The sequence below is a fragment of the Hibiscus syriacus genome, unplaced genomic scaffold (genome assembly GCF_006381635.1).
Source record: "Hibiscus syriacus cultivar Baekdansim isolate YM2019G1 unplaced genomic scaffold, ASM638163v2 tig00112738_pilon, whole genome shotgun sequence".
NCBI lineage: Eukaryota > Viridiplantae > Streptophyta > Magnoliopsida > Malvales > Malvaceae > Hibiscus > Hibiscus syriacus.
The window spans coordinates 9,183,502-9,255,590 of record NW_024063392.1 but is presented as its reverse complement, the minus strand read 5'-3'; the positions used below and the strand labels follow the sequence as shown (position 1 = coordinate 9,255,590).

Sequence of the window (72,089 nt, the reverse complement as noted above, 5' to 3'; positions counted from 1 at the left end):
TTTGGTTTAATTATGATTCAACCTTCATGATTTTGTTTATTGCAGTGTAGTCCTAAATGTTGTTTATGGTTTATTTTCATTTCTAGTGCTTGTAAATGTTTAATATTTTGATTTTAGCTCTATTTTTTTCTTTATTTACTGTTTAATCTCTTTATATTTCTTTTTATTTCATTTTAGTTCTTTAACTTTATGTTTTAGCTATTTTAGTCCTTTAAATGTATGTATTGCTATTTAGACCCTTAAGTTTGTGTTTTTATTATTTTAGCCATTTAAGTTTTTATTTTTGCCATTTTAGTCCATTAAATTTTTATTTGTACTATTTTGGTCCTTTAAGTTTATGTGTTTGCTATTTTGGTCTGTAATTTCAAATACTTACTTCTTGGTCATTATATTTTGGTTTGTAATATTAATTTGCTTTTATTTTTATTCTTTATGTATGTACATGTTTTTATGTTATGTATTCGTATAGTATGTAAAAAATATACTTAACTCTATTTATTGTAAATATTTTATTTTGTGTATTTCTATTTGATTTATTTCCATTTGATTTATTTCCATTGCATTTCTTTATTTAAATATTATCCAAATATTTCAAGAACAACGATTTGTAGAATGGGCATGAAAAACATCGCTTGATCGAAGTGGTGTAATCCAATATTACGTTCGAACAAATGTGAACATGAAATAAAATTGATTTTATTTTGTTAATTAATTCATTTTGTGTTTTAAATCGAACAACACATTGCATGTTTCTCTAAATAACAATTTATTTCACGCAAATGTCGATTCTCCATTTTATATTTGATTTGCGTTCTTTAATATCAATGAGGAGGGAATATTCTTTAACTGATAAGAAATATTTGAGTTTGCTTTCCCGACAAAGGATTGCTAATTTTGAGATTTTTTTCGAGTTAAAGAATTTTCTCTAATTATTTAATTTGAAATAAATTAATCAAGGTTTGATAAATGGATCATATTTTAACATTATATTCAATTTTTAATTTCCACCATTTACAATAATGTGTAAGCGATTCAGTACCAGTTTTTGGGTATTGTGGGGGTGCTTACCCTTCCCCACACGTAACCGGCTCCCAAATCCTTTTAAAACAAATCTTTGGTAAACGCAGACAAGATTTCGTCTAAAAAAAGGATCTTTCCTTGAAATTGTTTTAAAATATGTTTTTAGGTATTCGACCTACCTAACCCAAAGGTCGATGGCGACCCTTTTCAATTTAATTCCAAATCACCAATTTTTCCAAATTAAAGTCATAATTGTTTTTTAAAACAGTATTTAATTATTATTTTCCTAAAAAATGGTTATGACAACTTGGCAACTCTGCTGGGGACTTTTTTTAGAGAGTCAGGCTGTAATTCGCTTATACATTGTCGTCTTGGTGGAAATTATTGATTCGGGTCTCTAGTCAACTTATGATTCATTTATTGAAGTTTTTAATTGCTTCATTTTAATTTTCATACTAACATTTTAAGTTTTGCTTTCAGATCTGTCCAAGTTTTTGTCGAGTTTTTCTGTTCTTTTCCATTTTGAGTCAAAGGTAGGTACGATCCTCCTCACACACATCACTTGCACTTTCATAACATAAGCTCTAGACAATAGCTTCAATCCAAATTAGTCGGGGTGAATGCTTTACTCTCGTAAGAATTTATTCTTCATATGAGTTTTAGCAAATAACCCATGGGATACATACCTTGCACCTTCGTAGGAATTTATTCCTCGTTTGGGTCTAAGGAAATGAATCCCCTTGAATTGAACTCGTTCCGTTCGAAACCTGTAATGGGTGAGGACTGAGGGTTTGGCAGCCCAAGGGGGCACTGACATTAAGGAGAATTCGAGTACCCTTTTTTCGTTAGAGCCGAAACCATGCATATAGTGAACCGTAGAACGGTCACCCTAGGTATAGTTATATTGAATCTCTGTCCGTCAGTAGGTACCCAAAATAGGTGTACACAAAGGAGAAACATTTCTGAACCTCTCCTTTTTGCTTTAAATTCTATCGAATAAAATCATGCAAACTAGATATCATGTGGTTAAGACCAATTTCTTGAAAATAGATAATTGTGGGTAGAAAGCATGTCCGGGTAGGATTGCTATCTATTTAAAGCATGCTTGGGTAGATATCATGTCGGGTAGTTATTTTATTCATCTATGGATAACATTTTTATCTGTATCAATTTTCTTACCAGTACTAATTAATTTCTTTTCTTTTGTTTGTGTACACTAACTTGTTTCTTCTCTTTTGTTTGTTTCATTTTGCCTTCATTCTTTGAATTGCATTGCATCATCATGACATTCTGCAAAACTGTTCATCCACAAGGGGATATTCTAGAGAAAATTTTCACAAGAAGAGATAAAATTTTTCAATCAAGAAGTTGCATACAGTGGCATGCGTCGAAGGCTAAAAGGAGTCCAGAGTGCAAGAATGAGAATTGCTCGAAGATCGTGCATCATTCGAGATTGAAATGATGATCCACTGATTCGAGGAGTAATCCAGCAGTGGAGTCTTATCTATAATCATGTCATCACTAGTCATCAAGAAGCGACGCAATGGCTTCAGCACCGTAGGGGCATTAACCGAGTTCAGTTACAGAATGCTTGAGAGGCATCAGTTTCAAATACAAAGATCCGAGACGAAGCAGTGAGCTTGAAGATCGTGTAACATTCGAGACTAAAATTACGATCCATTGATCCGAGGAGTAATCCAACAGTAGATTCTTATATAAGATCGTTCCATCGCTAACCATCAAGGAGTGATGCAATGACTTCAGCACCGCCGGGGCATTAACGGAGTTAGGTTACAAAATACTTGAAGGGCATCATTTTCAAGGACGACAAATATCCAAGACAAAGAACCGACACATTTTTAGACTCGACATAAGAGAAGGCATGTCTGTAAAATAGATTGTCTTGTAATGTGAAGGTTTTTATCTCTGGTGAAAATTTGTCTACGATATTTATCGTTGGGATCATTTTTTTTATCTGCATTTGCATCTTTGCATTTTGCATCCGTATTTCATTTTTAAGCATTTTCACATGTATTATTCATAAAAACATGGAATTAATCCATGGAGGATTCAATTAAGTGGTCCTAACCACATTGAGAATAGAACACGATGGATGCTTGTTCAACTAGTTGTAGCACTAAGCTTACCAGAATGATCTGAGAAAAGAGTCCTCATATCCTGAGATTTATGATGTTGATGTCGTATGCAACTACCACATATGAAGCTCCAGACATTCCGTTGAGAACTGTAAGGCACTTAGGTGCAAAATCTAGAACCTGATAGATTCAAGGGCATGGACAATCGAAGAAGAATGGGGGCAGTGCATCTACCATTTGCATTCATGTAGATTGTTTTTTTTAAACTCGTTTTTGTTCTGCCTTTAATATGTGCTTAAATATTTTTAATCTTAATGATTGAATTTATGCTACTTTTTAAGGTTGAATAATTGAACAGTTTTTAATCTTTAGTTCTTCGAATATCAAATGAATTACTGATTCTCTTAATTCTTCAAGAATTATATATTTTTGACATATGGCAAGATTATACCTTTCTTATCATGTCTAAAACCCCAGAAGTAAAATATCTTGATTCTTTACCCGAAATAATTCGTGATCACTACCGAATGACCAAATTTTGACATTCCCTCTCTTTAAGACCTTGAAACATTCTTTGAGACCTTGAAACATTGCATTTATCCTTTTGATACACAAAAGTCATACACATACCTTTCTTTGAGCCAATAAAGTCACATCATCGTCTTCTTAGACGCAAAACCGACATTTTCTTCTACCAATAAAACCAGAAGGCATTAAATACAGGATGTTCACTTGAACATGAACCTTCTTCTAAGAAGACAATGTGGTGCATCTTGCATCAATTTTCTGAAGTTGAGCTTATACGATTGAGACATACTGGGAGCAAGAAGCAAGAAAATATAATTAATTCAAAATAATTCTATCATGCATTAATTGTATTTTTTTCATATGAATAAAAATTATTCCTGAAATTATATCCCCCTGGGATACATCTTCTGCAAGGATTTCTATGTATGAAATGATGAATGACATTTCTTTCTTTATCCCTTCACAAAAGGAGAAACATATCCCTTGTGTCCCCTTTTGAGCCTGAATGATATTTTCTTCTGATTCGACCCTAACCAAGGATACCCTCCACACTGGGGGCAAGTTAGAGGAAATTTGCTTGCATGAGTGAAGACATCGATTCAGATGAGATATCGAAAGGTGAACCAAATACCATGTGCGAAGATCAAATAAAAGAAAAGAGAAAAAGAAAAATAAAAAAGAAAAGGAGAAAAGAAAGAGAAAAGAAAAAAAAAACAAAGAGAAAAAAAAGAAGAAGAAAAAGAGTAAAGAAAAAAAAGCAAAGAAAAAAAACAACAAAAGAAAAAGCGAAGAAAAAGAAGACAAGAAACACATGCAAAAAGTCCCTCGACTCAAATGACACATTGAGCTTCAAACCATGAGATTGATCAAGCACAATCACTCTAGAATCACTTCACTCGAAGATCATGGAACATCAAGAGAAAAAAAAGATCACATACGAGCATATCCAAATTGAGCAAGACAAGATTGAAGGCAACAAAATGAATTGATCCTTGGTTTAATTACCCTTAAACACTTGTTTGAGCCTATTTATCCATTTCTTTCATAAACGTGAACTATGGCCTACATTACGTGCTTTAAAAGTCCCTTCTAATCATACTTGAATTTCTAAATAGAAGAGACTATCTTTAGATTACATTCTGCCCATCAGGATTAATATTTTATTTGCAAAAGATTTTCTAAAAACTTTAATGTATGATAGAGGAAAAAAAACAAAGGGGGTTCAAGATGTAAATTCTGAATAACGTCTTGAAACCAAAGGAGGATTCAAGTTAAAAACCTGAAAAGTCGACTCGAATATGAAGACTATGCAATAATTACATAGGAGGCGATCGCACAAATCTCTTGATAAGGAATCGCACAACCCGATTGTGACCATGAGAATTGAGAGTCGGTGTAGACTTCCAATAAAGGAGCATACAAGGTACCACATCATATCAGTGAACAACAAATAAATGAGAATACCATACCTTTGACCAAAAATAACAACCTAAGACATTTTATCCTTTCCTTACTTAACCATTTCTCAAAGATAGCAATAATCTTAACACTTATCAAATAGCTATAATTTATTGATGGATTAACAGAGTAATTAATTCTTTGATATCCAATGAGCTCTTGTTTTCTGATTTGTCAATTGTGAAACCTAGAAAGGGGTAATATTTTCAAACTTTTGATTAAACATTTTTTAAACAAGACAATCTCTCTGTAGTGGATCTTGGTAGCTGATATGTGGCTCTCAGACACAAAGCTCATGCTTAGAATCAGTGCTGAAGCAAGAAACATCGAATGTAAGGGCATCTTTGTAGATTCAACATCAAATGTTGGGGCATCTTTGGGGATTCAACGTCCTAATGTGAACGATCAGATCTTTTGAAGGCATTTCCTCCACCATCTGGAACAAGCTGACTATCAATATCCTTTAAGTTGTGTCTCTTGAAACAAATTTTGTCTCTCGAGACAATTTATTTTGAAAAAATCTTTGAGTTTGTTTCTTTGGAAACAAAGTTTTGTCTCTCTTGAGACAATTTCTTTTGAGAAAAAAACCTTTGAGATCGTTTCCATTGAAACAAAATTTTGTCTCTTGAGACAGTTTCTTTTGAATAAAAATCTTTGAGTCTGTTTCCTATGAAAACAAAGTTTTGTCTCTCTTGAGACAGTTTCTCTTAAAACCAACCTTTGATATCGTTTCCATTGAAACAAAGTTTGTCTCCCTAGAGGCGGTTTATTTGCAAACACAAAATATTTGAGTATGTTTCTATTAAAACACATTTTTGAGTCGGTTTCCTTTGAAACCGTTATCTCAAAAGATGGCCAGAACTCTTCATCATGTATGAGTCGTGTCATCCCTCGACCAGACCTCCTTATCACGTAGGAGCCGTGTCACCCCTAGATAACCAGTCGTCATCATCGCGTAGGAACCGTGTCATCCCCGACCAGACCTCCTCATCACGTAGGAGTTGTGTCACCCCTGATAACCAGCCGTCCTTTTCACGTAGGAACCGAGTTATCACTCTTCCTAAAGAAGGCTAGAACTCTTCGTCATGTATGAGTTGTGTCATCCCCCGACCAGACCTCCATATCACGTAGGAGTCGTGTCACCCCTGATAACCAGCCGTCCTCATCACGTAGGAACCGAGTTATCACCCTTCCTAAAAATAGCCAGAACTCTTCATCAGGTTTGAGTCGTGTCATCCCCTGACCAGATCTCCTCATCGCGTATGAGCTCTTTAACCCTAGATAACCAGTCGTCCTCATCGTGTAGGAACCGTGTTATCACCCTTCCCAAAGATGGCCAGAACTCTTCATCATGTATGAGTCGTGTCATCCCCCGACCAGATCTCCTCATCATGTGGGAGTCGTGTTACCCTTAGACGACCAGAACTCTTCATCGCGTATGAGCCGTGTCGTCCCCCCAACACAATTCATATCAAATTTTCAAATCAATAAAAAGAGAATCAGACAAAAACTGGTTGTCTTTTTCGTCTTTGCCCTATTCTTGTTAACACAAGAATGTGCAAATATGGGCAGCTGTAGACACCCCTTTCTGTTCGGGTCTCACAAAAAATATATTATATTATTTATTATTATTATTATTATTATTATTATTAATGTTATATTGTTAACAACTTTTGCAGGCTTAAGCTGGAGCCCAATTACAAAAGCCCAGCATCAAATCCAGTGGCTAATCACTCAACCCAACAACCCATTACAAGTGACCCATTTATAACCCAGCAGCCTAAGTTTGGGTTAACCCGACCCAACATTACAAGACTCAGATCCGACCAGAGGCCCAGGTCCAGACCTGACCCAAAGCCTGAACCGACCCGTTCAGTAACTGGATTGAACTTAGGGTTTCTAAACCCTAATATGTCTCAGAAGCCAACCACCATTTGACTGTTCAGCTCCCATCGTTGGTGCGTGAGATGTACGAGCTCCTTCGACCGACTCGTGAACCACCGACGATGTTTCCCAAAGCTGTGGCGTCATCAACTTGTCATCCACAGTGCACCAACAACCCCAAAGCAGTCAACAATCAACAAGTCAGAGAACCCATACCCTTAATCCCTAAAAATCGAGATTTTTAACCTATCTAAATAAAAAAAATCCATTCCCAAATCAAAGACCCATGCCTTGTCAACATCTCATCCATCACCAAACCCACATGTAAGCAACCATAAATAAAAAACCAGAAGAGAGATAAAAAAAGAGACCTCATTCAGGTGAGAAAAAAGTAGAGAGAGAAACACAGGGGTATTCGGTATTGAAAGAAAAAAATCAAAAGAGCCATTTGGTGAGAACCCAAAAATAAAAAATACATCAAAGAAAAATAAGAAGAGAGGAGAGGGAACATACCTTGGTTGGAGAAATGACGAGAAACCCAAGGGACATCAGATTTTCATATTCTTCGAATGGTAACAATCTAGATCTAGTGGTTTAGGGTTGGGTTTAGGTTACGAGGTGCTCGATTTTAGGTTAAGGGTAAGGAGATGAAGCTTTTGAGATGGTTTTTGCTCTCTGGTCACCGCCAGCCGTCGTGAGTCGCCATGAGCTCCGTCGGCGGCGACCATTGCATCTCTCCTCAATGAGAGAGTTGAGAAAATCCCTTCCTTTCTCTCTTCTCTGGGTTTTGTGAAATGAAGGAAATGAGAAAGATGAGAAGAGAAAGCTTTGGGCCAAGGGTTATATATCCCCCACGAAACGACTTAGTTTCGAGGGGGGACCAGTTTTTAATTTCAGTGTGTGGGTTAATTACACGTTTAGTCCCCTATGTTGTGTTATATTTTTGTTTAACCATTAAATGAAATTTTATTTTATTTCATTTTGAGCACTTATGTTTCTGCACTTAAATTTTAGTCACTGATGTTAGGTGTTGTATACTTTCTTTGATATTCGAATTTGGCTATGATATTTTTAAATCTATTATTTTAGTCATTGTTTTACTTTTGGTTTAATTATGATTTGGCCTTCATGTTTTTGTTTATTGCAGTTTAGTCTTAAATGTTGTTTATAGTTTATTTTCATTTATAGTCCTTGTAAATGTTTAATATTTTTATTTTGGCTTTATTTTTTCGTTATTTACTGTTTAATCCCTTTATATTTTTGTTTATTTCATTTTAGTTATTTAACTTTTTATTTTAGCTATTTTAGTCCTTTAAATTTCTATTTTTGTTATTTTAGTCCTTCAAATATCTTTATTTGCTAAATAGACCCTTAAGTTTGTGTTTTTACTATTTTAGCCATTTAAGTTTCTATTTTACCATTTTAGTCCTTTAAATTTCTATTTGTACTATTTTGGTCCTTTTAGTTTATGTGTTTGCTATTTTGGTCTGTAATTTCAAATACTTACTTCTTGGACATTATATTTTGGTTTCTAATATTAATTTGGTTTTATTTTAATTCTTTATGTATGTACATGTTTTTATGTTATGTATTCGTACCATAAATAAAAGATATACTTAACTCTATTTGTTGTAAATATTTTATTTTGCATATTTCTATTTGATTTATTTCCATTGCATTTCTTTATTTAAATATTATCCGAATATTTCAAGAACAACGATTTGTAGAATGGGCATGGAAAACATTGCTTGATCGAAGTGGTGTAATCCAATATGACGTTCGAACAAATGTGAACTTAAAATAAAATTGATTTTATTTTGCTAATTATTTCATTTCGTTTTTTTAAATCGAACAACGCATTGCATGTTTCTCTAAAAAACAATTTATTTCACGCAAATGTCGACTCTCCATTTTATATTTGATTCGCGTTCTTTAATATCAATGACGAGGAAATATTCTTTAACTGATAAGAAATATTTGAGTTAGTTTTCCCGAAGGAGGATTGTTAATTTTGAGATTTTTTTTCGAGTTAAATAATTTTCTCTAATTATTTAATTCGAAGCGAATTAATCAAGGTTCGATAAATGGATCATATTTTAACATTATATTCAATTTGTAATTTTCACCATTTACAATAACATGTAAGCGATTCAGTATCAGTTTTTAGGCATCGTGGGGGTGCTTACCTTTCCCCACATGTAACCGACTCCCAAATTATTTTAAAACAAATCTTTGGTAAATGCAGACCAGTTTTCGTCTTAAAAAATGATTTTTCCTTAAATTTTTAAAAGACGTTTTTAGGTATTCGACCTATCTAACCCAAAGGTCGATGGTGACTCCTTTCAATTTAATTCCAAGTCACCAATTTTTTCAAATTAAAGTCATAATTGTTTTTTAAAACAATATTTAATTATTTTTTCTAAAAAAAATGGTTATGACACCTATCATCGGATTTTGTGGAGGTAGCCGCCACAGCGACAGTAGAATATAACTAAACGGGAACAGTAGCTTTGGAATATGGGTTTTCCATTTCTGTCTCTATTATCTCCATATGGCTGTTATTATTCTCTTTACAGAATTTTCGGGTTTTTTTATTAGAAAATAGTATAGGGTTAAAATAAAATTGATCATTTTTGTTTAAATTGATTATTTTTGTTTAAGTTTTATATATATTTTTTAAGGATGAACAAAACGCATCTCGACTCCAAAAATCACTTTTTTTATTATAAATTAATTTAATTGAGTTGAAATTTTGATATTTCAAGTTACTCAGAAAATTGAAAACTTACTAAATATTTTGATAGTTTTATAATTTAGTAGTTCATTTCATTATTTCTTCAATTCCTCCTTCATTTTAAGTATCATTTTTTACAAATTTGAACCACATGCTCCTAAACCATCATATAATACATATATACTTTCAATTTCACATTTTGATAATAACTTTACTATTTTTAATTTAGTCTCCCAATAATCTCTTTATTTCTTCAATTCATTATTTATTTTAAGTTATTTTTTTAATCAAATTTAAACCACATGCTCCTAAACTATCATAAAATACATATGTACTTTCAACTCCTTATTTTGATAATATGATATGAGGCAGCCTGTTGAATGAGGACCTCTTCGATTGTAATGGATCTAGAACGAAGTAAACAATTCCTTTGCAGCAAACTTTCTGAAACTAAGGATGATGTTGTTGGTTGTATGGTTAAGGTTAAGAATGAAAATGGCTAAGAAAGGATTAAGAAAAGAAGGAATTAGGTTGCTAGAAATTTTGGAATAGTGGAAGGTGGAAGATGAATGCTTGGAGAAGATGGCAATTGTTAAAGAACGAATCTAGAAATTTTGGTTAACAAACAAAGAACAAGGAAGAACCTATACTAAAAAGTATAAACCCAAACCATATAGGTTCAATGTTCAAAGGACTTGGACCCGTTAGATAGAAATCTAAGAACCCGAAGTTTCACAAGTTTGACACAACAAGATCAGACTTGAAATGCCAAGAAAATACTTCTAAGAAGAACCAACATTGAGAGAAAAGCTCACAATTTTTTTATTCATCAAATGTCTATAACGCCCCACATGCTACTCACATGCTTGTAGGACACTCTCCCGGTTGTAGGACACCTTTGAGCTGGTTCTGGACTTGTTAGCTTGAATTGAGCTGAAATAGAGCTGAACGGAGCTAAGGTGAGCTGAATTTAGCTAGTTGAACGTGTAATGAGTTTATTTGAGCTGATATGAGCTGCATACACTCCTTTGAGCTTCAACCGAGCTAGGATTAGGACCTTAAGTTGCTGCCCTTTATTGTTCCTATATGAAAAACATAATAACCTCCATCAAAGTATGACAAACTTATTGTAAACATACTAATAAGCTTAAAATACCATGCAATCATACTTATGAGCTATAAAACTTATTAAAAACATAAACTAAGTAATATATATAATGTACACACTTATATACCGAATGAAACTAATACAAATGCATATAATTACTTAGTATAACTAAGGTGGTGTTACACATCAATATGTAACATATTAAAAAGCTTAGTTTCTAAGGCATAAACATTATGGAATGATTCAGAAATTTGTAAACACTTAAGAGAAAGAACTTCCCTGAAATGCTTTGCCTTAGAACGTGTGATAGGTCATGTTGGTAAGACCTCTAGATCAGCTTCCTTTGCTGGCATAGATGTGCTCACATCATAATAAATTTTCTATTTTTCAATTTAATCCCTCAATTTTTCATAATCTCCTTATTTCTTCAATTCATCCTTTATTTTAAGTTCGTTTTTTTACCAAATTTGAACCACATGCTCATATACCACAATGGAATACCTATGTAACTTCAGTTCTTACTTTTTTTTATATAGAAATGTACTCTCTCTTTTTTAGTCCATTAACTTAGCATTTTAATCAATTTGGTCTTATGGCTACAATTGTTTGTAAATTCTTTCTTCCAATCAATTCCTTGACTCCTTTATACTCTAATCAATATTTTACCCTCAACATACTTTCTTTAAAATATAATATTATGATTATATTTTATAATTTTAGATTGTATTTGATATATTAAATAATATTATAATGTGAAAAGAATATTATATATATATATATATATATATGATGGTTAGAGAAAGTCAAAAAATTGGAACAAATACTTGTCATAATACTATAAATAATTATAATAAAATTATTATAGAAACTCGAATAACTCGACTCAATTTCCATAAACTTGACTCGACTCGTAAAAATTTCAAGTTAAGTTTGAGTTGTAAAATATGACTTATCAACTCGAATATCTCGAAATTGTTTTACTTGACTCGATCGAATGCTCACCCCTAATTTCCTCACAGAATTCAAAAAATATAATATTTTATCACTTTTGTTTTTATTTAGATAAGATGTGATCATTGATGGGTAATTGTCGTTAGACTTTTAATAAATTATTTACGTATATAAAATTAAAAAGGATAAACTGCATAAATAGTTAATAATATATGAGTAAATTTTCGTTTTCCCTACTAAAGTTTGAAATATAATAAATTGATCGAAAGTATTTTACAATATATGTCCGAGAATGATTCAAACCAATACGAAACCCACCGACACAAAAGAAAGCAATCAAAGCATTGCCAATTACTATCATCAAAAACAATTTGCAATGTTTCAGGCATGGAAGAATATTGCTGCTTTTGTAGAACGGAGGAGTTTGACAAAATTTTGATCTACTCAAAACAGTTGGTGATCGTCACATTTTCCTTTTTGTTGACATTTTCTAGTGAGATTGATGCATAATCTTTTTCACAACCTATCGAAATGGGATCATTTATATAGTAATGATTAAAATTATTTTCTCAGATCGGGTAATTTTCGATCTATTTGTTCCTTCTGCAAACAATTCTTCTTTTATGTAATATCATATGAATAATTGATAAATATGTTCGGTTGTATTAATTTTTTTTTATTGAAGTCTTTTTTGTTGTTTGGCAACCAATAGCTATTATTATGATCTTTTGATGGAATTTAATCAGTAATTTTCATTAACAAAAGGGTTATCACTACTAATTTTACATTGATGATGTCTCAAATTGAGGGAGGTTATCCAATTAATTACAACACTATTATTGACCTTTTATCCAATTTGATTGTGAAAATAACTTTACTTTTTTATACAAAACACATGAAATTGTTTTCTTTTAGAATGTTGTATAATTGCATAAATTTTTTGAGCAATTTAAGTCATATGAAGGATTGTACTTATTTTCTGGTATTTTATGTGAGCTCAAGGTAAGTTATTTAACAAACAGTAAATTCTCTTTGTTTGACCGGACATAACAGTGTTCCAGCCATGGAAGGATGCACCCACTGTGGAATAGTTGCCAACACCGTCTTTGATTGCAACAATTGGCAATGCTTCGATTGTTTCTTTTTTGTCGTATCATTTTCGGATATATACTATAAAATGATATAGATTAATTTGATACTTTTGAAACTTCAGTGAAAAAAATAAAAATTTACTTAAATATTAATGACAATTTATTTAATTTACTCTTTTTAATTTTATTTATTCACCATGTCACGTCAGTAATCCGTTAAATATCTATCAACAATTAATCCTATGTGACCACATCTTTTTCATTCTAGGTGATCACATCTTAATTAAATAAAAATGAAAGTGACCAAATATTATATTTTGTAATTCAATGAGGAGAATTGTATAAAACTTAAATGAAATTGATCAATCTTGTAGTTTACCCAATAGTAAAGTATGCCGCTTTCTAAGATTTAAATTATAGGATAAACTATACATTTAGTACCTCAACTATTACTTTTATTTCGTTTTAGTCAACCAACTATTTTTTGTTTCAAATTCATAACTAATGTTAGATTTTGATTTTATTTTGGTCACTCACCGTTAAAAAATTAACAGTGATATTGATGTGTCATCATAAAATAATGCTACGTCGTCATTGAATTTGTTTAAAAAAATTATCTCACTAGCAATTCTGTTAATTTTTTAACAACGAGTGATAAAAATAAAACTAAAATGTAACATTAAGTATGATTTAAAAAAATACGATGACTAAAACATAAAATAAAAGTGATAGATAAGATACTAAATGTATAATTTACCCTAAATTATATTCACAAATTTATAGTTTATTCTAATTATTTAATAAATTATGATGAAATAATAGGTTATTGGATTGAAAAATTTTCTCGAAAAAAAATAAAATAAAATGCACGGTAAGATTATAAGAAAGAATTGTACATTATCAACGGAACGATTTAAGTGGTAATTAGATTAATATCGTTTAAGTAAGTTTCAAATTCAAAATTTTATGTACGTAAAAAAAATTCATTGGAAAACTCACCAACCAAAATAAGACGTCGATCTAGATTAATCAAAACAAAATCTTAAATTCGGGAAGACAATAAAAAAGACATTAAATATCTAAATATTTTAATATAGTACTTTTTTCTATATAAGCTGAAAGAAAACATGTGAGTTTATAATTTCATATTTGTTTGAGAAAATAAATTGATTGTTTTTTAAGGGGAAAATTTGAGCAGGTTCATTTGTTCATGTTATTTATTTTTTGTATTTATTTTAAATTCTTAAATTGAATATATTTTAGGGTAAATTATACAAATAGTATCTAACTATAGGGTAATGTTTTATTGAGTCTCTTAACTATTAAAAGTTATAAAATGGTTCCCCAATTATGACACACTATTTTGTTAAGTATATTAACAATTAAAAATTATAAAATGGTCCCCTGACTATTCATATGTTTCAAAGTCATCATTTTTCATTAAAAAGGTTATATGAGTTGGACATTAACATGTTGATTGTGATATGATAAAATTTGATTCTAGAATTGTTTGAGTTGTAGTTTGTGGATCGACTCTCCATTTACATTATATCATCGAGTCATTTCTTTAAATATTATATCATCGAGCTAGTGATTGAAAGCAATGATAGTTCCAATATACAATATTAAAATATGATTTTATCATATCTCAGTTAACAGGTTAATTCCCACCTCATACAACCGTCCATTTTTAATGAAAAAGAATGAGTTTAGAACATATGACTAGTCAAAATGGTCATTTTGTAACTTTATTAGTAAGACTTAAAAAATAACATCATATAGTCAAAGGATGATTTTTTAATTTTAAATTGTTAACAGACTCACCAAATAATGTCTTATAATTATGAGACCATTTTTTTACTTTATCATATATTTTAATTGAATGATGGATAAATTTTATTCTTATTGCATATAGATTTAGTGGTGTCAGAAAAGTTGTGATAAATTGGAAAGTTTAAGGCATATTTTATAAGGGTAATAGTGGATATTTGAATAATGAATTTACTGATTCATATTCTACTATATGAGATCTTTACAACGGTATCTAATATGCTCAAAATGGTTGAGTGATGAATAAGAAATTGATGCTCAAAGAAGGGTACATGTGAATTGTGTTGTGTAAGGAAAATGGAAAAAATCATATATCCCACATTTGTGGGATAATAAGCAAAAGAATGGTTTATATACACCAATCCACTTGATGGTCATTAAATTACTTGGGTTGAGATTGTTCCTCACGCACAGGCATAGATGGTGCAAATTCAAGCTTGTCGAACCCATCGGGATTAAGGGCTCACCTGCACGACGTGTGTGACGTAAATGTTCGGATTGGTCGAGCCCTCTGGGGGCCTACGCATATTTTACCCACCATGAGTTAAATATTTCCCTTAAATGTGACATATTTTTTGAATATTCTGAATTAAAAGAGGATATTATATGGTTTCCTTTAATTCAAATATTAATATGGTATATCTTATTAGTTCATGAATATATTCGATTAAATGCAATACTAATTTATTACATTCAAATTTATTCGGATACTTATTAATGGTCTTACTTTTTAAAATATATTTTCCAATTCTTCTCCCATGAGAAACTCTATAAATACCGTGCAAAACCTACTGGGTTAAATAAAACTCAAAAACTCTTTTCTTCTTCTCTAGTTTTTGGTGATAGCCTAAGGCAAGATATAGTTCATGATCTCTGTAGTTGTGCTACTCTATGTTGATCATCTCATTGTTGTATCCTGAAAGACAGACGACCAAAGATCTCGAGCACAAAAGAGTGGCCGAAAAACTACTTAAGGAAATTATGTAGCTACAAGCCTTAATTAGTTTCTAGATCGTTATTCTGTCGACATTCGAGTTTTTTGTTCTAAATTGTACTTTTTTATTTATTAATAAAATAAAAATTTTCTTTTTCTTTTTCATCTTGGATTGTTATACTAGTAACAATCTTAATACAAATTATATCTTCTATTTTCTGAAATCATCCAAGACAATTCGAAAATCTTGAGGAAAACGTGAAAAGAAAATTAATTCTTTTCTGGGATTTATCTTGCCATTTTAACGAGTTTGCTTAAAGTGGACAAATATGTTTTACTAGAAATTAGCGTTGAAGTAACATTGGTTACTAATATTGGTTATATTTCTTTTACATAATAATGGAAGTAACAGATTCTAACGGGTTACCCAACTTGGGTACTGTGATGATAATTCCGATTTAGAATACAAATATGAATACGAATCAATTGGCAGTGGCAGTTAACCACAGCGAGAGGCCAGCGAAATTTTGTGGACAAAATTTCAAGATATGGTTCTATCTGACCACATTGAACTATACTAAGTTCTTGAAGGAAGATCCTCCTGCTTTTAAAGATGGAGAAGGAGAAGTAGAGGTTGCAAATATTACCACCTTCAATATGGTTGAAGCTTGAAAGAATTCTGACTTCATATACCGGAACTATATCCAGAACAATTTACAGGATTCGTTGTATCCAATGTACTCTTGTTATCAAATGTCAAAGAAATTCTAGGAGACATTAGACTATAAATATCAAACCGAATATGCTGGAGCTAAAACAAATTTAGTTGCCAAGTTCTTAAAGTATACTATGGATGATTCCAAATCAGTAGTGACACAGTGGAGGAACTCCAACTGATTGTTCATGGAATTCTGGCTGAAAAAAATGGTTATAAGAGAATCATTCCAAGTGGCAGCTATTATCAAAAAGTTGCCTTCGAGATTAGATGAATTCAAGAATTACATGAAGCATAAAAGGAAGGAAATAATTATGGAAGAATTGATTGTAAAACTTCAAATAGAAGAGGACAATAGAGGTCATGCTAAAAAACACCATAAAGAAACCTTTAAAAAGACTAAGGAAAAGGTAGTAAAAGTCAAAGACTTTAAAATTGGAAAACATCCCAATAATAGGTCAAAATTAGGACCTAAAGTGGAATTTCCAAAATGAAAAGTTCCAAGGAAAGTGTTACAACTGTGGAAAGATGGGGCACAAGTCAACTAAATACAGACATCCAAAGAAAGTCAAAGCTCACAAGGCAAATATTGTGGAAGGAATTGTCAAAAACGTGGAGGACTTGGATCTATGTGCTATGATCTCTTAATTTAACATGGTTGACTCAAACCCAAGAGAATGGTGGCTTGATATTGGAGTCACATGTCATATTTATTGCGACAAGGATTCATTTTCATATTTGATACCCTGCGACAATGGGGATAAGCTCTACATGGGCAATGATGCAACTTCCAAGATCAAGGGGAAAGGTATTGTGGTCTTGATGATGACTTCTGACAAAGAACTTAAGCTATAGAATTTATTGTATGTTCTTGACATACGAAAAAATCTTTCTTCTAGAACACTCTTAAGTGGTCACAACTTTAGGATGATGTTTGAATCCCAAAAGTTGATTTTGTCTAAGGGGAAATGTTTGTGGGTAGAGGATATGTATCGAATAATATGTGAAATCTCATTACCATCTATGTAATAGCTAAAAGCATGAATAAAAATATCACTACTTTATTCGTTTATATTCTTGAGTCATTTAATTTATGGCATAGTAGGCTTGGACATGTTAATTATGATAATTGGTGTAGGTTAATTAGCTTGGAAAAATCCCTTCGTTTCATATTATTTATAATCATAAATTTGAAACATGTGTTGAGGCAAAATTAACAAGATCATATTTTCAAACTATTGAAAAAAATATATTAAACCATTTTATCTGATACATAGTGATGTTTGTGACTTAAAATTTATTCAAACGAGAGGAAGGAATAAATATTTTATTACCTTCATTGGCGATAGTTCAAAGTACCACTATGTATATTTGCTTAAGAGCAAGGATGAAGCTATTGAGAATTTTAAAATCTATAAGTAGAAAGTCAAAAACCAACTTAATAAAAGGATTAAGATGGTGAGAAGTGATCGTGGTGGTGAATATGTTCAACCATTTGAAGAATTTTGTTAACAAAATACTATTGCTCATTAAGAAACTCCACCATTTTCTCCTCTATCATATAGAGTAGCCGAGCAAAAAAATCATACTCTAAAAGAAATTATGAATGCTTTGTTAGAAAGCTATGGGTTATCACAGAACATGTGGGGTAGTTGTTCTCTCATTTAATTACCTTTTAAATAAGGTACCCAGAAAGAAAAATGACAAGACACCATATGAATTATGAAAAGGTCGAAAACCTTCATACAAACACTTAAAAATGTGGGGGTGTCTTGCCAAGGTAATAGCCCCATTACCAAAAAAAATAAAAATAGGTCCTAAAATTGTGGATTGTATTTTCATTGGCTATGCAGAACATAACAATGTATATTAGTTTCTAGTGTATGAATTAAAGAATCTTAAGATTCACAAGAAACTAAATAATGAAATCAAAGAACACATCATTCTTTGAAGATGTATTCCCTTATAAATCCAAGGTGATTGATCAAAGTTTAATAAAACAAACTTTAGAGACTAACAATGAAGATAGTCCAAATGATCAACAAGAGACTGAAACTAAAATAGAGCCAAGAAGGAGTAAACGAGAAAGAGTGGAAAGATTATTAGGATCAGATTTCCTAACCTTTATGTTAGAAGCTAAACCTCATACATATAACGATACTATACAATCCTCAGAAGACACCTTATGGAATGAAGCCATTAAAAGTGAAATCGATTCCATCATGCAAAATCATACATGGAATTAGTAGATATTCCTTTGGGAATTAAACCAATAAGTTCAAACTAGATTTTTAAACAAAAAATGAAAGAAAATGGAACAATTGATAAGTATCAAGTCATATTGGTTATAAACGGTTACCGAAAAAATGAAGGCCTTGATTATTTTGATACATACTATCTTGTCAAAAATAATATCCATAAGAATGATACTTACAGTTATTGCTTTGCAAAATCTAAAAGTAAATCAAATGGATGTTAAAATAGTTTTTCTAAATAGAGTTCTCGATGAATAAATATACATGGAACAACTTGAGGCTCATATAGTTTCAGTTCAATAAAGGAAAATATGTAGATTGGTAAAGTGTTTGTATGGACTTAAAAAAGCACCAAAATAATGACATGAGAAATTCGATGGTGTCAGATGACAAACGAATTCAAGATAAATGAGTGTACCAAATATGTATATGTCAAAATCACAAACATTGGATATGTGATTCTATGTTTATATGTCGATGACATAATAATTGTTGGAAGTAACAATGAAATGGTAAAATGTACCAATAACATGTTAAATTCATGATTTGAAATGAAATATATGGATTGGTTGATACAATTTTAGGTATCCAAATTAAAAAAGTCATCTGAAGGCCTCATACTAACTCAGCCACACTATGTGGACTAGATTCTTGAAAATTTTAACATTAATGATTTTGGTATAGCCATAACTCCAATAGATTCTTGTTCACATTTATCTAAAAACCATGGTGAGAGTATTCATAAAGTGAAATATACATGGGTCTAATGTATCTCATGAGTTGTACTAGACTTGATATCGCTTCTATTGTGAGCATTTTAAGCAAATTTACAAGCAATTCAGGTGAAACCCAATAGAAAGAGATAACGAGGATATTGAGATATCTAAAAATACTTTAGATTATGGATTGCATTATTCCAGAGATCATGTTTTCCTAGAGGATGTTCTGATGCCAATTAGATATATGATACTCAAGATACCAAAGGTACAAGTTGATATGTATTCAAATTGGGAGGATGAGTTGTATCATGGAATTCCTCAATACTAAAGATTATAACTCGATCCACAATGAAATCTAAGTATGTAGCTATAGACAAGCTTGGAGAAGAAACATATGAAGATATACCTGAATGGGCAAAACTTATGCCCACAGTATACATATAATGTGACAACCAATAACAATTGCTAAAGCATAGAATTTTATATATAACGGTAAATCAATACATATACATCATCGACATAATATTGTTAGACAATTGATCTCAAAGGGGGTTATCTCTATTGATTTTGTAAGATTACGGATCTGGTAACCAAAGGATTAAATCGAGATCAAGTTGAGAAAACATCTAAAGAAACAAGACTAAAGCCCATGAAAATTAAAGGTGATGTGTGAAGGAAAACCCTACCTTGTTAACAGGATATCTCTTAGATCTAGGTTCAAAGGGATAACCTAATTACATAAAATGTGTACGATCACTATAGGGGTTTCTAATATCATGTTTATTCCGATGATGTAAATAATGATTAAAGTGGTATAGGCTAAGTAAGACTTTTAATGACCATTGTGTGCTTCGGTGGGCCGAACAACATAAGTCATCTATTTGAAAGTGAAGTGGGATCTCTTCAAGGAGACTATAGGGCATAGTTCTTTCAAACTCTTGTAGAACCAGGTGATGTTCACGACTATATGGACATACCATGATAACTAATATGTTTGTTAGAAAGATAGTTATCTGAAGTATATCATCATTTACACAAACAATAAAATAGCTCAAAGACATCACCTCTACTGGTTAGCCGGAAAAGTAAACATACTGTCAAGGGAAGTTTCAATGGAGGACACCTATCTATCCTATGCAACTATCATTCGTAGGGTCTATCACCGCATCGAGTCAAATTGTTTTGATAAAATCGTCAATTTAATTCATGTGGGGGATTGTTGGAAGAGTTGTGATAAATTGGAAATTTTGAGGTATATTTTCTTAGGGTAAAGGTGAAGATTCAAATAATTAGGTTATTGGTTCTTATTCTACTCCATGAGATATTTACAACGGTATCTCATATTATAAAAATGGTTTAATGATGAATGAAAAATTGATGCTAAAAGTATGGTACATGTGAATTGTGTTGTGTAAGGAAAATGGGAAAACCATATATCCTATACTGGTGGGATAACAAGCATGAGAATGGTTTACATACACCAACCCACTTACTAGTCATTGAATAACTTGGGTTGAGATTGTACCTTGCATGTAGATATAGGGGTGCAAATGCAAATCTAAGTCTGCCAAACCCATCGGGTTTGAGGGTGCACTCACATGACATGGTCCATGCGGAAGTTTGGACTGTTCGAGCCCTCTGAGGGCCTATGGATATTTTACCCATTATGAATTAAATATTTTTCCTTAAATGTGGCATATCTTTTTAAATATTCTTAATTAAAAAATATATTATATAATTTACTTTAATTCGAATATTTATATGGTATATATTGCATTTCACGAATATATTCTATTAACTACGATATTAATTTATTACTTCTTATTTATTCAGATACTCAATAATGACCTTACTTTTTTCAGAATATAGTTTCCAAATCTTCTCCTAAGAAAAACTCTATAAATATCGTGCAAAGCTATTGGGTTAAACACATCTCAAAAACTCTTTTCTTCTTCTCTAGTTTTCAGTGATAGCCTCAAGCAAGATATAGTTTGTGATCTCTACAGTTGTGTTATTGTACGTTGATCATCTCATTGTTGTATTTTGAGATATAGATGACCAAAGATCTTGAGCACCAAGAAGTGATCAAAAATCTGTCTTAAGGAAATTATGTAGCTATAGGCCTCAACTAGTTTTCAGATTGTTATTCTGTCGACATTGAAGTTTTTTATTCTACACTATAACTTTTATTTATTAATAAAATTCGGATTTTATTTTTCTTTTTTGTCTCAAATTATTATGCTTGTAACAAAGCGTGCATATGTATTTGATAATACATTTATATAATTATATAACAAATATTTGGCGTTCGAGTATAATTTAGTTTACTTGTAGTTAAGGATGTACAGGAGCATGGGTGGAGGCAATTATCCTTAAATTTTTTTTTTATATTTTATATTTTTATGTGTATCTTTTTATTGATTATATGTTTTGTCTCCTTAAAGTTTTATAAATTCATTTTTTTCTAAAATTATATTAGTTCATCATCTAATATAAAATTTTATATACGTCTATGTTTGTATTCTATTGTAATAGGAGATTCAATATTTAAATATATTTTGACTAAATATTCAATTTACGTATAATATTTTATTTAATAAATAAAAATGATGTTTGTATTTATATTTTTGGTATAACCATACATGTATCTGATCTATTGATCGACTAATCCGGATCAAATATTGCAGAGATAAAGGTGACATTCCCAACCTAATTTGCTTCATTCAATGGTCAGGATTCAAACCCCTAACCTTACTTAAAAGATCGAGTACTTATTCTACTAGATCAACTGAATGTTGTTATGTGTATTTAAATATTTTGATAAAAATGTATTTTTATTTAATTTTGCATTTGTAGTAAATTTAATATACATTTTTATTCTTTAAAAAGAAATTTCAAGCACTTTTATTGACGTTGTAGGCAAGAAAAAGTATTAATGAATCCACGGTAGTAGCGCTGGAACAGGAAATCCAAATATATAATTGTACTCATGGAAGAACGACTTCGTCCACGTGAAATGTAAATAAATATTACGTTATTTTACCGAATTTTAATATTTACTTTAAAAATATAATATATTTTAGAAAAATTATGTTGGAGAGGCACAGTTGACAGTACTCGAGTATAAATGACACAAGCGATGGTGTCTTTAATTGTAAAATCGACTTAAAAAAAGTAGCAGACTTGTTTCGTTTCAATTAATAAAATTAGTAAATTAATTTATAAATTCTAAATTTTATTTGATTTAATTATATTTAAAAGAAATTAATATTTAACTCTTCATTAATAAAATGATAATGTCATATTTTAAATTTACTTCACATCACTTAATTAACTACATCTCAGAAAGTTAACAGGCTTTTAAAATTATTATAAAAAAAGTTTAATATACTCGTTTTTTAAATTTTCAAATGTACAATCCCTTTAACCCCATTTTAAGTTAAAATGCAGCCTACACCGTAATATGCGAAAATGAGAAAGAAAACTATAATACAATGTAATCACCATTTTTCAATTATTATTATTATTATATTATTATTATTATTACAACAAATAAATAAAATACTTATTACAAACTCATTTACCCAACATATAAACTCGGGCCCAATTACAAAACCAAACATGGGTCCAATTACAAACCCTAGCCCAAACCAACCTAACCCTAACCTTAATAGCTACTGCAAAAGCTTACGCCGTCGCTGATTCCAGCAAGCATCTCTACCGACGTCGTTGTTCATCGTCGGTAGGGCCGACCATCTTCACTATTTTACCATCATCATCTCAGCAATACAACAAAATGAAAAATCAGATCAAATCCAACCAAACCCCAGAAAATCCGGGGCATTAAAAGGTGCAAATCATCACCAACAATGACGGTCAGAAAGCAGTAGATTATGTTTTAATTTTTTTTATTACATTTATGTAAACTCGGTGTAAGCACCATTTTTCAAATATTAATTATTATATTATTATTATTATTATTATTATTATTATTATTATTATTATTATTATTATTATTATTATTATTATTATTATATAAATAAAATATTATTAAATATTTATTACAAACCCAACAACAAAACCCAAACCCAATACCCAAACTGAAATCCAAACCCGAGCCCAAACTAAAACCCTAGCCTAACCTAACCCTAACCCTAACAAATCTTATCATCAGTCATCGTCGCTGCCAGAGTTAAGCCCCACAGCTGCCGATTGAGCTCGCCCCACGTCTAGTCGCACCGATTGTCATCGTCGCCCTAGTTGAACCAGATCATTAACAATCTCAACTAAACCCTAAAAATTTAAGGCATTTAAAAATCAAATAATCACAAACATCGATGGTCAGAGAATCAAGTAGGGATTAGCTTTTTATTATTTATTTTATTTTATTTTACTTATCTCTGTAAGAAATCTGGTATAAGAACCCAACAAAATTAACTTGTAAGGGACTTTTCCCCACTGATTTTCGAAGGAATAAAAAAAAAGAAAAAATTCAGAGGTAATTTTTTCAGTTTTTAGCAAGTTTCGAATAATAAAAATAAAACGAAAAAAGGAAAAAATAGGTTCGAAGATATCACCTGTGGGGGAAGAGAGAGTTTCATTGAAGCTCGGTTCGTCGGTGGTGAAGAGGTCGAAAAGTCTAGGGATTCTAGTGGGTCATAGTGTCTTGCATGTTGGTTTTTTACCTAGATCTAGTCATTAAAAATATCAAGATGTTTAGGGGTGGTTTGAGTGTGCTCAGCCGTCGAAGGTCGCCGGAGGTAGAAGAAGCCGAATGGTCAAGTTTTTTTTGGCGATTTAGGAGTGTTTTTGGGCTTTCGGTTGTCGAATTTGGTGTTATGGGTTAGAGCGGGCTTTAGAAGTTTGTTTTGGGGTAGTTAGGGTTCGTTCGATCACCACGGGTGGCGGCTAGCGACGTCATCTCAGTGAGGTTTTAACTCTCGATCGAGAGAGAGAAATAAGGGTTTGAGATATTTTTGGGGTTTTTCCTGAAATAGGTTAGAATGAAAAAAGGAAGTGTATTTTATAGAGGAGTTTAGGGGTTATTTGCGTTTAAGTCCCCCATAGTTAGTTGTGTTTTTGTACTTTGGTCACATGCGATGACCAAATTTGTTATTTACCTTTTTACATTTATGTTATGTATTGTTGGTATATGTGCTTTTTAGCCCCATTGTTTTAGCGTGTGTTTGCATTCTAGTCACCTGCAGTGACTATTTAATTGTTTTGAAATATTGTTGTCATAATTGTGTAATTTTTGAATTTTTTATTTATTAATGCATATCTGACTTATTAAAAATGGAAAATCACATTTTAATCATTCTTATTTTAGTGTGCTTTTGCACTTAGGTCCTGAATTTATTTGTTGTTTTGCATGCTCAACTTTTAATTTATTTAAGTTTAGTCCCTTATAATTACATGTTTAATTTTTTCTTTATTCCAATATAATTTAATGTAAATTCAATTTATTCCCTGTATATTTAATTTTTATTAAAATACATGTTGGTTTTTTTTATTTCTTTCTTGCATTTAATTTATTTAATTGTTTGTTTGATATTTAAAATACATACCCATTTATATTTATTTAATTTAATTAGATTTTAGCATTTGTCCCTAGATTAGATATTTAAACTTAAAATTTGATTTAGTAATTAGGGTCTTGCTTTTTTTTTAATTAGGGAATAATTTGATTTGAGTTTTCGCATAAAAGGCTCGATTACTCAAGTCGGTCGTTCGAATCCTTAAATTATTAATCATCAATTAATTTTAAATCTCACCTAATTTAATCTCTTAATTTTTAATAGTTAATTAGGATAATTATTAGAGCCTTGAGTTATGGGTTAGTCCTTAAAATTTAGGTATTATAGATTTTGACCTTAAACTTTAAAGTTTTACATTTGGGTCTCTGGACTTTAGTTTCCTTGTACATTAGTCCTTAAACTTTTAATTAGAATTTTTAAATTAACATAATTAAATAGGTTATTAGTTAGAGCTCCCACTTTAGGTTATATTTCAATCTAGACCCTTCAATTTAAGGAGTAATCTGAGTTGGCCCTTGCCTAAATGTTCAAGGGACCATATCAATTATTCGATTGAATAACTGGATACAAATCAAGTAGGATTACTATTAGAGCCTACGTTTTTAGGTTTATACCTCTAGGTTATTTGATTATTCATAATTTGACATTTTAAGCTAGGGAAAGACTTAATTTACCCTTAGTTTAATTAGGATTAATAATAAATTGTTTAATTGCACCGTCTTTTAAAATCTAAGCTAATGTCCACTTATTAAGGAGACAATAGTATATCTCCTGCAAGTATGCTCAGCGGGTGATTACTGGTGATTCCCCAAATAGGTCGACATCCTTTTCAAGACCACATCATGATTTCTAAAAAATCAAGGTAATGTACGGTTATTAGGTACAATAGTTGATCTCCCGCATTCATGCTAGGGGCGAATGATATTGGCTTTAATAAACGAATATCATTTTTAACTTTGCCTATGTAACGATTCTTAAATTAGATAAAGTTTGAACTCAAAACTTTTTATTCTAAATATAGGGTAATCAACTAGGTACCAATTTTTAGGCGTTATGGGGGTATTAATCCTTCCCCACGCGTAACTGACTCCCGAACATATTTTATGGTTTTCATAGACCCTAAACTTGGTATTTTGATAAAAATAAAAAATTTTATTAAAATCACTCGATTTTTATGGTGTTTCAACCGCACCTTAAAATGATTGGTTGTGACTCTTCACATTTCAAAACTTTTCAACAAAAAAAACCCTAAGTCGTACCAGTTTTTTTCCATCTCGGGTGAAAAACGGTGTCGACAGTCTGGCTACTCTGCTGGGGAATATTTTGTTTTCTAAAACAACTTGAGAGTCGAGCCACGAGTTGGTTACCCAATATTTAGGATTCTGAAAATTATGAGTTTGATCTTATTTAATTTACAGTTCGTTATGTCATAAAAAATTATGTCTGGTTAATGCTTACACTTCTTTGAATTTATTTAGGACTGTTGCATATCATAGCTCTAAACTCGAGCTCAATCTCAGTTTACCTAGGTAGGGGAAACATCACACCTCATGGGGAGCATTAGGCTTCCTCGTGTGGGTCTGACAAATTACCACTGGAAAGCAACCTACGTTGCCTGTCTGGACATCAGTTCCGAGGCACGCTTTTAATGGGATGATCCCCTAAGCATAATTTGATTCGCAAGTCTGTAATGGGCTAGAATCGGAATCAACCTTAGTAGGTTGTGAAGATGGTTTAGGAACCCTTTACTATAACCCAACCTCATATAGAGAATTTAGTAAACCTACCCCGCTAATGCCATGTGGAAAACCTAAGAGAACTAGAACGCATGTGGTTATGACTCTTAATAACCTTTGTATGATTTATTTTTCAGTCTCAGTTTTGAGTCGTATTTAATTATTTTTGCTAAGTTTACATTTCTTTGAATAATCATTTTAACTTACTTGATTCTTTTTGTCCAATTTCTACTGATTTGATTTCCTTTTGTCTTGTCTTGTGCTTTATTGTATTTTTTCATAAACATGGAATATCCTTCAAAGGTATTGATCTCTGAAATAACTAATCTTTTAGAGATTCTTGGAAAACAATGCCAACAACAATGCCTTTCATTGCGTTAGATGGAATTTTAAAGATGCTTTACGTAGATTGAGTAGCGTCAAGAGATAGTCTACAACAAGTTGAACATCTACATGCTGAGTAACAAGTTGGACTCAAGAAGATTCGATGCTGAAGATAATAGTTGAAGGTCACGAACCAACTCGATAAATTTTTTAAAGTAGGTGACGAAGTAGAAGTTTTGAAGATTTTCAATATACCTAAATTTGACGAAAGACGATGCAATACCCAAACGCTCGTAGGATCTGGACAACTTGAAGATGGACTTGATTTTCACTTCCCCAGTGTATCGAGACATTGTCGGTTTCTCAAGAATTGTTCAAGGAATAGTTATTTTTGGGATCAATTCCTTCGTTGCATTTACATCTCTCTTTTTTGCATTCTCATTTCTGTATTTTTGTGTTCGTATGTGCATCTTTGTATTCTCATATATAAATTGTACATTGCATCTCAACATGCATTTAATCACGAAAATATGGGAGTAACTTATGGAGGATTCAATGACAGAATTTCTAATAGGCAAATTGGAACCAGCTTGGTCTTCCTTAAGAAGGATAAGAGTCATGAATGAGAGTTTAGTACGTGTTGGTATAATCAGAAATTCGAAGAGCAACTTATCAAGGCTCAACAAGAGATGATTGATCAAGCAATAAACTTTCATGATGAGTTTAGGGAACAAATGTCCAAATTATTAAATATGGTGAATATCATGATCCATGGGGAGAAGCCACTAAAGGATCTCGCTGTAAAAGTTGTGAATGAGATTCTAAGTGATAGAGGTGGGTTCGAAATGACACCGATAGATAATCAAAAACTTCTTAAAGAACAAGAGATATCTCTATCCATATTCAGATGTTAGACGTGGTCCTATGAGGCATCACTAAATTGATAATGAATGAAGAAGCAAAGAAAGATGAATATTTCCTTATAAGAGATGAACCTCGCTCAAAAAAGAAGAGCAAAGAAGAAGCCCAATAGCAGATCAAGAAAACTAAGTAAGGTTAAACTCTTATGTTTCAGTTCCTTAATCCATCGCAACTATTAAGTCAGGGCAACCAAGTTCAACCTCCAAAGATAACACAAGCTAGTCTTCCATCACGAGGGTCAGATGATAAAAGAAAGTTGAAGAGTTTTCAGTTCCCTCCCTTCCACTATTTGTGTGAAAAGATACATTCTAAAATGCTCAAAGCTGGGCTGATTGCACTAGCCTCCGAAAGAGAAATGGTCCTATAAGGAGGTCCCTTGGATAAATCAGACTGAAACCTCAAGATGACCAAATATTTCTGGTAACCTTGAAGAAAAATTTCAAGATCTTATGGAGTAAGAAATTCAGAGGTGCAAGGCAGGAAAACAAAAGGTTAAAATTCGATCTCTAGAAATCTCTATCCCTAAAGAGATTAATCTGGTCAAATATCTTGAAGGCCACATGGCACAAGATCATGAGAAGGGAAACCCAGACAAGAATGTTTCAGTGTATGTAATCCGAGACAAGCCCATAGGAGGGAGAACAAATTGGTCAGATATAAGACTCACAACATTTCAGGCACCTATATTAGATTTTCTGGTGGTAAATGGGGGATTAGACATTTCAAAGAGTCTGAAAAATACTCCACCAATCGTTGTAGCATTAGATGTTTAAATCCCAAACAAGATTGTCATCTTCGAAGGAAATCGTTTTAGATCCAAATTTGGACTCAACCTTTAACAAAGGAAAGAGGAGCTGAAAAAGCAAGAAGGAGAGAAAGATGTCAGCCTGAAGGAAGGCAATAGTCTTTTGAAACATACGAAGGATACCTTCCAGTTTAGAAAGGTCAACGCTGAACCACGCTTGGTGGAACCAACTAAAGAAGAAAAGATGTTGAAAGATCACGAGTTGCACAACACCATTTTGTCTGAAGATGACGATGTTGGAAAATTTGCACTAAAATCTAATCATGTCTCCCTGAAGAATAATTGAACAATTGGGTTACAAAGGACCATATCACAGTTTTAGATGAAATTTAGAGTAATATTCAAAGTTAACCCCATTAATTTCACTTGGGAGCATTAGGGAATATTTTGTAAAGGGTTGCTATGTAATTCTACTTTTTTACTGCAATTGAAGATGTTTTCTTTCATTTCTCAAGTGGCAGTCATTTTATACACTACATTCTTTATAATTCTTTTATTTTACTTTCGACATTCTTTATTCTTTCATTCATTTTATAAATGTCTATTACTCTTCCAAATTTATACATTCATTCCAAATTTTCTTTGCATATGTCTTAAACATTAATAGCATGAATGTTTCTAAATTTTTAATCATGAGATAAATTTCAAGCAGTCTGTGCTTAGTAAATATGAGTACAAAAATGAGGTAGAGTGTGATGTTTCTAGTAAATTATCGAGGATGGTGAAAAAAAGGATAAAATGATCTTATCTCACAGTGAAGAAGCTGAGATTTTGAATATTTGACAAATAAAGAAAGAAGAGAGATATAATTGGCACTACTTTATAGCATGAAACAATACAAGAGCTGATAGAGCTGCTTCAAGGCATCTTTTCTTGATCTTATCAAACATGCCAAGATTGAATACAGATGTAATAAGTGGCACAAGTTTCTGATAGCCTAAGCGTCTTTGAAATTCATTGAGATATGTGTTGAGACTACATGATAAGGCTGAAATAAAGGAGATATTCATCTAATATCTTGGCAAGAAATTTCTTGATAGAGAAATTCGATACTCGTCAATTCAGAAATCATGATGTGTTTTGGTATGGGCTACCCAAAGACTCAACCCACTAGAGTTCTTAATAAAGTCGCCAACATTGACTAGAATAATATCTCAATAACAAGTGTTGACATTGTGTATATGAGCCAAAATATGATAAAAAGGAGTGCCATAAATATTTTCTAGCAAGACGTGCATCAGATGATTACGAGTCTTGGAGCTTTATTTTTTCAGATAAGGATTTAATGTGTATCTCAAACGAAGATGATGTTGTTCAAAAGATGAATTATGGAAGCTTTACCTCGATGGGCCATCTAATGCTTTAGGATGAGAACTTGGGGCAATGGTGATTGCTTTAGAAAACATTTGTTACCCTTTAATCAATATATCAGACCTCTTTTACACTAACAATATGGTAAAATTTGAGGCTCGCGCTTTAGGGATAATAGTAGTCGTGATAAGGATTTAAGTGCTGAAAACATGTAGAAGTTCTTCATCAGTAGTCTTTCAACTAAGAGGATAGTAAGAATTGCCACAAAAAAATTATCCTTCATCATGTATACATGTCAAAATTCAGTATATACTTTGATGAGGTGAAACTTCATTTTCATTTGGCTTTAGAATAAAATAGTCTTACTTATCGTAGTCGAGATATCATCACTTCAAGCTTCATCGAAAATAGAATTGAGACCAAGTTGAAGCTTGATGTAATCAGTTGAGTCTCATTGAAGAAAAGAGGTTGAAAGCTATGGAAAAATGTGTCAGAAGCAAATAATGCGGGCTTATGATAAGAAAGTTCATATAATATAAGTATGAGAGGATAATCTAGTGATTGAAAAGGTTTTGTCAATTCATAAAGATTCTCGTGGAAAATAGATTTGTGATTAAGAAAGGATCATACGTTGCCAATGAGGTCGTTTCCAGAGGAGTGTTAATTGATCCAATAAATTCAAATTCAGGTTGAAAAGAATTACACCTGTAGAAAACAAAGAATAAAAGAATAAAAAATAAAGTGAAAAAGATAAAAAGAAAATTGAAGAAAAAAAAGAAGAAAAGAAAAATAAATAAAAAATGAAAAATAAATAAAAAAAATGAAAAAAGAGGGAATAAAATTCAAAAGGAGATTTCAAGACGATAATCCACAAATATCGTCTTGAAACCAAAGGAATGATTTGAGTTGAAAACCTGAAAAGACGGCTCAAATGTATTTTGATATTAAGCATCCAATAAATAAAATCATCTCTAGAGTTTGGTACTTTGGGATGAGCTTCACAACTGTAACATTTTGGCAGCATCTGAGGTCTTTTAGACACAAGCTCACCTCTACTCATCGGGGCAATATATAGTTGAGTAATTTTGAGAACTTGATATTTTGAGAGGAGCTTCACGTCTACAGACATTTTGGTAATATTTGATATCTTCTAGATAGAGGCTTACCTCAGTTATCCAAATTATATCAATTTAATGGGTTTAGGAACATTCATGCTAGTGATGTTTGAAGCTTCTGACTTTATTTCTTGATTTTTTTATCATTTCTGTGATTATCAAGACTTTATAAAAATTCCAGTTTTCTCATTTCAAGCCCCAATTTTTTTCATTTACAAGCATATTATAATTATATTAACATAGTTCAAAAGAAATCAAAAGATTTATTGGTATTACTTTGAACTAATCTTTAAATACAGGGAACCCAAAGTAGTCCAAAACCTTGACACTCGTATTCATTTGCAAAAGAGTGTGTGTTAAGGAAAGATATATGAGTTGAATTCATGTACGTAAGTACGTAAGGATAGCTATTCAATCCCTATCAAAGAAATTTCTCCAAGATGTTTTAATTGGGGGAAAATAACAAGACGATTTCTCAATAATAAAAGAGATCCTTGAAGTGGGCGAGGCTTATTCTGCCTCAAATAAAAATGCAAGAGTAATGAGGACATTCCCCTATTTTTGAAACAATAAAGTCTAAAAGATCAAGAGATTCTAGAATAAAATTATTCGTACTTCTTTATGACTTCATCAATGATTAATCAGAAGCAGACAGTCGCCTTAAAAAGAAGGAGCATGGTTATTTTGAGATTTTTCTGATATTTGAACTTGTAACAAAGATTCAAGGCACTCCTATATCAGGCATATTAATCAACCTTCTGAATGGCCTTGAAAATAAGAAATCTTTTCCACTAACATTGATGCTCAAAACCTTGACTGACATGATGTAATTTTCAATGGATGATGCAAGAAGTGAGACCATTCGAAGTTGAAGTTATGGTACTCAAATAAAGATAAGAATGAAAGTACTCACATTGGGGCCATTGCTAAAACCCAGATCATGTTGAGGTAACAAGATTACAACCAGGAAAGTGTTAAGAATGAACCTCACCGCTTGGAACGTCAGGAGTAGAATAAAGATAAGAATGGCTTACTTTGAAAAGCAAACCATTCATGCTTTAGATGGCAGAAGAGTCTTGAAGATACAGCTCTGATAGAACAATTGGCACATAAACAAAAGGTGTCAAGATCATATATCTGACCACAACAAGAATTAAAGAGAAAATATTTCTTCTGAGATTTTCATAAAGAAACAAAAACAAGAGGAAAGAGAAGACGTGATGACATGAACTGATCAAATTGCTCTTCTAAAAAAAAGAGAAGGCTCGCTTGAACTGGCAAGTTGCTGGCCTGATTGGAGTAGCTCTAGTCAAGATTTATCAAGGGGGAAGACCGAGTTTTCCACTTTGAAGTTAAAAATAAATTGAATTAATATTTCTGCATCCATAAAAACATCATTTGTATGAGGAAAGTGTTATATTTAGACACATTTAATTGCATTCATATTTCATAAATAAATGCATGATCCTTTACAGGTTCCCAAGGAAAGTAAGGATTTGTGACTCGATAAGAGAAAATCACAATTCAAATATCAAATAGAGGAAATCACATTTGGAGTGGCAGAGTCTCAAGAGCAGAGGAGCCCAATCCACACAAAAAATCATCATTACTTAGAAGTGGTGCATGTTACCCAACCACTAAGATGTTTACATATGATCTGTGAAAAATGAAAAACGATTTTCAAAGTTTCTTATTTAATCTTTACCAAAAGTGAAATTGTTGAAAAATAAGAAAGTAATTTCCAAAGTTTCTTACTTAGTAAATTATTTCCAAAAATCATTAAGACATTCAGGTATGATATTTTCATTTGATATTTTTTTTGAAAAATGAGAAACCAATTTTCAAAGTTTCTCATATTGATACAATAAATTTTATCTCACTTGAGATTATTTTTCTTAAAAAAACATATTTCGTCTCACTTGAGACAATTCCCCTTGAAACACAAAATCTATAATTGTTTCAGTCGAAAAAAATTATCTCACATGAGATAGTTACTCTTGAAACAAATTTCTTTTCGCCGATTCATTTTCATTCAAAGGTTGAATATTTCATAGGAATTCCAAAGTTAGCAAAGATTTCACAATTCTTTACTAGAGAGAAAGATTTCAGCAAAGAATCAGTCTATATTTTTCATCATTGAAAGAAATGGATCTCAGCAAAAAAATTGATGATTATCGAGTCGTTACCTTCGGGTACTTTAAATACAAATCACTAACATACGATAATATTTTACAGGTTTTAAATTTTTCAAAGAGAGGATAAACAAGTAAACATTTCCAATGGAAGGGTTCATAATGAGAAGAACACATCCGATGAGGGAGAATAAGTTCATAATGAGAAGAACTTATTTAACCTTAGCTTGATTCCATCACATAAGGAGGTGGATCAACATTTCTTCGTTTCTATCATATAAGGAGTTTGAATAGCACCAATACTTGGCTCATCCATCGTATATGGAGTTGGATCAGCATCATCACTTTGTTCGATTCCATCACATAAAGAGTTGGATCAACGTTTCCGAGAGAATAAGTTCGTAATAAGAAGAACTTGTTCAACATTTTGCTCGTCCATCGCATAAGGAGTTGGATCAACATCACCTCAGGTCAACCATTGCAGAAGGAGTTGGGTCAATGTTTACGAGAGAATAAGTTCATAATGAGAAGAACTTGTTCAATCATGTTTTATCCATCACAGAAGGAGGTGGATTGACATCCCCAGCGAAGAGTTTGCATCTTGACAAGCAGTGATCACGTTGAAAAATGGTGTTTTATGTCTTTTCTCTATTCTCATTTCACTGTAATGAGCAAAGAGGGGCAACTGTAATCACCATTTTCAACTATTAAGTAATATATATATTATTATATTATTATTACAAATAAATAAAATATTATTAAATATTTATTTCAAACCCAACAACCGAACCCAAATCCAATACCCAAACCGAAATCCAAATCCGATCCCAAACCAAAACTCTAGCCTAACCTAACCCTAACCCTAACAAATCATATCATCAACAGTCTTTGCCGCCGTCAATGCCTAGACGAACCAGGTCATCATAAATCTCAACTAAACCCAAAAAATATGGGGCATTTAAAAATCAAATCATCATAAACAGTGATGGTCAGAGAAGCAAGTAGGGATTAAGTTTTTTATTATTTTATTTTATTTATCTCTGTAAGAAATCGGGTATAAGAACCCACTAAAATCAACTTGTATGGGACTTTTCCCCACTGATTTTCGATGAATACAAAAATATTTCAGAGGTACTATTTTTTGGGTTTTTAGTAAGTTTTGAATAATAAAAAAATAAAAAAAGAAGAAAAAGAGCTTGAAAAGATCATCTGTGGAGGGGAAGAGAGAGTTTCATTGAAGCTCATTTCGTCGGGGTACGTCAATGGTGAGGGTGTCAAAAGTATAGGGATTCTAGTGGGTCATAGGGTCTTGCATGTTGGTTTTTGACCTAGATCTAGGCATTAAAGGGTATATCAAGAGGTTTCGGGGTGGTTTGAGTGTGTTCAGTCGTGCCGGAGGTAGAACAAGTCGAAGGGTCAAGTTTTTTGGGGCGATTTAGGAGTGTTTTAGGGCTTTCGATTGTCGGATTTGGTGTTAGGGGGTTAGATCAGGCTTTAGACGTTTGTTTTGGGGTAATTAGGGTTTATTCGGCCATCGTAGGTGACGACCGACGACGTCTTCTCAGTGGGGTTTTGGCTCTCAGTCGAGAGAGAGAAATGAGGGTTTGAGATAGTTTTTGGTTTTTTTTTCTGAAATAGGTTAGAATGATAAAAAAAGTATTTTATAGAGGAGTTTACGGTTATTTGCGTTTAAGTCCCCATAGATAGCTGTTTTTTTGCACTTTGGTCACCTACGAGGACTAAATTTATTATTTACCCTTTTTCATGTACGTTTTGTACTGTTGGTATATTTTTTTTAGTCCCTCTAGTTTTAGGGTATTTTTGCATTCTGGTCACCTGCAGTGACTATTTAATTGTTTTGAAATATTATTATCATAATTGTGTAATTTTTGCATTTTTCATTTATTAATGCATATTTGGCTTATTAAAAATGGAAAATCACATTTTAATCCTTCTTATTTTAGCGTGTTTTTGCACTTTGGTCCTGAATTTATTTGTTGTTTTGCATGCTTGATTTTTAATTTATTTAAGTTTAATACCTTATGATTACGTGTTCAATTTTTTTCTTTATCCTCTTTAATTTAGTGGCAATTCAATTTAGTCCCATTATATTTAATTTATAATAAAATACATGTTGGTTTGTTTATTTCTTTCTTGTATTTAATTTATTTAATTGTTTGTTTGATATTTAAAATGCATGTCCCTTTATATTTATTTAATTTAATTAGCTTTTAGAATTTGTCCCTACATTAGATCTTTAAACTTAAATTTGATTTAGTAATTAGGGTCTCGCCTTAGTTTTAATTAGGGAAATATTCGAGTTTTCACATAAAATGTCCTATTACTCGAGTCGATCATTCAAATCCTTAAATGTAATCATCAATTAATTTAAAGCTCACCTAATTTAATATCTTAATTTTTAATAGTTAATTAGGATAATTATTAGAGCCTTGAGTATTGGTTAGTCCTTAAACTTTAGGCATCATAGATTTTGACCTTAAACTTTAAAGTTTTACATTTGGGTCTCTGGACTTTAGTTTCCCTGTACATTAGTCCTTAAACTTTTAATTAGAATTTTTAAATTAACATAATTAAACAGGTTATTAGCTAAAGCTCCCACTTTAGGTTAGATTTCAATCTAGAGCGTTTAATTTAAGGAGTAATCTGAGTTGGCCCTCGCCTAAATGCTCAAGGGACCATATCGATTATTCGATTGAATAACTGGTTAAAAATCAAGTAGGATTAATATTAGCGCCTATAATTTTAGGTTTATGCCTCTAGGTTATTTAATTATTCATAATTTGACACTTTAAGCTAAGGAAAACCTTAATTTGCCCTTAGATTAATTACGATTAATAATAAATTGTTTGATTGCATCGTGTTCTAAAATCTAAGGCAATGTCCACTTATTAAGGAGTCAATAGTACATCTCTCGCAAGTATGCTCAGGGGTGAATACTAGTGATTACCGAAATAGGTCGACATTATTTTCAAGACCGCATCATGATTTCTAAAATATCGAGGAAATGTCCAGTTATTAGGCACAATATTTGATATTCCGCATTCACGCTATGGGCGAATGTTGTTGGCTTTAATAAAAGAATACCCTTTTTAACTTTGCCTCTATAATGATTCTTAAATTAGATAAAGTTGGAACTCAAAATTTTTTATTCTAAATATAGGGTAATCAACTAGGTACCAATTTTTGGGCGGTGTGGGGGTCTTAATCCTTCCCCACACGTAACTGACTCCCGAACCTATTTTTTGGTTTTCGTAGACCATAAACTTGGTATTTTACTAAAAATAAAAAGCTTTATTAAAATCACCCGATTTTTATGGTGTCTCGGTCGTACCTTTAAATTATCGGTGGCGACTCCTCACATTTTAAAACCTTTTCAAAGAAAACCCCTAAGTCGTACCAGTGTTTTCCCACCCGGGCAAAAAATATTGTCGACACTCAGTTATAAAAACCCGAAACTAGCATGTAAAAGCCCCCAGATATTTTTGAAATACAAAAAAAATAATTCCAAGGTAAAATAAATCTATACTTTTCATTTTTTTTAGGAATTTTCGAATCAACAAATAAAAATAGAGAAAGTTGAAGAGTTACCTGAGAGGGGTCGGTTTATCTTCACGGTGGTCGAAGATAGGGAACTGAAATGGCGGGGGAGTTTTTGAGGTATGTAGAGGTTGTATTTGGTGATTTTGACCCTAGATTCGGGTCTAGGGGAGTAGATCGGAGCGTATAGGGTAGTTTGGGGGTTGGTTTAGGAACTCCAGCCATCGTGCACGGTGGCCGGAACGGCAGCCGATGGCATTGACGGTGGGGTTTTGGCTCTCGGTCGAGGGAGAGAAGGGAGAGTTGTGAGAGTATTTTAGGGTTTTTTTAAATAGGTTAAAAATGAAAAAAAGAAGGAAATATGTTTTATAGAGGAGTTTAGGGGTTATTCACATTTAAGTCCCCCAAGGTTAGCAGTGTTTTTGTATTTTGGCCACCTACGATGACCAAATTTGTTACTTACCCTTTTTATGTATGTTATTATGGTATATTTTCTTTATAGTCCCCCTAGTTTTAGCGTGTTTTTGCATTTTAGTCACCTATTGTGACTTTTTCGTACTTATTTTAATTTTAATGACCTAATTTTGTGATTTTACCTATTTTGATTGTAAGTTGATAAAAAAGAGAAAATTATGTTTTACTCACTCTAGTTTAAGCGTGTTTTTACATTTAAGTCACTGATTAATTTCAATTTTACACGTTTACTTTTACATTTATTTCAATTTAGTCATTATTTTAAAATTCGCATACATAGTTGAATTTGGTCCCTGTATTATGTTATTGATTTCAATTTAGTCCCTAAATTAATTATTTTATTAATTAACATTAGTTTCAGTTAGTATTTATTTTAGACTTTATATTTTATTATTATTCATTTAAGTACATTTAAAATTTTCATGTATGCTTTTTTGTCTTAATTTATTTTAATTTTTTATGTTATAAGATTTACCTTAGCTTTTTCCCTATTAAATAATTTGACTTATATACTAGGTTTTCACCTTAGTTTTAATTAGGGAACAATCCGACTTGAGTTTTTGCATAAAAATGCCCGATCACTCGAGTTGGTTGTTCGAACAATAATTGGTAAATTAATCACAATTAATTTATCAAAGCTTTAGCTTAACTTTAGTCCCTATAACTTTTAGTTAGGTTTATTTTAGTTTAAATAATTAGGGTTAGTTAGAGCCTTAAATCATAGGTTTAGTCCTTTAACTTTAGACTATCACCAGCTTAGGTCCTTAAACTTTAGAAATTACATTTAAGTCTCTGGACTTTAGTTTCCTTGCATATTAATCCTTAAACTTTTAATTAGAATTTTAAATTAACATGATAAATTTGGATAATTAGAGCCTCCACTTTAGGTTAGATTTCAATTTAGGCCCTCTAATTTAAGGAGTAATCTGGGTTGGCCATCGCCTAAATGCTCAAGGGACCATATCAATTATTCGATTAAATAACTGGTTAAAATCAAGTAGGATTAATATTAGAGCTTACATTTTTAGGTTAATGCCTCTAAGTTCCTTAATAATTTGACACCTTAAGATAGAGAAAGCTTTAATCTACCCTTAGTTTAATTAGGGTTAATAATAAATTGTTTGATTGCATCATGTTTTAAAACCTAAGGCAATATTCACTTATTAGGGAATCAATAGTATATCTCCTACAAGTTTACTCATAGGGTGACTACTGGTAATTCTTGAAATAGGTCGACATCCTTTTTATGACTGCATCATGATTTCTAAAATATCAAGGCAATTTCTGGTTATTGGGCACAATAGCTGATCTCACGCATTCATGCTAGGGGCGAATGCTATTAGCTTAATAAACAAATATCCTTTTCAACTTTGCATCCATAATATTTAAATTAGATAAAGTTTGAACTCAAAATTTTTAATTCTAAATATAGGGTAATCAACTAGGTACCGATTTTTGGGCACTGTGGGGTGTTAATCCTTCCCCACGCGTAACTGGCTCACGAATCTATTTTTTGGTTTTCGTAGACCCTAAACTTAGTATTTTGATAAAAATAAAATATTTTATTAAAATCACCTGATTTCTATTGTGTCCCGATCACACCTTAAAATGATTAGTGGAGACTCCTCACATTTTAAAATCTTTTCAAACAAACCCTAAGTCATACATGATTTTCCCCACCCGAGCGAAAAACAGTGTCCACATACAAACATACAACCTTTTCGTTTCCAATGTAATTTGCTGTAATACGAAACGATTGAAAGTTCTTCAAACAAGATTGTTAATATTGCAACTACATAAGAGTGGAGAAATGGAATTATGGCCATAAATTTAGAACTTAAACAAAATTCAACGTTGTCCAAAGCACACACCATATGATTCACAGATTTTGTATAACGGAACAACAATGCCATAACATTGTGTTAAACGATCACACTATATGTTCTCTCCTAGCTATATAGATGGAGACTCCATTTAAGAGTTATTTTTGCAGACTCTGATATCATAGTTTATGACCATTCGAAGGAGAGACCACTTCTGATTTATAATTTTCTTATTGTAAATTGTGTTTAGTACTTAAATTATCATTTTTAGTTTGTTTTAGTATCTAAACTTTTATTTTTTTAAACAAAATCATACCTAGCATTTAGTTTTTGTTTCATTTTAGTACCAAACCATTAAAAATTTAATGGACGAGTTTGCCGACCGTCGTATTTGTCAGCCGATGAAACCTAAACTTTTCAGTTTGCCCATTTTCGACCACCTGAACTCTATTTCGACCTCCGTTGTTGAAATGTTGATGCTTTGGTACAGTGGTCGGGCACCACTGAAAGGAAACAATGAATGAAGAAAAGAAACGGAAGCCTATGGTGATAACAAGTAAATGATACTAAGTTTTTTTTTACTAAGAGTCAAATGAATAACAAAAATGCACTTTTAGCTCATTATAATAGGAGGTTTATAGTCCATTAAGCCTTGCTAACAAACTAACTAAAGTGTGACTATATAATAACAAATATTAATCAATTCTATTAACATTCTAACATTCACTCTACTTCTTCAACCTTCGTGATCTTCTTTGTAGTTGACTCGTGAACAAAAGACAAACAAAGTGTTATATGCGAGCAGTAATTCTGATACTTGATTTGATACAACGATATTGTTCTTAATAAAGAAATACGTTTTCTCTTCATTCACCATTTTATCTTTATTTCTTCACCCTTTCATCTAAAGTTCTTTAGAAAATATTTTCCTTTTACTTAGGTGATTTATCGAGAATTGAAAGTGTTATTCTTCTTTTCATTGAATCGTAAGTGTTATGTTTCCTTTCGTTCTACTTTATTTTCTTTCTCATTCTTTCATCTGAAATTTATTCATGAATCAAAACTGCAAAATTGTTCTTCTCTTAAAAACAACACAATTCCATTTCCTGCAATCAACAATTCAATTCAGTTGTATCAAGCAGTCAATAACCAACTCAGCACCAAACCATCAGCAGCACACATAGAAATATGAGTAGCAGAACATGTCATCTAAGAAGATTGAAGCGGTCGATTTAAACCAACAAAGAGTAAAGTAAGAACAACTCTCAGGGTAAAATCAACTTTCAGTAAACTAAAAAGTCCTTCAAGACTATCTCAGATACAATAACCTCATTCAAACCTCAAACCGCAACAATTATACCATGATTCAATAAACTTAAAAATCATAGAGTAATGTGGAGTAAATCTAGATACCTTACCAGAAACTGAAAACAACACGTGCAAGAGACGAGATCAGATTCAATTTGAAGAGAATCACCATATCAATGACTCAATAATCGAACCACAAACAGTAGACTAATCTAACAGTAATCAACTAATAGTATCAACAGATTCTTCTCAAAACTGAAATATGCAACACTTTTTAATATAGGTGATCGATTTACTCTTCGTTGTGATTCCAAGAAATAAAATCGAAGAGAGACGTATTGACTTGAAGCATCAACAAAGAGGGAAAACATGAACCTTTATCAGAAACAAATAGACACGCTGACCTAAAGACCCAAAACTTCAACGAAATAGAAATATTCACCAGTAGTAGCGATGACGACGGTTAAGGAACAGATGGAGGACGAACCAGTAAGCAACAAAAATTTTCGATGGTTGAGGAAACACCATGTTAGGACGAACGTAGCTTAGCGAAGCGGAAGAGAAACAAAATGGTCGCAGGATCATCAACAAATGATACCATGTTGAAATTGATGCTCCAGCGCAGTGGTTGGGCACCACTGAACGGAAGTAGTGAATGAAGAAGAGAAACACAAGCCTATGGTGATAACAACTAAATGGTATTAGGTTTTTTTTACTAAGCGTCAAAATGAATTACAAGAAATGCACTTTTAGTCTATTAATAGGAGATAGGAGATTTATGTAGTCCATTAAGCCTTGCTAACAAACTAACCAAAGTGTAACTACCTAATAACAAAATAACAAATATTAACTAATTCCATTAACATTCTAACACGTTTCACCGAAACACTCTGTCGTAACCGGTTTTCGCCCGGGCACGAAATTTTCCTTGGCGGAAAAAATAATGTGGATAAATAAATGATTTTGATTTTTTTAAAAATGTTTTGGGAGTCGCCATCGACCTTTTGGATTAGGTAGGTCGAATACCTAAAAATCATCTTTTAAAAGAGTTTTTAAGAAAATATCAGTTAAAAGATAAACTGGTCTGCGTTTAACAAAAAAATCATTCTTTTTAATAATAAAAAGGGATTCGTGGTCAGTTACGTTTGGGGAAGGATTAGCACCCACAACACCTAAAATTGGTTAATGACGATTATAAATTGTCTCTATTATTGAAAATTTAAGAATTCAAGAATATATTTAATTCATAATCCTGTGATTTCAAATTTATTAGTATAATTCCAATAAAATATATTGATTTTTATAAATATATTTTTTATTTTTATAAATAAGATATTTATTTACTTAGAAATATCAGAAAATGACTTCTAGTTGCTTTAAGACAGACCCTTTCTTAATATTAAAAAATAAATAAATATTAATAAAATATTTTTCTAAAACTAATAAATTAAATTAATATATAATTATAAAAGTAAGATATTTAGTTATTTAAAAATATCAGAAAATGACTTCTAGTTGCTTTAAGACAGCCACTTTCTTTAATAGTAACAAATAAATAAATATAAAAAATATGATAAGAAAATAATATAAATAAAACTAAATTAAAAAAATGTCAAACTTATATTTCATATGTAATGGGTAAGGGGGGTAGGTAGTAGGCTACCCCAACGCCAGGTTGAGAGCAACTTCGTGAAAGACCTCTGGCAGTTAGAATTATAAATTAAATGTTTTATTAAAAATATAGAAAGGGATCTAGTTGCTTTAAGACAATCCATTTCTTTGATATTAAAAATAAATAAATATTAAGAAGATATAATAATTTTTTCTTAAAAATAAAAAAATGAAGTAATATATATATTTTATAAATAAGATATTTATTTATTTTAAATACCAGAATACGTCTAGTTATTTTAAGACCGCCCTTTCTTAATATTTAAAAATAAATAAACATTATTATTTAATCAAACATATATATTTATACGAATAATAAAATAATAATTAAAGTACTAATTTAAACATATTGAAATTAAAAGGGTAATAATAAAAATTAAATATAACTAAACAGTGAGTAAAATAAATAAAATTAAAATAACAGGAATAAAATGTAAATATCTAATTTAATGGAATAATTCGAATTATTATAAAAATATAATTACTAATAGTGTAATTTAACCTAATTAATTATTCGGGATTAAAATATTAATTATTAAAATTACATTGACTAAATCGGTTATTTTACCTAAAATATATAAAATATGACAGTGACTAAATTATAAATAAAAAAATTAGAGACCGAATTAAAATGATTATAAATTGATTTAAGTGACTAGAATGTAAAGTTACAGAACTATGAGTATTGCGGAAAGGATTTTTCCACGTGTAAAATTACGTAGGGGTCTCTCCCCAAAATGACATCGTTTGGGGAGGGATTTATATACCCCCAAATCGGCCATTTTAGGCCTAAACTCTCATTTCTTTTTTTTCTTCTCTCTCTAGGAGAGATTTCCTCTCTCTTCTCTCTAAGTTTCCCTCGTCTGAGGGAAACCAGTCATCGACCAACGGTCGTGCTCCGGCGCCGATAACGGTGGCCGAAATTTGGAAAACTAGCACAAATCGAAGGTTAGCTTCCCCTAAAGTCGAAACTGAGAGTTGTTTACCTTGAAAACTCTCTAATCATCCTAGATTTGAGGTCGTGACTTCGGCGATTCGGCTCTCGAAAATGGAGATTCCGACGGTTGGGGTAAGTTCTCTTGATCTCTTTTCTTTTCCTTTGGTTTGTTGTCTTGTTGTTGCTATTGTCATGGTTGTGCTTGTTGTTGGTTGTCGTTGGTTGCTTGGTGTTGCTCTTGTTCTTCTTTTTTTGTTCTTTTTTTATTTTGCAGGGATGGTGGCTTTTATAGCCACCACCGACGTTCTGCTCGTACCGGTCCAAAGGAGGTTGCCTAGGTGAGTCACCATAGTTATGGTGGTGACTCACCATAGAGCTCGACGTGTGGAGGGGCAGCTAGCCTCCTGGAGGCTTCGACGAGGGTGGTGTCGTGCCAGCAGCAACGTCGGTAGCGGCTGGTTGGACCACCTGGCAATGGAGGCATCGGCAGTGGCTGTTCATCCTTGATGAGGTGGCGGCGTGGATAACCTAGGGTTATAAAACCCTAGGGCTTCATGGTGGAACTTCTATAGACCGTTGGATCTCTCAGATCCAACGGCTGAGATCGTTGGCGGTTGGGTGCTGGGATAGAAACCCTAATCGGGTTTAGGGTTATAATTAGGCTCCAGTTTATAAATATTTTGGGCCTGTAATATTTGTTTAATAATAATAATAATAATAATAATAATTTTAAAATGGAAAAATTAGTGTCTACAATCTCAATCTCCCCCAAATTGATGATGGACTATTTGATTTCTTCATCCTCCGATCTTCGTGGTCCACCGTCTGATGGGCCTGAAACTGAACTATGTTGGTCAACACTTCATTCTCTCCTGATCAATCATTTGGATTGGTCATCCGTCCACCAGAGCTACGTCACGTCAGCCCGTCAGTTAAGATTTTAACGGTATGTACTAAAATGAAACAAAAGCTAAACTTTTAGTATAGTTTTAAAAAAATGAAAGTTTAGATATTAAAACAAACTAAAACTGATAATTTAAGTACTAAACACGTAGTTTATCTTTTTTTAATCAGTGAGCGAGATAAAGAAAAAGGAATAAAATTCTAATATGTTAGCAAGTTTCATATATTCTTCAGCCCCATCAGTCTTAAGGGTGGAGTCATGATGAAGTATAATCCCATATCGAGTAAGAAAGAGGGGGCTCGAAACTAGACTGAATAAATAAGAGGCAACTATCACACTTGCACCATACTTATCTGGACAAGGTATGGGTGATCTCAGTAAAGCCTATGGCCTAGGCTAGTGACTTCTATTGCACTTGGGATGAGTGCTCGTCTAAGGTTTCCCTAAGTTGGATAGCCTACTTTATAAACTGTGGATGTGGTGGGTTGTGTTCGCGCGGTCCTCGTTCATCATCAATTCAAACTCTGTGTTTTAAATTATTGTGGTCTAGAAGTTAACTCTTTAGATAAATATCTAAAAAAATTACTTATATTTTAACCCTTTTAAAAAATACTTATATTTTATTATCTACTCCTTAAATAAATACAATTATTAAATAAATATTATTAAATAAATATAAATCAAAATTTCTGAAAGAAAGGTTTAATTAAAAATAAATATTTAAATTATGTCTTGTTATTTATACTTTTCTAAAATTTAACCATCTTTAGCCGGACATCTCTGATTGTCGTCATCAAACGTTGCCCTACCTGCCTCGGACCACTTAATGGTGCTCTTATTGTCGTCCTAAATCTTTAAATTGTGAATACCCAAATCCCTAATCTTAATAATTAAATCTATAATACAAATCACAAACAGTTAATTGATGTTTAACTTTGTTATATCATGTGATGACGACTTTGACGGCATTTTTTCTTCCATTCGTTGATGATGACAACAACCGACGAGTTAAGACGACTTTGACGGCTTTTCTTCTTCCATTCGACGACAATGACAACAACCAAAGAGTTTAGAATTAAAATTTTTTATGAGTTTTCTTTTTAAATTTTTTTAAAGAAATTTAGATTTTTTTTAAAAAACTAATAATTTTAAGTATTTTAAATATAATTTTCAAAAAATTATAAACACGGCATCCATCAGGTATTATAAAACTAAACAAGGATATGTAAATCATTAAACAAAAAAATCATTGAAAATTTAAAATAAAAATAGTTAACTAGTGATACTAATTCAATTAAGAAAATAGAGAATGCTAATCTTGTCTTGGCTCATCCAAATTTGGCAGTCAAGAAACATGAGCCTGGTTTCTCTCCGGTTCAACAGGGTTTGAGGACATTAACATCTAAAATTTCTCACATTAATATAGGAATATCCAATCACGTATCTGATATATAACAGAGTAAAAAGTTTCAATTTTTAATTACAGAGGACAAGTTTGTTTTCTTGTCCAATATTTTCACTGTTTCTCGTAAACATTCAAAAAATTTTCTAAAAAATCAAAAGAAAATGGCGTTCACAGGAACATTGGATAAATGCAAGGCTTGTGACAAAACTGTTTATGTTGTGGATATGTTGACTCTCGAAGGAATTCCTTACCATAAAACTTGCTTCAAATGCACCCATTGCAGGGGGAACCTTGTGGTATCTTTCTTCTTTCTAGAAAGTTTTTGCCTCTTTTATTTTTCTTGTGTTTACCATAAAATCTTGTGTCCATTCGTAGATGAGTAACTATTCCTCCATGGATGGAGTTCTCTACTGTAAGACTCACTTCGAGCAACTATTCAAGGAATCTGGCAATTACAGCAAGAATTTTCAATCATGTAAGAAAAAATCCATCTCTTTAGACTTGTTCACGGGTAAGGTCGAATTAGTCGTATGTCCAAAAATATTTTACTTTATCTTATTTGCACATACTTAATTTTGGTTATATCTTAGTCCCCTGATTTAAATATGTTATCATTTATATTATTTTGATCTAAACTATAATGGGTAATTAAGTTTGATTTTAATGTAATTATATCGGTTGAAGATTATTTGGTATTTATATTTATTTAATAAGTAAATATTTATTTGAAGGATAGAAATCTTATGGAATAAAGTTTTTTGGTGACGAAGTAGTTGACTCCATAAATATTGAGTATGTCTTAACAGTTAGAATTATGTGAGAAAATTATTTTAGAGATAATAATCCTTTTGTGATTTATGTAACTTTTGGGATTATGTTGAAAAGGTAAGTTTTGTAGGATATTGGAGGAGTCATTTGGGATACTTCGGATATCGATATAGATACTGAATTTTAGGATACATGTGATATTATATGTTTATCTTTCGTGGTCTCTACATTGATAGTGAATTATCATTCTTCTCATCTTTGAAGCTAGACAAAGTGATCACGTTAAATCTCGTCTCTTGTTCCTATTTTATTTTATATTGATCAAGTTCCTAACAATTTATTACTAATTATATTAATCAATTCCAATAATAGCCTAACTGTTTATCCCCGCCATATCTCTTCTTCTTTTGAATTCTTCATTCTTAGCTATATGAGCAATGCTAACAAGATTAATTTTCTTGATGATCACTTGTGCAGCAAAGGAGAAGAACAGTGAATATGTATGTTTTCTTTCCCTTTATAACATGATCAAATTTTCATTTCAAGCCCAAAACAACACTCACCATCCATGTTCTTCTCCATTGTGTTTATTAGACCAAGGCTCCCAACAAACATTCATCCTTCTTTAGTGGAACCCAAGACAAGTGTGCTGCATGTCACAAGACAGTGTATCCGTTAGAGAAGGTTAGTAAATTTACTCTTTTAAATCTTGGACTCTTGAATTTGCTTTGTAATTCACTGATAATGGCAGTAACGGATCTACATAAAACATAAATTTTCTTCGGTTAATTATTTATTTTATTGATTATATCAAAATTTTCCTCGATCCATGATGTGACATTATGGGGATAGATGTCGATGGAAGGGGAATGTTACCACAAGTCGTGCTTTAGGTGCGCCCACGGAGGGTGCGCTTTGACACACTCATCGTATGCTGCTCTGGATGGGGTCCTGTATTGCAAGCACCATTTCGCTCAGCTTTTCATGGTCAAAGGGAACTACGCCCATGTTCTCCAAGCTGCTTCCCACAAGAGAAATAATAGCTCTTCATCTCAGGATAATGCCGAAACCAAGATGACTCCTAAGATAAAAACTTCACTTTTAATACGCCACCATGGTTTATTATAATCCAACAAAATGTTCCTTTTTTTATAATTATTTTAGAATTTTGATTTTGATTGGGTGATGGATCGTTTGATCATCAAGTTGAACATCTTGTTCAATTTGTTCATGTTTTGTTTTATTAATTGCCTTTTTTGATATTTGTAATTTTATATCATATTTTTACATTCAACTTTTTATAGTGTTGCTTGTAGTGATTTCATTGATCAACTTCGATAATAAAATTGGGTTTTATTGATGTAATTGTGTGGGAAGTTACTAGCTATGCTTAATGTTATTTTCCTTTTTACTTTTAAAGTTTGATTATAATTGAACATTAAAATTTGGAGAAATTATATGAACCCTTTCCATCACCACACTTGTAGCTCCATCCAATTATTGTGCCACATCATCAATTTTTCCACTTCATATTTGAAAAAGTTTCCTTTCCTTTTTAGGTGAAAAAAGATAAATTTAGATTCCACTAATCCTGGCCTATAAAACCACATTCTTGCTTGGTTTTGGATGATGAAACCAAAAGTTTGAGAATTATGAGGCTTGTTCAATGATTCATATATTTTTTATTCTTTGATAAATTTTCCAAAGTGAAGAAAAAGCTCTACCCTTTTCCATAAAGAAGTTTTAAAAGTTTTCACCTTTCGTCAAAGTTTTTCTTCTTCTAGTTTATTCAAGTTGGAGATTTTGAAAACAAGATTAAGAGGAGAGTTCAGAGTTATCAAACGAAAAGCTTGGATCAGATTTCAACTTATCAGGTGATGAGATATACAACTCTTCCATGGAGGAATTGATAATCAAAGTTGGGTCAAAGATTATAGGGTAAACTACATAAATGATCACATAACTAAGGGTCAAGTCGAAATGACCACTTTTTCAAATTTGCATCAATATGACCATGAATTATTTAAATGGTTTCAATATGGCCACCTATCGTTAACATTTAACGAAAGTGTTTACGTGGCAGTTAATAAAATTGGTATAATTAGGGTGCGGGTCCTTGTAAAGTTACGCGTATTCACGACGTTGGCACCCTACTTTTTTCTTCCATTTTGGTCACTACTTGTATGTGATTTGTTTCCTTGGATTTTCATTTAATGCAATTCGATCTTGATTCTGTTTTAAATTTGTCTAATGCCTTAATTCGAGCATAAACTTTAAAATCTTTATTCTAGTCATGTATTAAATTTATAGATTAAATCCCCATATTTTAGAATTAATCATTCGTTAATTCTCACATTTTTTATCAAGATAATATGTTATATAACTTGTTCAAGTTTAAGCAGAAAAATAAAACTAAAATAACTTAATTGCATTTGAACCCAATATCAATTAGTAACCAAGCAAAGCCTTAACCAACAGGCTAAATCCAATATTTAGGAATCAATTAAACTATTTTTTATATTTATATATTATAGTTAATGATAGAAATAAAAATAGACAATTGAGGACTTAAATCTAGGTCAATTGGGAATATGATAACACTTAAATTGCTAAAAAAACTCTAATATATTATTTATAATTAATTTAGATTTTAATATTTTTAAATTAAATTATTTTATATTTATTTATTCATGATTATATATGAATTATATTTAAAATTAAAGTAAAAATATTTAACATACTCGAACTCACAAGCACAATTTAAAATCAAAAGATAAACTTATGATCCGAATCTTAAATATTTTTTCTTATGATTATAATTTAAATATTAAATTAATATTTAATGATTTCATATATATAATCAATAAAAATAAAATGAAAACAAATAAATTTAATTTAAAATATTAAAATCTTAAATGAATTATAATAAACTAGTAGGTTTATTTTAGTGATTAAGTGTTGTCATATTCTCAATTAGCCTATATTATAAGTTCTCACTTATTCGTTTTTATTTTTTATCATTAATATATATATATATATTATATATATATATATATATATTATTATTGATTCTTGAATATTAGATTTAGCTTATTCGTTAAGGCTTGCTTGGTTACTAATTCATTTTGGGTTAAAATTTTCATGCTTAAACTTGAACAAGTTATATAACATATGTATTATCTTAATAACAATTGTGAAATTAGCATAATAGTTAAGGCAAGTTGATTACCCTTAGGTGTCAAAACTTATCTTCATTTATTTCACTTCAATTCAAAAGGGACATGTGTCACCTTTTGATTGGATTGAAAATTTATTAAATTAAATAAATTGCATATACAAAATGTGGAATGTGTCACAATTGAATGGAGAAATAAATTTATTAAATTAAATTGAAATTTAGACCTAATTAAAAATTAAGAATTAAAGTTAATCTTGGTGACCAAATTGATTAATTCTAAAATCTAGGGGATTTAATCCATAAATTTAATACATGACTAGAATAAATTATTTTAAATTTAATGCTCAAATTGAGGCATTGGACAAATTAAAAACAGAATCAGGATCAAATTGCATAAAATCAAAATCCAAAGAAACAAATCATATACAGGTAGTGACCAAAATAGAAGAAAACAAAGTAGGGTGACAAATTAAATGTTTGTAGATATATATGAAATTATTTAAATACAAATTTAAAAATAGTGGTCATCTGTGACCCGGCCCTCAGTTATGTGGTCATTTATGTAGCGTAACCAAGATTATATATGTAAGATCAGATTCAGAGCCGCTCATGTGGCATGGTGATAGCGAATAAAACTTTTTTTTTACTTTGCGAAATTTGATCAAAGAAGAGAAGGAATTAATGAATTATTGAACAAGCCCCGTACTTTTTTAACCTTTGGTTTCATCATCCAAAACCATGTAAGAATGTGGTTTTGCAGGCCAGCGTTAATGGTGAATCTAAATTCATCTTTTTTTTTACCTACAAAGGAAAAGAATTCTAATAAGGAAAGCAAAACTTTACAAATATGAGGTGGAAAATTGATATTTTTTTTATAACCAACTGTGTCTGATCTATTGATCGATTAATCTAAATCAAATACTATAGATGTAAGGACAACTCTCTCAACTCAGTTTGTTATATTTACAATCGGTAGGATTTAAACTTCTCACCATACCAATTGATTGTCAATGGAAAAATTGATGATTTGACATAAAATAATTGAATGGATCAAAAGAAGTGATGGAAAGAATTGATATAAAAGATTTTGCCTATTATAAGCCAATAATTTAAAAATTCAAAGCGATTAAAGTTTTTTTTTATAATGAAAAAAATTAAATTAAATTATAATTCCAACCATCTACTTAAAAAAATCTTTTATCTCATTTGTTTGTTTTCTTCATCCTTTTCTCATTTTAATTTTGTTGCCATTTTCTTTTTTTTTTAGAAAAGCAATATCAGTCTAGTTTCATATTTTTAATTCAAATGCATTAAATTATAAATTATTTAAAACTTTAAAGGTAAATTATTTAAAATAAAGGATAAACTATACTAGTGACCACCTAACTATTGCCCATTTCCATTTTGACCACCATATTTGAAAATTTGTCAATTAGGTCACTCAACTATTTAAATGCATTCAATAAAGCCACTTGTCGTTAATATTTAACGGATATACCGATGTGGCAGTTAAAATATTTTATATAATTACACATTTGGTCATTGTTACTTATATATTCTATCAATTTGATCCTAATTTTAATAAATTAAAATAAACTTAACCCCTCAAATCAAATAGTGCCATGTGTCACTGGTGTCAAGTATAATAACATGTGTCACCATCCAATTGGATGATTAAATTTATTTTAATTTATTTTTAATTTAATATATTTTCTCATCAATCATAGGGTAACATGTCTCACCCTCTAGAGGAAAGAAAATTTTGGGCGCAAAAATGATACCCAAGGAATCAAACGAGGGTTCTGGGTTGAAGAAGCAAGGCTCAACATTGAGCCAAAGTAGTTAGTTGGTTCAAATTTGATTACATATGTTATTTATGTTGTATATTAGTGAAAGTAAATTCTTAATATTTTATATATCTTAAATTAAATTCACATATTAAATTAATTTTACATCTTAACATTAAAAATATATGTTAAGATTAAAATATAATTTTAAATTAAAATACGAATAAAATATATTTTAGGTTATGAAATAAAACATTTAATAAGTTAAGATAAAAAATAGTTAATTATTAAAATAATAAAATATATTTTTAGGTTACAAAGAATAAAACATATTTAATAAGTTAAAGATAAAAATTTTTTAATTTTGGGATGTAAAATTAATTTAATATGTGAATTTAAGTTAAGATATAATACTAAAATTTAAGTTTACAGTATACAACATATAATATATATAGTCAAGTTTGAACCAATAACTACTTTGGCTCAATGGAGCCTTGTTTTTCAACACATAACCCCATGTTTAATTCCCATGTGTATCATTTAACGCCCAAAATTTATTTCTTTTAGAGGGGTGACATGTTTTACCCTTTAATTGGTGAGAAAAATATATTAAATTAAAATAAATTTAACCATCCAATCGGATAACACATGTCATTACACATGACACCATTTGATTTGAGGGGTTAAGTTTATTTTAATATATTAAAATGGGGACCAAATTGATAGAATATATAAGTAACATTGACCAAAATGTGTAACTATACCAAATATTTTAACTGCCACATTAGCTTCTCCGTTAAATATTAACGACAAGTGACTTAATTGAATACGTTTAAATAGTTGAGTGACTTGATTGACAAAATTTCAAAAATGGTGGTCAAAATAAAAAGGGGCAATAGTTCGGTGGTCATTGTTATAGTTTACCCTTTATAATAAATAGTTTACCTTTAAATTTTTAACTAATTTATAATTATATGTTCAACCCTTTAGAATTTTAAATTTTTATAAAATAAATTAATGGTGATCATCGTTAGTTGTGTTCATTGGTGCTCGTCGAGCGTTGTAGAATTTTCCTTTACTGACAATGAAAATAAAAATAAGTAAAAATATGGAAACATCAAAATATGTTTTCAGTATTTTTATTAGAATTATTTTAGAAATTTAAATATAGGAAAATATTATCTAGAATTTTAACTTAATTTACAGTTTCAAATTCTTCTAACAAAAATATAATTTAATGGTATCTAAAACCCTTAAACTTTTACAAAAAAATCAATATGGTCATTGAATATTTTTTTTATACTTAATGTGGTCATTAAGCTAATTTTTTTTAATAATTGAATTTTATAATATTTTTAGATTTAATATATTTTATATTTAAATAATTTATTAATTATTCATAAAAATAGATAAGTCCTCAAACTTTTTAAAAAATTAATTAGACCCTCAAACTTAATAAAAAAGACAATTAAGTCTATCTATCACATCATTTTTCGTCGTGTATTATCATAAAAACATTGTGAAATATTACATTTTCATGTAAGTATCGTGACAATTTGATTCTATTAGTTAAAAAATTTGATAGAATTTTATCTCAGTTTAAAGGTCATATCAAGTGTAAAAAAGTTTAGGTTACACTGTTTTTTTTTTTTTTTTGGTCAAAAGTTTGAAGGAATTTAAATACTATAATATTTCCTGGAACCAAACGGACTTTAAAATTTCCACCTTTTTAATGTCTCTCGTGCACGAGAAATGGACAAGGCTTGGATTTTTGGTATTAGTGGGTGACCTTGGGCCCACTCAAAAAAGAGTCACAAAAGCCGACAATTTTACGAATGTAGGACACATTTTATGGGGTAATCACAAATGTTTTTGGCCCGACTTCGTATGAGATAATTTTGTTTAGGATAAATTATACCTATGACTTCTTAATTAGTGTCTTTTTTTTCAGTTTGACCATTAATCTTTTTTACTTAATTAATCAATTATAATTATTAAATATTACCAATCAAGTTATCTGTCATTGATATTGTCGGTAGAGATGACGACAATTAAAATGTTTTATATATTTCATCTTTAATATTTACACATTAAACCATTTTGGTCATTTTAATTTAATTAAATAAATTTAATTCTTCAATTAGATAGGACACATGCCAACTCTTACTTAAAAATTTTTTTTTTAATAATTTAATTTAATTTAATTTCTCTCAAATTAGAAGGTGATCCATGTCATCCTTTTGATTGGGGGTGAAAAGAAATTAAAGAAAAAAAAAAGAGTTACGAAGGATCAAACTTGGGACGCAAAATGTGGATTATGTGAGGCTCAGTCACTAAGACAAACTCAATTATTGGTAATAAATTACAACATCTTTTTTTATACCTTATTGTAGTTAATGACAATAGATGAGAAATCTGTCACCTCCTCTTGGTGTAATGATTATCCCGTGGAATGTCTACTGGTAAATCGGAGAATGGAGAAAAATCTCTATGAAATTTTCTTTGAATTTTCTCCTCTCGTCCCCTTGGAATCTCCTTCTTGCGCTGATCTTTGCTTTCTTGCCAGGAAGGATGATTTCTATGGTAATCAAAACCACTCTAGTGGTAGATTGATGCAAGATTTCAAGATTTGTTGATGGCTATGATATGTTATGGGATTTAGACTCTTCTAATCTTCCTTGTGCAACGCGGTTTTATTCCTCACGGCCACACAAAGGACATGGCTATTGTTGGTGTATGCTCCAATGTCTTTTACGAACCACAAGATGGTTTCAAGTCAGGATCTTTGTCGATCTTCGCAACATAACATATCCTCCAGGTTATGAAACATTTTTCAATTTGTTTTGAATCTATTTAGTATGATCGGGTGATTCTTTTGGTTTTTTCTGTTTATAATTTACTATTTCAAAAATGTCTTATTCCATAGATTTATGCATCTTGTAGTGCCTTTTATAGGCTCATCAGGGACGGAGGCAAAATTTTATGCTGGGGGCGAACTTTATATTCAATAAACTAAAAACAACTTCCAAGAAAACTATAGAAGTATTAATTACAAACCTACAAAATACTACAAAGATAATCTTTTTACTTATCAATGTTGAGAATGCTCCAAAATCGTAGGAGTTGAATATGTCAAATAGAAGATATGGAAATCCAGAAGAAGCCGACCACAACTCCACGCTTCTACACTTTGAATTCATAAATCATATTTTTTTTCTCTTTATTGTTAGTCACGATGGGCCTTACTCCTAATATTTTTAGGAGGTTGTTTTTCTTTATTTTTTAGTTGTTTTAAGCCTATAAATAGGCTAGTTTAACTTGAATAAAAGGGTGGCAAATTATTCAGCTTCTTCAATTAACAGTGTCTCTGTTTTGGTTTTCGTTTTCATCTATTGTTTTAACTAACAGTTTGGTATCAGAGTCAGATTCCTTCGATATCAACTGGGCGTGAAAGAGAGAAACGCGAGAGATTGAGAGAGTATGATAACAAATTCATCCTCATTATCGCAACTGCCAATTACTCTGTTTAGCGGTGAAAAGTATCAGTTTTGGAGTGTAAAGATGCAAACCTTATTCAAGTCCCAAGACTTGTGGGAATTAGTTGAAGAGGGCATTGGCGAAACAAATGATGATGCTAAGATGAGGAAAAATAATAAGAATGATGCAAAGGATCTTTATCTACTGCAACAAGTAGTCCATGATGATATTTTTTCAGCCATCTTAAGTGTTTCTTCTTCCAGAGAAGCATGGTTGACGCTACAACAAGTGTATCATTTAATCGCCCAAAATTTTATTTCCTTTAGAGGGGTGACACGTTTTACCCTTTAATTGATGAGAAAAATATATTAAATTAAAATAAATTTAACCATCCAATCGGATAATACATGTCATTACACATGACACCATTTGATTTGAGGGGTTAAGTTTATTTTAATATAACAAGTGACTTAATTGAATGTATTTAAATAGTTGAGTGACTTGATTGACAAAATTTTAAAAATGGTGGTCAAAATGAAAAGGGGCAATAGTTCGGTGGTCATTGTTATAGTTTACCCTTTATATTAAATAGTTTACCTTTAAATTTTTAACTAATTTATAATTATATGTTCAACCCTTTAAAATTTTAAATTTTTATAAAGTAAATTAAAGGTGCTCATCGTTAGTTGTGTTCATTGGTGCTCGTCGAGCGTTGTAGAATTTTCCTTAACTGAAAATGAAAATAAAAATAAGTAAAAATATGGAAACATAAAAATATTTTTTCAGTATTTTTATTAGAATTATTTTAGAAATTTAAATATAGGAAAATATTATCTAGATTTTTAACTTAATTTACACAGGTTCAAATTCTTCTAACAAAAAAATTATAATTTAATGGTATCTAAAACCCTTAAACTTTTACAAAAAAATCAATATGGTCATTGAATATTTTTTTATACTTAATGTGGTCATTAAGCTAAATTTTTTTAATAATTTAATTTTATAATATTTTTAGATTTAATATATTTTATATTTAAATAATTTATTAATTCTTCATAAAAATAAATAAGTCCTCAAACTTTCTAAAAAATCAATAAGACCCTCAAACTTAGTAAAAAAGACAATTAAATCTATCTACCACATCATTTTTAGTCGTGTATTATCTTAAAAATATTGTGAAATATTACATTTTCATGTAAGTATTATGACAGTTTGATTCTATTAGTTAAAAAATAGATAGAATTTTATCTCAGTTTACAGGTCATATCAAGTGTAAAAAAGTTTAAGGTTACACTGTTTTTTTTTTTTTTTGTCAAAAGTTTGAAGGAATTTAAATACTATAATATTTCCTGAAACCAAACGGACTTTAAAATTTCCACCTTTTTAATGTCTCTCGTGACAAGGCTTGGATTTTGGGTATTAGTGGGTGACCTTGGGCCCACTCAAAGAAGAGTCACAAAAGCCGACATTTTACGAATGTAGGACACATTTTATGGGGTAATCACAAATGTTTTTGGCCCGATTTCGAATGGGATAATTTTGTTTAGGATAAATTATACCTATGACTTCTTAATTAGTGTCTTTTTTTTTCAGTTTGACCAACAATTTTTTTATTTAATTAATCAAATTATATAATTATTTAAATATTATCAATCAAGTTATCTGTCATTAACATTGTCGGCAGAGATGATACGACAATTAAAATGTTTTATATATTTCATCTTTAATATTTACACATTAAATCATTTTGGTCATTTTAATTTAATTAAATAAATTTAATTCTTCAATTAGATAGGACATATGTCAACTCTTACTTAAAATTCTTTTTTTTTAAAATAATTTAATTTAATTTAATTTCTCTTGAATTAGAAGGTGATCTATGTCATTCTTTTGATTGGGGGTGAAAAGAAATTAAAGAAAAAAAAAGAGTTATGAAGGATCAAAATTGGGACACAAAATGTGGATTATGTGAGGCTCAGTCACTGAGACAAACTCAATTATTGGTAATAAATTACATCTTTTTTATGCCTTATTGTAGTTAATGACAATATATGAGAAATCTATCACCTCCTCTTGGTGTAATGATTATCCCGTGGAATGTCTACAGGTAAATCGGAGAATGGAGAAAAATTTCTATGAAATTTTCTTTGAATTTTCTCCTCTCGTCCCCTTGGAATCTCCTTCTTGCGCTGATCTTTGCTTTCTTGCCAGAAAGGATGATTTCTATGGTAATCAAAACCACTCTAGTGGTAGATTGATGCAAGATTTCAAGATTTGTTGATGGCTATGATATGTTATGGGATTTAGACTCTTCTAATCTTCCTTGTGCAACACGGTTTTATTCCTCACGGCCACACAAAGGACATGGCTATTGTTGGTGTATGCTTCAATGTCTTTTACGAACCACAAGATGGTTTCAAGTCAGGATCTTTGTCGATCTTCGCAACATAACATATCCTCCAGGTTAGGCAACATTTTTCAATTTGTTTTGAATCTATTTAGTATGATCGGGTGATGCTTTTGGTTTTTTCTGTTTATAATTTACTATTTTAGAAATGTCTTATTCTATAGATTTATGCATCTTGTAGTGCCTTTTATAAGCTTATCAGGGACGGAGGCAGAATTTTATGCTGGAGGCGAACTTTATATTCAATAAACTAAAAACAACTTCCAAGAAAACTATAGAAGTATTAATTACAAACCTACAAAATACTACAAAGAGAATCTTTTTACTTATCAATGTTGAGAATGCTCCAAAATCGTAGGAGTTGAATATGTCAAATAGAAGATATGAAAATCCAGAAGAAGCCGACCACAACTCCACGCTTCTACACTTTGAATTCATAAATCATATTTTTTCTCTTTATTGTTAGTCACGATGGGCCTTACTCCTAATATTTTTAGGAGGTTGTTTTTCTTTATTTTTTAGTTGTTTTAAGCCTATGAATAGGCTAGTTTAACTTGAATAAAAGGGTGGCAAATTATTCAGCTTCTTCAATTAACAGTGTCTCTGTTTTTGGTTTTCCTTTACATCTATTGTTTTAACTAACAGTTTGGTATCAGAGTCAGGTTCCTTCGATATCAACTGGGTGTGAAAGAGAGAAACACGAGAGATTGAGATAGTATGACAACAAATTCATCCTCATCATCGCAACTGCCAATTACTCTATTTAGCGGTGAAAATTATCAGTTTTGGAGTGTAAAGATGCAAACCTTATTCAAGTCCAAATACTTGTGGGAATTAGTTGAAGAGGGCATTGACAAAACAAATGATGCTGCTAAGATGAGGAAAAATAAGAAGAATGATGCAATGGATCTTTATCTACTGCAACAAGTAGTCCTCGATGATATTTTTTCAGCCATCTTAAGTGTTTCTTCTTCCAGAGAAGCATGGTTGACGTTACAACAAGTGTATCGAGGGGACAACAAGATCATAACCGTTAGATTGCAAACTCATAGGGGTAGAGTTTGAAACATCGATGATGAAGAATGGTGAAACAATACAAGACTTTCTCTTTAGAGTTAAGTCAATTGTGAGCCAGATGCGGGATTATGGAAAAAAATGCAGTGATCACATTATTGTCACCAAAGTTTTAGAAAGTTTAACTTCACGGTTTGATCATGTTGTTGTAGCAATAGAAGAATCAAATGATTTAACTTCGATGTCATTCGATGAGTTAATAGGATCCTTGCAAGAACATGAAGCAAGTATCAATCGGCCTGAAGAAAAAATAGAAGAGAAGGCATTTCATGTTAAGGGGGAGTATACTTCAGGAGCAGAATACTCAAAGTGAGTGGACGAACAAGTGTATGGAAGAGGCCGTAGAATAAGCACTGGTAGAGGACTAGAAAGAGGAAGAACTCAAGGAGTTCAATGCAACTATTGCAAAAGATATGGGCATGTTCAAGCAGTTTTTTGGAGGAAACAAAATCAAGCAAATTATATAGAAGAAGCTGAATTTGATGGAGGAGAAGAAGAGGATTGAAGGGCGTTCATGGCATGGGTTGATCCAAAAGCAAATAACCAACATGTATGGTTCCTGGACAGTATATGCTCTCACCACATGATAGGAAATAAAAGTCTACTTTCAGGTCTAGAAGAAAACTGCAAAAAAAATAGTCAGGCTTGGAGACAACAAACAATTACAAGTTGAAGGAAAAGGGATTGTGGTCATGCAAAATAATCATGGTAAAATCAACTACCTTTACAATGTTCTTTATGTGCCTAATTTGTCTCAAAATTTTCTTAGTATGGGACAGTTGTTGTTAAGTGGATTCATTGTTACCTTTGACAATTCTTCATGCCTGATAGCAAGTAAAGCATATGGAAAAGTTTTGGTGAAGGCAAGCATGACACAAAATAAATTATTTCTTGTGGATCTTACAAGGGTAGAGATATATGCATTGATACCAAAAAAGGAGGAAGTTACGGCTTTTTGGCATAAAATATATGGTCATGTCAACATCAATATCTTAAAGATGCTATAGAAAAAGAAGATGGTCAAAGGATTACCCATGCTTGGAACTTTAGATATTTGTGAAGCATGCATTTATGGCAAACAAAGTAAAAAGTCATTCCCCACAGAAAAGGCATGGAGGGCAACAAAAATTCTGGAATTGGTTCATGGTGATCTATGTGGACCAATGCAAATTGAAACTTTTGGTGGGAGTAAGAATTTTTTATTATTCACTATTTCCTTTAGTAGAATGAGTTGGGTACTCTTTTTACAGAAAAAGGATGAAGCATTGGATCATTTTAAAAAATTCAAAAACCTTAGTTGAGTGGCAAAGTGGAGAACCGATCAAAGCTCTTAGAACTGATAGAATAAGAGAATTTACCTCAAAAGATTTATGGATGTTTTGTGAAGAAAATGGTATTCACATGGAGCTTACAACACCTTATACTCCTGAGCAAAATCGAGTGGCAGAGCGCAAGAATCGAACAGTAGTAGAAACGGTAAGAAGCTTGTTGCAAGAGAAGGGGCTGCCAAAACATTTTTAGGGAAAAGCTATAGCAATAGCTGTGTATTTTCTGAATATCTCACCAACAAGAGCTATCCCAAACTGTACTCCATATAAAGTTTTGGACAGGTAGAAGACCTAGGGTAAGTCACTTGAGGATTTTCAGGTTGTGTTGCATATACCCTTATTATTTCTCTAGTTCGAAGAAAGCTAGATAAAAAAACATTAAAGTGTGTTTTTGTTGGTTACTGTAACAACTCAAAAGCATACAGATTATTTAATCCTGTGAGTGGAAAGATTGTTATTAGCAGGAATGTGATATTTAATGAAGAAATGATGTGGGCATGGCACGAAAACAATGAAGGAGTTGTTCAAATTGAAGAACTTATTGATGAAAATCAAGCTGAGGACGTGGAGCCCATTATCGAAAGTGAATCAAACAGTCCTAAAAATACTAGTAATAATTCCAACGGCTCTTCACATGTTCAATCAGGTACAAATACTCCCTCAAGCATGGAAACAATTTCTGAATCATCCAGTACAAGTGACGATACATGACCACCTTTCAAGAAGGATGCATGGAAGCAAGATATGAAGGAGGAACTTGCAGCAATCAAGAAAAATTAAACATGGGAGTTTGTAGTCCAGCCTAGAAATAAGGAAGCAATCGGAGTGAAATGGGTCTTTCGGACAAAATTCAATGCAAATGGAATTATTCAAAAGCACAAGGCATGATTGGTGGCTAAAGGATATGCTCAAAAACATGGAATAGACTACGAAGAAACATTCTCACCTGTTGCAAGATATGAAACTGTAAGAATTCTTCTATCTCTTGCTGCCCAAGTAGGTTGGTCTGTCTATCAATTTGATGTAAGAACAACATTTTTAATGGAGAGTTGGAGGAAGAAGTATTTGTAACACAACTTGCGGGTTTCATAAATAAAGAAAAGGAGGAAAAAGTTTACAAGTTGAAGAATGCACTTTACAGTTTAAAGCATGCACCTCGAGCGTGGTACGGGAGAATTGATGCTAATTTTCTGAAGAATGAGTTTGAAAGAATCAAAACTGAGCCTACACTCTACATAAAGGAAAGAGGTAAGGATGTGTTATTTGTGAGGTTATACGTGGACGATATGATATATATGAGTTCTTCTTCCTTGATGATTGATGAGTTTCAAGTTAGCATGAAAATAATTTTATATGATTGATTTGGGTTGTTGCATTTTTTCCTTGGAGTGGAAGTAAAACAGACGGATGATGGTATATTTATTTCACACAAAAATATGCAACTGATTTGCTTAATCATTTTCATATGTTTGGTTGCAAAGAAACAGGAACACCAATGAAGATCAATGAGAAATTGCAACAGGAGGATGGGACAAAACAAGCTAATGGTCAGCTGTATAGAAGCCTAGTATGAGGGTTAATCTATTTAACTCACACTAGGCCTAATATATCTCACGATGTTGGTGTAATCTCCAAATTTATGCAGAATCCTTCAAGACATCATTTTGGAGCAACAAAGAGGATTTTACGATATATAGAAGGGACTCTTGATCTTGGCATTTGGTACAAACATGGGATAAGATATAAGTTGATTAGCTATACTGATAGTGATTGGGTAGGATGTATGGAGGATCGAAAAAGAACCTCTGGTTATGTTTTTAGTATTGGTTCAGGAGTTGTTTCATGGAGTTCAAAGAAACAAGCATTGGTTGCGTTATCTTTATCTGAAGCGGAATATATAGTTGCTTTAACAACATCATGTCAAGCAATTTGGTTAAGAAGATTACTTGGAGAGCTCGATCAACAGCTAAAGAGAGCAACAGAAGTAATTTGTGACAACAAGGTTGCAATTGCAACGTCTTAGAATCTTGTTCATCATGGAAGAACAAAACATGTGGATATTAAAGCACATCTTATTAGAGAGCTAGTGGCTGAAGGATAATGTTTATGCAATATTGTGAGTCAAAGCATCAACTTGCAGATTTATTCACGAAGCCTCTATCCAAAGATAGGTTCATGCATCTGCGTGGACTACTTAGAATCTACGAATTTATAGTAAGGGGGAGTCTTGAGAATGCTCCAAAATCGTAGGAGCTAAATATGTCAAATAGAAGATGTGGAAATCCAGAAGAAGCCAGCCACAACTCCACATTTCTGCACTTTGAATTCTTAATGCCTATTTTTTCTCTTTATTGTTAGTCACGATAGGCCTTACTCCTAATATTTTTAGGAGGTTTTTTTTAAGCCTATAAATAGGCTAGTTTAACTTGAATAAAAGGGTTTCAAATTATTCAGCTTCTTCAATTAACAGTGTCCATGTTTTTGGTTTTCCTTTACATATGTTTTTCTTAAACTAAGAATCAAAACTAGGCATTCAAAATTGTGTCAGATGCTCTTTCATTAGATTGAAATCATTAATAAGAGAATCTATTGATAAATCGCGAGTAATTTTATTATCAATATATGCTATAAATAACTTGACAAAAAATCATCCTCCATTTTGTTACGCAAGTGAGTGATCTTCACTAGTTTCATGGCCGAGAAAGCTCTTTCAGTGGTCGAAGTAGAAACAGGAAGAGTCAAAACAAGATGAACTAGTCGTATAAAAAATTGAAATTTTAGTCTTTGCTAATACTTGTCGAAGTTTTGAAATTGTGGATAAAATTCTTAATTCAAGGCTCCCTCTAGCTTCTAATTCAAAATGTTCTAATTAAACTTTCAATTGCAGCCTTTCTTTCTCCATAAAGTCTTATGAATAAAATTTATTTGCAAGCTTGCATATATCATCAATGCAAAATGATTTATAACCATCCCTTGGGTCTAGAGCAGAGCTAAGCTTAAGTAGGTCCACCATATCATCTTTGAATCTAATGTTCATTTCTTGTATTTAAGAATATAATGTTCATCTCTTGTATTTAAGAATCAATAGCAAAGAAAAATATATCAACACGGTAATGATGCCCAACTGAGATGACGTCTTGTTGAAGTTAAGACCTCCTTTTCCTTCCTTTATATGTAACATTCATATCAGGAATCTCTATATGATGTTTATCATAAAAGGACATTACCTTTTCAAGTAAAGGATCTCACCTTTCTTCTCTAAATATTTGTATAAGATTTTTGTACTTGATACTAAATGCATAGCATTTAGTATATATTGAGATTTACTTGTAAAGCTTTACTAAGATAATCAGTGATGCTCAAGAGATTTATCATAAAGTGCAAGATGAATATAAACTCAAAAGATGTCATCACATCGTAAACACTATCTGCTTCACATCTTTGAGTCAAAATTTCATCAATTATGATGTTCTTCATAACAGAACAAGTAGCATCAAACATTTTGAGCAACATATAAAGAGAATTTAAATGTGAACCTCACCTTGTATCTCCTGCACGTTATAGAGTGCCAATTGATTTTTTTTTCGTTCCTATGTCTAGTTCTTGAAGGGAAATCATATCTTCAATATAACTTACTTGGGAATCTTTCAATTGATCTGTCTCTTACATGAAGAGACAACTAAATTTATGATGATAGTTAAATATGAGAAAATTTGTGTTATTGGAATCACTTCTTTGGATGGTGTCACCAAGGTCAACTGTAATCTATGAGCAAGACAATGAATGTAATAAGCAAATGGATATTCTTTAAGGAGCAATGCTTGAAAACCATTGAATTCCCCACACATATTGCTAGCTCCATCATATCCTTGACCTCTTATGTCTTTCACATTCAGAAAATAACGTGAAAGAATGTCACAAATTTCCTTCTTTAATACAGACGAAGTAGCTTCCTTCACATGGACTAGATCAAAAAATCTTTCACTTATACAACCTTTTTTATCAACATATCTCAATCAATCTCCATTTTCTCCCTTTTCGATTCACCATGAGCTTCATCGACTATGATACAAAATTTTTGTTCTCCAATTTAATCTCGAATATACTTTTGTATCCTAGACTGAAAAATAGAAAGAATCTCCCTTTGAATTATCAGAGAAAAATACTTTGATATCTTTGGAGCATTGTTCAAAATCGTAGCAATCTCATCATTGTAATAATCCAAGAAACTTGTTAATTTAAGAAAGTTTATGCAATTAGTATAATCTTTTGTTTCATCACTACCCCGTAAAGCACAACCTTGAAAGGTTAACCACTTCACAACTTCTATAGAAACTTTGAGTTTTTGTCAATTTCTTGCAACTTGTTGAGAAATTTGTTTCTCGATTACCTTTTGAATATGTTGAAGAGAATTTCTTAAATCATGATAGCTTTCCATAGCCTTTTTGTGGAGATAGTTTGCATCATTCGCAATATGAATAAGGAAAGCATGATTGGATCTTGAATTAACTTTCTTTCAAGATCAAAAGGCGTCATAAGTAAAAGAATTTGATCCATGATGTATAGTGGGCTTATTAAAGAGAAAAAATAGAAGACAATAAACATCTTTGGTTGGTGAATATTCCAACCAATTAGGAATTAATTTATACCATGAAATCAAAAATCATCGATCATGCTTATCGTCATATTTCGAATCACTAGAAGGAATGGGTTGATAAGGTCCCTTACAGATATAAGCACTACGAATATCATTTTGTTGATTTGGAGGAAAATCCCAAATAGACTTTCATATTTCAAAATCACGCTCAATAGTGGATGCATCAAAGGCTTCTTCACTTTCTTATTCAACTCTTATAGCTTTTCTAGGATGATTATCCACATCCGAATAACTGACATGTGTTGATTCTGGATTTTGAGAGCTCTCATTAACATGAGGACAATCTTTATTAAATTCAGACTCTTTTAGATTAACCAATTTTTCAATATTAGAAGAATCAATATTACTACCGGAATGAGTCTTTCTTTGAAAAAAGAATCGATTTTTGATTACCCATGCTGTGATGTAGATGTTTTGCGCTTCTATTTCTAGAAAACAATACAAAAGAAATATTATCAAAATATAAACATACACATTTTTAAAATCTATTATCAAGGGAATTCAAGCACTGAAAAATAAAAAACTTAAAATTGAGTAAAAAGATTAAAATAATAATAACTTATGATAACTAGCCCTTGCAATTGAATGAAAAGAGAATTCAAGCACTGAAACACGCACTGGAAATCTGGAATGCTTAATTGGGGAACTGTGTTGTTGCGTTGGGAGCGAGAAAGCATAATTACGGCTACACAAGATTTTCGGATGGGATTATAGGAGGCGTATTTAATGGCGGAGGGGTAGATCAAGACTCGAAAGAAAAAAGTGGGATATTACAGATCTAGAAGAAGAAGCATAATATAAATAAAATATAATATTTAAATTCAAATAGGATTAAAATTATAAAGAGATTAAAGGAGTAAGAACTGGTGGAAAGGGAATAAAATTTTGATGAAATTATAAAGGGGTAAACCATAGAAGAGGTCATTATAGTTTCAAGACTTCTTTAAAGACACTAAATATTTTATATTTTACAAGTTAAGCTCCAATTTTGTTTTTAGGGGCGTGAAACTAGATAATTTATAGAAAATATAAAGACAATAACTACATTATATGAAAATTTTAAAATTCCAGGGGGCGGGAGGTCCATCCTTGGGCTCATTCATCGTTGGAGATTGTCGATTCTGAAATTGTCTTATCTTTCAGTGTTTCTTATTTCCTCAATCTATCAAAATACAATGAGGTGTCTTTGGTTAAAGCATGTTTTGTGTTCGGGTACTCATCATCTCGCTTCTACAGTGCTTTGTATTGCTTCATGGCATTATTTGCATCATATATGGTTTTTTTAATGAGGTTTGATATTCATAATTTCTCTCGCTTGTCCTATGTGGTGTTTACGGACTGCTATCCTTTAGATAAGGAGTTCTTTGTCCATCATAATCATCGTTTAGGTGATTCGATGCAGGGTTCTGGTTCTTGTTTACAGTTTCTGGTTTTTAGATTACTTCATTTTGTTGGATTTTAATGGAGCACAGTTCACGGCCCCTGATACTGCTTTGTTGAATCGGAGTTACGCTGATTCACCTAACCAGTATGACTAGCCGACTATACACCCCAATTCTCGTACGGGGAAGGACTCTCGCCCCCACTATTTGCGGGAGGTGGTTACTTTATATCGTGATCACGTTTCATGTGTGGTGGGAATTCAAAGGTTCAATGGATCTTTCCACAACACAAATGCAATTCATGGTTGAGTCAATTAAGGTTCTGCCATGTATCATATTGAACACCTGGATTAGGGATATAACTTTTTTTAGTTTCAGATTATTACACATGTTTATGTATGAGAATGTATATTGTTGGCATCTAATCTTATTATCAGACCATTCGAGGTTAAATTTTGTTATGTTAAGGTATTTGTGTACACAACCAGATCTTTGCAAGTCATTCTGTTGGTTCATGTTTATTGTTCCAAAAACTACGAATCATTGTACGTCTCTGGTTGACAATTAGCTTATCATTGTTTATGGATTATGGTTGGAAATTCATATGTTTATATAAATTTCATTCGGATTTCTACCATTACATTTGTTGTTTTGATGAGAAATTCTCTGGTCATCAACGACATTCCTACGGTATGTCGATGCAAGGTCTTTGACGTTGGCTCGGTGACAGTCATATCTTCGATCCGGTCCTATCGGATTATTTACCTATAACGCTTTATTGTACGTCTCTCTGATGGGAGGATACAAGGTTGAGAGCTCAATGGTTAGACCATAGTTACATAAATCGCTCAATAGCCAACGATCTACGTACTGTACGCTGCGATCCAAAACGCGGTACGAACGCGTTCCAGGTCGTTTCAAAATCGCGATTCGGTACAAAAGCTTATACGATCCAAAATTGGCCATCCAATCGACCAAATTGATGTTCAAATCGCTATTTGAACCCATCTATTCATCGTTCTGGACAATAAAAAAATGCAAACAGACAACCAATTTCATCAATTCGACTGCTCAATTCCATCCACACTCTGACGCGGGAAAGAACGACGTTGACCTGCCCTTGGATTTCTATTCACACTTCACTGCCGAGATGATTCAGTTAATCAATCATATTTTCATTCACACAGAACATAAATTATGGATTCTTTATCTTCTGAATTTAAGTACTATAAATATTTTATTCGCACAGCACAGAGCCACAGACAGTGTCGATTACCTGAGTACATTCCTACAGTGTCGATTTCCTTCACTAAGCCACAAACTCTTCTTTTCTTCTTCAATTTTTGTTTTTTATCACTGCAAATCTGCAATGGCATTTTGGCCAGAATCATCGAAGAGATAGTGAGTATGATGAGAACGAGACTGGAGTCAGTGAGACGCAAGGTTACATTGACCTTGATGATGATGTACAACAAACAACAGCAGCAAATGAGGGTAGTGGCAGTCATTCAGAAAAAGTAACTGAAGAGAAGGATCCTATTAAGCCACTCCTTGATGAAGTAACCTTCATTGGTGCAGGAAATAACAAGAATACGGGAGGTGCTAAATAGTGGATTTGCAATCACTGTAAAGGCAAGTATACAAGTTCGTACACTAGAATTCATGTGCACTTCTTTGGAGCCCCCATTGGGAAAAAAGGCTGAAATTAGAAGATGTCCTGTTATAGCGAAAGATCGAGACACTTACGAACGGTTGCAAAAGAGGGTGAAAGATGCCAAGAAGCTAGGAGTTTCTAAGTCGTTAAAAAGATCTATAGTTACAAAAAGACAGAATTTAAGCTCTAAGAAACCGTTAGAGCAATCTTTTTCTATAATGGAGAGAAGCGCGGTAGATTTAAAAATCGTGAGGGCTTTATGTGCAAACGGGATCCCGTTTAATGTTTTGCGTAATCCACAATTTCGTGAAATGATAAATACAATAAGAAAGGCACTTGAAGGTTATAAAGCGCCATCTAGCGAGAAAGCAAGAACTGTTCTACTAGATGAATGTGTTAGAGATGTGGAGAAGGACCTAACACCATTTAAAGATACATGGTACTCACAAGGTCTTTCTATTGTATCTGATGGGTGGACAAACATCAAACAAAAACCCTTAATCAATGTTCTTGCTGTGAACAGCCGTGGTTCTATGTTCATGTATGCCGAAGATTTTTCTGGGGTGGAGAAAACGGGAAAAGCAATTGCTGAATTTCTGATCAAGTGATTGAATCTGTCGGCCCAAGTAATGTTCTCATTGTCGTCACAGACAACGCAACCAATTGCAAACTTGTGGGATTTTTTGGTCACCATGTTGTGTGCATACATTAAACCTGATTTTTAAAGACCTTGCAAATGAGTTTATTTGGCTAGAGGATACATATAAAAAAGGGAAAATGATTGTCAAATATTTTTTGAACCATGGACAAGCTTTATCTATTTTTAGAGACAATTCTAAGTTAGAGCTACTAAAGATTGCAAAAACCCGTTTTGCCTCTCACTACATTTTGTTGAAGAGGTTAAACACTTGTAGAGAGGCCTTTCAACAACAATTGCTCTAAATTCATGGAGATATTGAGCAAAACAAGGTGATGAACATACTAGAACTATTGCATAGCTTGTTGTGGACACTATCAGAGATGATGATTTTTGGAACGAAGTTGAAAACATTCTAAAAATCATGAAGCCTATTTTCTTGATTGTGAAGTTTTGCGATGGCGAAGGCCCAAAAATAGGCAAAATATATGAGAATATGGATAATATGATTGGAGAAATCAAAGACGTGATGAAGGAAAGTATATATGCATCTTATTTCCCTTAAGTAGAACAAATTCTATTGAAAAGGTGGGAGAAAATGAACATACCTTTACATTGTTTGGGATTTGCTTTAAGTCCTCGATTTTATGACACACGTTTTCGTGAAACGTTAGCACCGGGTGGCATACGAAGAAAATCACCTAACCTTGATAAAGAGGTTGTACAAGGTGAAATGGAAGCTTTAGTCGCATTGTTGAAAATAGAGACGAGGAATGGATGTTACGAGAACAATTTGCCACGTTTCACATGAAGAAGGGTCTTTATTCATTACCTGCAGCTCAATTGGATGTGGTTTCTATTGAAGCAATTGACTGGTAGTCTACTTATGGGGCAGAAACACCGAAATTAGTTGAAGTGGCGAAAAAAAATCTTGTCACAGCCTATAAGTAGTTCTTCAACCGAAAGAAATTGGAGCACCTATTCCTACATTCATAGTGTGAAGAGGAATCGGCTTAACTGTAAAAGGGCGGACAAACTTGTTTATGTTCATTCTAATATCCGCTTGAGTTCAAGGTTTTCTGAAGCATGTAAAGAAGGACCACACAAGAAGTGAGATATGGATCCCGAATCTACAAACTTGGAAAGCTCAAGGATAGAAGATATGGTGTGGAAGATCTGGAGGAGGATGAACAACGATAATGGCAAAGGAAAAAAACAAAGGGTGGAGTAATTTTATTAGTTTTATCATGTCTTTTAAAGTTTTAAGTTTATTCACGACTTTATGAGTTTATGTAATTTATTTTGAGTCTTTTGACTTTTGAAGTGTTAAATTTGTTTTGAATTTTGAAGTATTGAAGTTAATGAATGAAATCTATAGTATTTAAGTTACTCTAAGATATTTGAAATCTTAAAGTTACTTATAAAATTTGATGTAGAAAAATAACAACCTAAGAAACTGGTACATCGTACCGGAGCGGTCCAAAATGAGCCTACCCTCTCGTACCGAACTTTAGGGACCTAGCGAATTGCGATCTCGTTCCACGTTCCTGTACCGGATCGTACCGCGATCCATGTGATTGGATTAGACCTGGCCTTACACGGTGGTGCGTGTACACCATGTTCTATGAGGAAAGTGGGACTGGTGATTCTGAGAATCAAGGGATGAAGTTGAATCCATATCAAACTAATCTCTTGGATAATAGGGATTTCAAATATTGTGGGCAAATTTAAATCCATGATGATAGAGATCTTAACCGTTTCTTGAGATGCAACAATATAGGACTATGTTGGTTTTATCGATAATTGTGGATTCGGTTATCAACCATGCGAAAGTCAACATGCAATTCAAAGGTATCCTAACTTCAAAGGTCATGATGGAATCGACAAATGTCAGAATATTGGTCCAACTTCAAAGAGCACTAAGGCTAACGTGGTTCAGACTGAAGTAGTTAGTGGCTCAGCTCCAAACTTGTCAAAGCATTCTAATGAAAACAAGGAGTATTCTGGGGGCAAGAGTGCCAGGTGACATCTACAAGTACAAAGTTACCAACCCCATCACCACAACCTTGAACTCCGAAAGTGTCGTTGGGACATCTAGCAAGACTAAGACGTTATCGGCGGAGGCTTCTGTCATACCCTAATTTTATCCGAGCATTTTAAATCGGATCGAGCATGATTGAAGGTCAATTTTGAAGATGTTCGTGCATAAATGTCAAATTAGTTCAAGTGCTATTGGTTGTGGGAGCTTTGAGAAATTCTAGCCATGAATGGTACATTTTGTTTAATTAGGCTTAGGTTGGGTGGCCATGTGTTCATTTTGGGAATTTAAAACCTAAATTAAAAATGTCCAATCCAATCCATTACGATCCATTTTTTTACCAAATCAAACCATCAATTACAAATCTTCAAATGACCATTTAGATTCCATTTACAAAATGTAACCATTACACTAAATACAACAATCCACATTCATCAAGTCAATAGCCCATCTATCACCTATGACCCACACCCTATGTGGCCCAATGAACCCAAGTAATTTAGGTTTCCAAGAAACCATAGACAAGGTCCCTTTGCTCTTGTCATCCACATAAAAAAAAACCCATTCACGCACAGTTATCATCTTCAATTGAGAATCCCAAAACAGTGGTCCCCAACGGTTCATCATTCACATAAGTAGCAGAGCCCCTCGTGTGAGCCAAAGGTCCCCTATTCTTGATTATTCTCTACAAAACTGTTTTTTGCAAAAAGGTCTCTGACTTTAACAGAGCCTCACCTCCATTATACGGATGATTAATGGCAGGGAGAACCTCCAGAATGTAATTTTGTTTTTATCCTTTGTAATCGGGTTATATAAACCCCAAAACCAGATTGTGAAGATCTTTCCCCATTTTCGAATAGAAGTAATAGAAAAAACAATAGCAATTTTTAAGACATTTTCCATCTTCCTTTCAATTTCAAGTGGTTTTGTGCGTGTGGGGAAGCTATTCGAAACCAAAATAAAAGAAAAGAATGAGTGAGAGGGGAAACGTGTTACTATTTCCCCATTGTCAAGAGATGAAGACTCAACAAAGAGAAGGAAACAAAGATTTATATGACAGTGGAGCTTGCAATACTAAAATGACATCATGCATGTATATTTAGGCATTTGCGAAAATAGGAGCATACATATTCATTCTTTTATCAAGTCTTGAATGTTTGATAGGAATTCAAAAAGCATAAAAAGACTTCATTTCACAACTTCATGCAAAAGAAAATGATTTCAACAAAGATTTAGCCCATATTTTCACCATTGAAAGAAGTGGATCTCAATAAAGAGTTAATGATCGTTGGGTTATTACCTTCGGGTACTTTAAATAAATATCAATGACATATGATAATCTTTTACATGTTTAAAATTCTTCAAAGAGGAGATAGACCAATCATCTCTAATTGAAGAGTTCATAATGAGAAGAACTCATCTACTGAGGGAAAAAAAGTTCATAATGAGAAGAACATGTTCGACCTTGGTTCTTCCATCACATAATAAGGTGAATCAACATTTCCAATATAAGGGTTAATAATGAGAAGTACCCATTCGATGAGGGGAAGAAGTTCAAAATAAGAAGAACTTGTTCAACCTTGGTTTGCCCATCACATAATGAGGTGGGTCAATATTTCCAATGAAAGGGTTCATAATAAGAAGAACTCATTCGATTAAGGAGAAAATATTTTAACATTTGCTCATCCATCACATAAGGAGTTGGATTAGCATCATCATTGTCACAGCCCCAATTTAGGGGTTAAATTGTAAGTTTTTGAAACCTATAGACAGTTTGAGAAAGTTACATGAAATTCGGGGACCCATACCTAAATTTTCTCATTTTTTGTTGGCAGAGAAAATGATAATTTCCCAAATCTGAAACCGAGCAAAAGAGGGAATAAAAAAATCCCCAAAAATGAAAAGTCTCCACGTCACCCTGATCTGCCACCTTCCGACCAGCGGTGTCATGCACCGCCAGCACCATCGTGATTGATGTCGTCCCCCAATCACAACCCCTCTATTTATTCATTGAAAACCACTATCGATTGACGTGGAGAACCCCGAGAAGCTTTGCCAAAACCCCATTATTATCACCCTTTGATTTCGACCACCACGATTGTCTGTGGGTTGCACCGCCGTCAGCAAACGGAGAGTTATCCCTTATCAAGCAAAACCCCGACGACCGATAGTTGAAACTCACCACCGTTAGTTGTGAATCCAAGTTACTGTTTTTTGTTTCAATCGATTTCGTGTCTATCTACAGCTCTGGTGACCTCACTGCCATAGTCGTTGGCCTCCCCATTTAAGTTCGAACAAAACTTAGCTCGTGGGTCGTCATATCGTCGTTGTTTCCTCCCCTGGACGCCATTAGGTAAGATCAGTTCTATTTTCGATTATTTGGTATGGTTGATGGCTATTTTTGGTAAAATGTTTGGT

General features: G+C 32.0%; 1 protein-coding gene and 1 non-coding gene across 2 annotated transcripts; both read left to right on the top strand.

Moving 5' to 3' along the window:
• The first annotated feature begins 44,224 nt into the window (after nt 1–44,224).
• Nucleotides 44,225–44,385, top strand: LOC120183168. Its single transcript, XR_005521919.1, has one exon. It is a non-coding gene; the product is annotated as a U1 spliceosomal RNA (small nuclear RNA).
• A 1,030-nt stretch (nt 44,386–45,415) lies between these two features.
• On the top strand, nt 45,416–47,180 carry LOC120183109 (LIM domain-containing protein PLIM2b-like). The gene is made up of 5 exons (XM_039187876.1): nt 45,416–45,580; nt 45,660–45,759; nt 46,530–46,552; nt 46,647–46,736; nt 46,905–47,180. The coding sequence occupies exons 1-5, from the start codon at nt 45,446–45,448 to the stop codon at nt 47,178–47,180; spliced, it is 624 nt and encodes a 207-aa protein (XP_039043807.1). The 5' UTR covers nt 45,416–45,445.
• The last annotated feature ends 24,909 nt before the right edge of the window (nt 47,181–72,089 follow it).

Coding starts and splice junctions, on each gene's coding strand:
- LOC120183109 (XM_039187876.1), top strand. CDS start 45,446: ATGGCGTTCACAGGAACATTGGATAAATGCAAGGCTTGTGACAAAACT. Junction 45,581..45,659: donor ATTGCAGGGGGAACCTTGTG/GTATCTTTCTTC, acceptor GTCCATTCGTAG/ATGAGTAACTATTCCTCCAT. Junction 46,553..46,646: donor AGGAGAAGAACAGTGAATAT/GTATGTTTTCTT, acceptor TGTGTTTATTAG/ACCAAGGCTCCCAACAAACA.